This window comes from Barbus barbus (genome assembly GCF_936440315.1).
Source record: "Barbus barbus genome assembly, chromosome: 15".
Lineage (NCBI taxonomy): Eukaryota > Metazoa > Chordata > Actinopteri > Cypriniformes > Cyprinidae > Barbus > Barbus barbus.
In genome coordinates, this window is record NC_136743.1 from 25,575,514 (window position 1) to 25,647,602 (window position 72,089).

Sequence of the window (72,089 nt, forward strand, 5' to 3'; positions counted from 1 at the left end):
TAACTATATATTCAGATTTACACTTATATATTCAGATTTATAAGAATATATTCAGGTTTACTTCTATATATATATCAGACTTATAACTATATATTCAGATTTACACTTATATATTCAGATTTATAAGAATATATTCAGGTTTACTTCTATATATATCAGACTTATAACTATATATTCAGATTTACACTTATATATTCAGATTTATAAGAATATATTCAGGTTTACTTCTATATATATCAGACTTATAACTATATATTCAGATTTACACTCATATATTCAGATTTATAAGAATATATTCAGGTTTACTTCTATATATCAGACTTATAACTATATATTCAGATTTACCTTTATATATTCAGACTTATAACTTTATATTCAGATTTACTTCTATATTTTCAGATTTACCCCTATATTGTCACGCGGTTGTGGTTGTAGTGAGCGCGCACGAGGAAGGATTAAACAGAGATACTTTTAATGAACATCAACATACTTTGACCATTCAAAACAACATTAATCCGATGCAAGGAACATATAGAAACTGAAGGCTTATAAAGACGGGGAAAAAAGGAGCAAACTAGATGATTAATTAACACATGTAATTAGAATGAACAATGATAAACTAATGAGAACAGGAACTAAACCAAATAAGGGCAAACAGGAACTAAACACGAACATACCCTCCCGGAAGGCGTGCCCCGCGCCGTAGCATTACCATCGGGGAGGGGGGAACGAGCGGATCAGGGAGCTCCGGGAGCCAGGGCGGAGCAGGCAGTCCAGGTCGCCATGGTAGAGCAAGGAGCTCAGGGAGGCCATGGCGGAGCAGGGGACTCGGGGAGGACATGGCAGATCAGGAGACTTGGGGAGCCATGGCCTGGCCACTATGGGCATGGATATATGCCCCCCCCCAAAAAAAAATCTTCTTGTGGAAAACTAGGAATTCTGGGGGCACTCTGGAGGAGTGGGCACTGGAGGGTGCTCAGGAGGAGCGGGTGCTCTGAAGGAGCAGGCACTTGTGGGCGCTCTGGAGGAGCAGAGCTGGCCGGGACCAGCGGAGACGAAGGAGACTCAGGAGATTCAGGAGACGATGGAGGGTTGGACAGAACCAGCGGAGACGAAGGAGGATTGGAATTAGGATCTGTGGCCCTCCTTGGGCCAGACAGGGAAACTTTAGCCGTCTCCTGGCTGGATTTAACGATAGGAGCCTCTTCTTAACTGGATTCGGGGGCTGGAGTCAACACTGGAGCGAGCTCTGGGGCTGGACTCCAAGACATCCCATCATACTCCACCAGTATTCCTAGGGGCATATGTGTCGTGGACGGTGGGCTTGACTTCGCCGTGAACGGCAGGCTTGACTGGGGAATGGCTGACGGGCTGGATGGCGGGCTGGTTCTGGATCGGGGCTGGACACTCTCCAGACACCGGAGAATACCTTCCCTCCAGCCAGCTCAGCCCTGTGGTGTCTGGGAGGTCCACGGGGCAATCATAATTGGCCCCGATCCAGAACAGAGAATTTAGCGTTGCGTCATCGAGAGCAGTAAACACAGCGAGCCCGCAGAACTCCCGAGCATATTCCACGAACGGGAGATCTCTGCGGGCTAGGGCGGAGAACAGATCGGCGACTTCCATGCCGCGGGGAGGAGGAAAACAGGCAAACAAAAATGGGGAAAAGGGAGCACCGCTTTTTGGGTCTCGGATTCTGTCTCGCGGTCGTGGTTGTAGTGAGCATGCACGAGGAAGGATTATACATAGAGATACTTTTAATGAACATCAACACACTTCGACCATTCAAAACAACATTAATCCGAGACGAGGAACATATAGAAACTGAAGGCTTATAAAGACAGGGAAACAAAGGAGCAAATGAGATGATTAATTAACACAGGTGATCAGAATGAACGATGATAAACTAATGAGAACAGGAACTAAACCAAATAAGGGCAAACATGAACTAAACACGAACATACATACACGTGACAGATACAGGTGCTGGTCATAAAATTAGAATATCATGAAAAAGTTGATTTATTTCAGTAATACCATTCAAAAAGTGAAACTTGTATATTAGATTAATTCATTACACACAGACTGATATATTTCAAATGTTTATTTCCTTTAATTTTTATGATTATAACTGACAACTAATGAAAGTCCCAAATTCAGTATCTCAGAAAATTAGAATATTGTGAAAATGTTCAATATTGAAGACCCCTGGTGCCACACTCTAATCAGCTAATTAACTCAAAACACCTGCAAAAGCCTTTAAAGGATTAGTTCACTTTTAAAAAAAACTTTTGCTGATAATTTACTCACCCCCATGTCATCCAAGATGTCCATGTCTTTCTTTCTTCAGTCGAAAAGAAATTAAGGTTTTTGATGAAAACATTTCTCAATATAATGGACTTCATTGGGACCCAAACGGTTCAAGGTCAAAATGACAGTTTCAGTGCAGCTTCAAAGGGCTTTAAACGATACCAGACGATGAATAAGGGTCTTATCTAGCGAAACGATCGGTCATTTCAAAAATAAATAAAAAAGTTTAAGTTTTATAAGCACAAATGCTCGCCTTGCTCTGTTCTGTGATGCGTGTTCATGACGTCACGTAATACGCAATGACGTTGAAAAGGTCACGGTTGACTTAATTTATTTTCGACTGAAGAAAGAAAGACATGGACATCTTGGATGACATGGGGGTGAGTAAATTATCAGCAAACGTTTTTTTAAAAGTGAACTAATCCTTTAAATGGTCTCTCAGTCTAGTTCTGTAGGCTACACAATCATGGGGAAGACTGCTGACTTGACAGTTGTCCAAAAGACGACCATTGACACCTTGCACAAGGAGGGCAAGACACAAAAGGTCATTGCTAAAGAGGCTGGCTGTTCACAGAGCTCTGTGTCCAAGCATATTAATAGAGAGGCGAAGGGAAAGAAAAGATGTGGTAGAAAAAAGTGTACAAGCAATAGGGATAACCGCACCCTGGAGAAGATTGTGAAACAAAACCCATTCCAAAATGTGGGGGAGATTCACAAAGAGTGGACTGCAGCTGGAGTCAGTGCTTCAAGAACCACCACGCACAGACGTATGCAAGACATGGGTTTCAGCTGTCGCATTTCTTGTGTCAAGCCACTCTTGAACAAGAGACAGCGTCAGAAGCGTCTTGACTGGACTGCTGCTGAGTGGTCCAAATTTATGTTCTTTGATGAAAGTAAATTTTGCATTTCCTTTGGAAATCAAGGTCCCAGAGTCTGGAGGAAGAGAGGAGAGGCACATAATCCACGTTGCTTGAGGTCCAGTGTAAAGTTTCCACAGTCATTGATGGTTTGGGGTGCCATGTCATCTGCTGGTGTTGGTCCATTGTGTTTTCTGAGGTCCAAGGTCAACGCAGCCGTCTACCAGGAAGTTTTAGAGCACTTCATGCTTCCTGCTGCTGACCAACTTTATGGAGATGCAGATTTCATTTTCCAACAGGACTTGGCACCTGCACACACTGCCAAAACTACCAGTACCTGGTTTAAGGACCATGGTATCCCTGTTCTTGATTGGCCAGCAAACTCGCCTGACCTTAACCCCATAGAAAACCAATGGGGCATTGTGAAGAGGAAGATGCAATACGCCAGACCCAACAATTCAGAAGAGCTGAATGCCACTATCAGAGCAACATGGGCTCTCATAACACCTGAGCAGTGCCACAGACTGATCGACTCCATGCCACGCCACATTGCTGCAGTAATCCAGGCCAAAGGAACCCCAACTAAATATTGAGTGCTGTACATGCTCATACTTTTCATGTTCATAATTTTCAGTTGGCCAACATTTCTAAAGATCATTTTTTTTGCATTGGTCTTAATTGATATTCTAATTTTCTAATTAGTTGTCAGTTATAATCATCAAATTTAAAGGAAATAAACATTTGAAATATATCAGTCTGTGTATAATAAATGAATCTAATATACAAGTTTCACTTTTTGAATGGTATTACTGAAATAAATAAACTTTTTCATGATATTCTAATTTTATGACCATCACCTGTATATTCAGATTAATTTTTTTATATATTTTTTTATATATTCAGACATAACAAATAAATGTTGGTTTCTGTTTAGTTTCTGTTTGTCCTTATTTGGGTTTTCCTGTTCTAGTTAAGTTCATCATTGTTTATTCCTTTCACCTGTTTAGTATTAATCATCTCTTTAATTCCTTTGTTTCCTGTTCTTTATAAGCATTCAGTTTCATTGCAGTCTTTGTCCGATCTTAGTTATATTGAAGTGTGTATTTCCTGATGTCCTGAGTTTTCTATTAAATATTACCTCTTACGAAATCTCAGTTGTCTCCAGCGCCTTCCTGCCTTGACACACCGTAACAGAAGATCGGACCCCAAAAAGGAATGGATGACCGAGCCCTGTTCGTCGCCCTGGCTCACACTAATCCCGAGCAGTTGGATTTTGCCAAGGCATTTGTGCCACTCGCAGTTCACTAGAAGGTGAAGTCCTCAAGACACTGTTCCGGTTCGCGATCTCTTTCCATCAGCCTATGGAGCGCCCAGACACCTCCAACCTTAATAGGCAAGAGACGGTCATCCTGTGTCTGGAGAGTCTCCGAGCCGGAGTCCCGTCCGAGGTCACCTCAAAACAGCCGCCGTCAGCTGCCAAAGCAAGCCAGCCGCCATCCGCGGGGAAATTCACGCCGCCATCCACGGCCCACGTAAGTTTGCCACCCGCGGCCAATGCAAGTCAGCCGCCCGTGGCCAACCCAAGCCCGCCAGCAGAGAGTATGGCAAGCCCACCGTCAGAGAATATGGCAGGCCCGCCGGTCATTATTCACCCAAGGCCAGTGCCTGCTCCTCGCAAGTGTCCTCCAGTGCCTGCTCCTCACAAGTGCCCTCCAGTGCCAGCTCCTCGCATGAGCCCTCCTTCGTCTCCGCCCACCCCTCCCCGATATCACTGGCGATATCTGTCACATGTTGGTTTCTGTTTAGTTCCTGTTTGTCCTTATTTGGTTTTTCCTGTTCTAGTTAAGTTCATCATCGTTTATTCTTTTCACCTGTTTAGTGTTAATCATCTCGTTTAGTCATTTGTTTCTTGTTCTTTATAATGGAAAGTATCTCTAATACTCTGAAGTATCTCCAATAGAATTAACACACTTTAAAAGAATAAAAAGAAAACATTGTACAAAAATTTGTGTAAATCTAATGTAATGTTTTCTGAAACTTTGTTGCTTATTTACAGTACAACTATGTTTTATACTATGTTTTGATATAACTTTATATTAAATGCGTTTAGTTGAACTTTAGAGTGCTTTTTGTGCCACTTAAATGGGACTATATACTATATACTTAACTATATACTTAAACTATACAATTTCATAATTACATCTATTGTCTTTTAACTCTTGTTAAAGTGTACTACAGAATGTTCTGACAAGAATTTGTAGTAAACTAAAATATACTTTGCCATTTCAACTGAAATTTGTATGACATGTATTTGAAAATATTTGTAATTGCACATTTGATAATGATAAGGTTGCAATTGAGTACATTTAAAATAAATTACAGTATCTTTAAATGTAATATCAAATATCACACTACAGTTAAAATTATAATCGTTTACTGTACATATGATTATTAAAACATAATGATTTAATATATACCTGGCAATGTACTTGACTGTGTAATCTGTGTTATCATGGTGCACATTGAGGACCTGCTGATGTATTGTGGTATAGCAGACATCTGTTTAGGGTTGGTCACTGGTAGCTTTTAGACTGCCATAAGGCAAAGTGACATCCTACATGCAGGAACAAACATCCTGGCCTGTTATTAAGTCCTCAGCCACTGGAATGCCCTCCATCTCATGTGACTAGAAACTTAAGTTTAACGTCAAAGATATGTGTGGAAATGTGTGTTTATCTTCTCAGCGTGTACCTTAGAGAGAGACATGATAACGTGGGGTCTAAGAAGTAGACAGCTTTGTGTAATTACTAGCATGACAGGACATGGTAGGGGAAGATCTGGTGTCAGCTTCAGTAAGCCTCTGTGGAGCAGTGTGTTCCTTTGATCATCTACTATCACTCTATACTACACCTCCCAGAAGTCAACATAACAGCAATTGACAGACAGTCACCCAAAATACAACAAAACATTACATTTAGACCAAAACAAAAAAAAAGCCTGACTACTACAGATACAGTGCATCCTGTCAGGTTTTGTTTTGACAGATTTATAACAACACATAAAATAGACTTTCCCATCTGTCTTAACAAATGTTCCATCTAAAAGACGTTACTGGCTATTGTGTTCCAATGAATATTAGAAACACAAAGAGGACTATTAAGGTACTATTTTACAGACAAATATAAGGCTTGCTCAAATATTTGCTCAAATATAAGGCTTAAAGAGTCAACATAGAGTCAATTTCAATCTCCCCTCACTGTCGGTTCAAGACTGTCTTTGTGAATATTGTTTTCAGCAGTTAGCATGAGGCTTTGATAAACAAGAACATAGTAGTTTCTGTGGGGCTGCGTGGTGAGGCTTTGTAAGATCTTTCATTTCCAAACTTCCAAACTTTAATCATCATTCTGAAAATTACAGTTATGAAAATCACTCCCTCACTTGAACAGGGGGCAGAAAATAAGTAGTCTGAATACATTTTGGTTTTTCAATGTGAATCCAATGTCTCTGGTTGTTCATAAGTTAAACATAATAGAAAAACAGATATTACTGTAACTTATTTTGTGTCGCAATCATATAAGAAATGACAACAATTTATTTAATGTTAGGAGTCTGATATTTTAGTGAGTGTTACTGCTTCATGAATGATAAACATTTGTAGAACATTGTGTAAGTTAAATGTGCAAAGTTTATTGCCTTGGAGCAAGTTTGATTCTATATCAGTGGGTTTACAGATAACAAAGTTACCAAAAATATTTATGGTTAATATCAGGCTGTATTAATTGCTGTATGTGTCATTGTTATAGGAATGGTATATTTAGTTCCTTGCCAATATTCAGGAAATGATTCAACCGATTATAGCTCCAAAGTTTCCTGTTGATCTTAGAACATTTTGTTTTGAGAATGGACATTGAGCCAAAAGTTATTTATGATTCCCAGTCCACCTATATCTGTTTTCATTACTTTTCACTACTTGGCTACTTCAAAATCGATAAAGCTGCCATTTCTCATGAAATGAAGCTTTAATCTCATTTAAGCTCCATATTCACTGTTTTCTGATAACTCACTCATTTCCTTTTCTCTCTTCTTAATCCTGCTTTCCCCATTCAGTTACAAAAGGAGTGTTCAAATCCAAACTCCACACCCCTCTTGAACAACAGGGCCCAGATCCAGGGAGTGCTGACTGTGCTACACCCCCTAAATTTCATGTTTTTAATCATAATTTATGTGGCGTTTTCAGATTGTAATTCTTCAATCCCTGCTTTGTCAACATAATTCTTATCTTTCTATAAGAGTATCATTTCCCCCTTCAAAACAATTAAAAAGTAATGAATATGTTCCAGTTTGACTCATACTTGTAATAAAAATTGCTTGTTTCTTTCAAATCACTTCAATTTTTATGCTTGAATCAACAAAATAAATGTTAGCAGCTAGCCAGTTAAAGTTGAAATATTACAGTGCTAACAAACTTTAAACGAGTTTCCCCTCTGCTTGGTGATGTAATATTTGTTGAATATCCTTTGAGTTGAGGATCAAAAGAGACTGAACTTAAAACAATATTTTTCCTTTTACTTTCCTGACTACTAAAAGTCGAAAAATCAAAAGGTGAACATGAAAAAGTTCCAAGTGTGAGACCCCACAGGTATAGAATATCTACAAGTTCTGAGGTAAACAGCAAGTGACTAATCCTGTCTGTTAGCAGAGATGGAGTGAGTGAAGGTAGAAGAAAAAAACATACTGCAGATTTAGAAGCGGGTCCAGCTCTTTATGAACCACCTGGCAAAGGTTGTGCTCTGGCTGAGCTTCTCTTCTAGCTTTTTCATAAACATCTTTTTACAGTCACACATTTTGAAATGAACATTTTCTATCATTAAAGCTCAAAGCTCTGACAACTCTTTGGCTCTGTTCTTAAACCTAGCAAGCTGCATACCCTACTGTCTACAAAGGAAGCTACCTTTCAATAAAGCATTCAAACTGAAATGGAACTGCATAAGTGACTAATTTGGAATGCTTTACATGCCAGGAACGATCATTTGTGATCTTCACAAGAACCACAAGTAAGACTCCAACACTTATAGTTGGTTAGTTTGCCAAAAGCGGATGTTGCTAAACTATCAACACAATACGCTGTTAAACACAAAATATTGCATATCGCACTCAAATATACAATGCATATCACACTCAGAGTCTTGAAGATGATTCAAAAGCTAAATTATTTTACTGTTGTTTGTCTGCTGATGTTTTTTATCCAAATACACAAATTCAGAGCTCTTAAGAAGTTCTCAGAACTAAAACTTACCATTTAATGTCTAACAGATAAACACATAACTAATATAGCTCATTCTGGGCATGTGCCTCTGTATTTCAGCTGTTGCATGTGAGAGAATGGCCTGTGTGACCTTGAAGAGAGGACTTGCTATGCGCTCATGCATTAATCCACATTCCTCACACTACAAGTTCAAAGTGCACACTTGCTCTGCTGATCATGTTCTGAACAGGCCAGGGATTTGAGGGAGTCTTGAAAGGTTGAAGGCACAAGGCATTACTGAACCCCCCACCCCCAAATCTGACACCTCCTCATTCTAGACACAGAAACCAAACATTACCTCTCACTCAATAGGCATAAAAAGGTAAGTGTCAGCAAAGTTAATCTGTCTTGCTTTTTTAATTTCTTTAACACTTTTTATTTGTCTGCAGGAACACTGGGCTCCCTCCAATTTCTAAGACTCACTTAAACGCTTTGATATTATCTGGCATGTTTGAGCAGGCATTGTAATAGCACTTCATCAGATGAGAATGTACTGTAAGTGTGACATGTTGAGGGCTTTTGTTAACAGGTGATAAATATTTACAGTACTAAGGAAGAGGATTATTAGTATATCTAAAATATCATATAATGAATTTACTCAAATAGAAACCTGATAGTAGTAACACCAACATAGGACCCACTAATGGTTATTAATTCATAAATATATTTAACTGTGAAATAATCTCAGATTACAGCAAAAAGTGGCACCACCAAAACACATAGAAGGCAAAAGAAAGGGTGGTTCTGTTCTCCGACCCTGATGTTAACCTCTGCAAAAATGCACATTAAAGAATTTGAGTTTATGTTTTAAAATATATGTGGACCACGGAATAAGTTCCCTGTTATTACTGCAGAGGAAAATGCCTTTTATCCCATTCACTGCAATAAAGCTTGCATTCTCCTCTAGGGCCAACAATAACTGTTAACTTTTTGTGCAATGAGCCAGAGGCTGAGTGTGCAGTGCCACGATGACTTGGAAAGTGAACCGGGACACATTTTTGAGGAAGCATATGAAAGACACTGTTAAGACTTGGGATCTCAGAATGGACTAAAATGCAAAATGACAGTAAATGTTAAGTGCATTGAGTGCATTTCCTGCAAAAATAATAATAATAAAAACCAAATTAATAAAGAAACATGCTGTGCTGTCATGAGAAATTATTTGTAAAATGATTTTATGACCCACTGCACTACCTATTCACAATGCAAAATAAAGGAGCCAAAGAGACTAACATAAAATCAAATTTATACTGGAAACCAGTGTCAAGTGCACATTCGCTCCAGTGGAATTAACAATAAGTAGTGTGAGAGGGTAAGTTTATATAGAAGATCTAATTTCTTTCCAAAGAAGCCGAGTAAAACAGTTTGAGTCTGAATGATTGTGGCCTGGGAATTGAGTCAGTCAGACGTGTAGCGCTACTGTAAAACAAGACATGATTGTAATAGCTACCACACTACACTTGCATGCCCTTATGCTGCTGCTAATGATTCCAATGCCTCAGACGAGCAGTTGCAACTGTGCATGTGTTGACATACTGAAGCATTAGCCAAGACTTCTCCCTACGGGTATAATGAGCTTGTCATTATCATACACAACACGGAGTACTTTTAGTGCTGTTCAGCTTCACACACCCAATGCAATCTCATCGAACAAGAAATAATAAAGATGCGAAATACCAAACAGATTTCTTGTTGAACATGTAATATTTACAGTGAGCACAATCTACAAGCAGGTCAGAAGTGACTGGTGAATGTTAAAGGGATTGTTCATCAAAAAGCTAAAAATTTGGTTTACTCACCCTCATAACATTTCAATCTATTTTTTTTTCTTCTGCGGAACACAAATTAATGTGTTTGAAGAATGGTTCAGTTGTAAGTTTTTGTCCATACAATAAAAGTCCAAAACTTTTAACCTCCTTTACATCATGACACATGCACCAATAAGGTTTGATGTTTTTGGCACATCATCATTTGATTTGGGCTTTGTATACAAAAGTGTATCAATGATTTGTAAATGAAAACCCTTTACATTTTTGGCTTGTTCATTGTTCTAAGTGAACATATTGCTACAGAAAATAAATTAAATGACTGGATATGGATAACGTATATGGTTGGATTACATTTTTACACTACATTTATGTCCATTTTACAGCTTGAAAGTTTTGAACCGCATTTACTTCACAGCATGAACAAAAACAGCTGAAACCCATATGTTTGAGTTTGAGAGTGGGTAAATAATAAAAGAAATTTCATTTTTGGGTGAACTATCCCTTTTACAGTGAGAAATCACACATTCACACAGCAGCGGTCATCATTCACTGTGAAAAAATAGAAAAATCTTTACCTTACTGATACAACAGCATGTCACCAAGACCTCATCTACCCCTAAAAGTGTATATTAATACCTTAGAATAATACCATGCACCCTTAAGGTACCTTTATGAAACTATTAGGGGTAAACAAGGTACAAAGATGTCCCTTTAAGAGTACTGCCCCAGTGACAAGATGTTGTACCCCTACAATTGTTTTTTACAAGTGTTGATACACTGGTTTTACTCCACTCCACTATTAAAGCAAATCAACCATAGATTATTTATACAAAAAGTGCAAATAAAACCAAAATACTTTTTTTTTTTTTTGGAATCCTTCGGTGATAAAGAATACCAGCACGAAGCCGCTCCTCGTCGCAGCGTATAATACAAGCAGTCTTCTCCTCAAGTCTCTAATTCAAGTAAAGTGCTTCTAGAGCAACAACCATATGGTTAGAGCTTTCAAGTGTTCTTGTTTGCAGTACCTCCTTTAGAAGGGTTGAAATAAAACGCAGGTTTTAGCCAAAGAAGTCCCACGGAGGAAAGCAAATTCTTAAGCCATCACACAAACTCCAGCTTGCCTCGGCCACTGTACTTTCCCCAGCTGACCAATGAAAGAAGTCTTTGGCTGCTAAGGTCGGACTGCTGAATCTTGTCGCAGGTCAGGCAGCAGTTCTCATGGCCTCCTACTGGAACCATACACTCTAAGTCCAGTTTGGCCACATGACCCTTGGTGAGGTGTTGGCCATGAAAGCTGTAATGAAGGCGAGACAGCATTTCCCTCCTTTGTTGTCGGAGTCTGCGGTTTTCACTGCGAAGCATACGCAGGGCCAGCATGATGAGGAGGACCAAGATGAGACCGCCGGCAATGGGTACGGTTATGACCGCAGCACGGAACCATACCTCCTTGGAGGAAGGAATTTCCTGTATTCGTGCAATCACGTGACGGCTGCCTTCGGTTTGATGTCGCCGTTTGTCTGAATAAGAGCAGACGATGTTTAGAGGTATGTTTTTATGAAGCAACTGAAGAAAAACATTGACATACACTCTTAAATTGTATGATTTTATGTGGTAAACAAAATAACATATTTTTAAGAATGTTTAACTGTTTTTGTCAATACGATAAAAGTCAGTGGGGTCTAAAACAACATTGGATAAAAATTATTTTTCTAAAGTAGTCATACAGATTTAACTACTCATTTCAATTAAATGTACTCTGTTTCACAACCATCAGCCAATCACAGTGGGGAAGTTCTTTCTAAATATTGTAAATTTGATGATTAAGCTCCATTTCCATTTCTTGCCTCCCCATGTGCCCATGCACATTATTAGAGACCAGCTGATAAACCAAAACACCAATTGAAATGCAACCGATATTCTGGAAATTAACTTCTCAACTTCTTTCTTCCTCTCTATTTTTTAAACATTTCTTAAACAATGTCTCCTTTCACATCATGTGCAAGCAAACAATGTAGATATATGTCAAATTTTCCCAAAATATTTGAAAATATTTGAATTACTCATTGACAAGACTGTTTGTAGATAATGACAAATTGATAAATTGGTAGAATTCAATAGGTACTAGTGCTGTCAAACGATTAATCACATCCAAAATAAAAGTCTTTGTTTACATTATGTATGTGTACTGTGTATATTAATTATGTATATATACACACACATACAGTATATATTTTGAAAATATTTAAATATATAGATTTATGTATTTATATTCTTATATTTGATATTATATATAAATATACTTAATATATAAACATTTTTCTTAAATATATCCATACATAATAAATACATACATAATAAATATACACAGCATACACACATATATTATACAAACAAAAACTTTTATTTTGGATGTGATTAATTGTTTGACAGCACTTCTATTAACTGGCCAAGTGGGCACAGTTAATGACTGAAATCAAAAATGGTCTGATTTATCTACCACTAACAATAACTAAAGAAAACTCCTCGTACCATGCATTTCACTTCTTCTGTATGTGACATCTTGCAGGCCTCTGTAGTTGCACATATCCTCATGGCAACACTGAAGTGTGGCAGATCCATGAATGGTGTCATAGGTTGACTCTGGATGGCAAGTTTTTCCAGAGTTCAACAGAGGGTCGTAGCATCCATGAGATAAAGGAGACTTGGTGCTTTGAGGGTCTAAGGTGCGGGTGAAGCAGGCATTCAGCTCTGATTTGCACATGTAACCGGTGGCCACACAGTGGGGGGCATCGCAGTAGCACCGTATTTCTCCTGTTACAATAAAAGAGAAATTAATCATATTTAAAAAGAATGCACTTCACTCCAACTGAAAACTTAAAAGAACTTAAAAACAGATATTCATTTTCTAGCTTAAAACCTGTTTAAAACCTAGTTCCCAAATGGATTTAAAAAAAATAAAAATAAAATAAAAAAAAAAAAAGGTCATATGACCCCATGTTGGAATTTGGCTTTAAGAATTTTGGTTCTTGTAGATGCTGCTCCGGATAATTGCTTTGACAGAACAATACAATATTTAGTATTGATATTTATGCTTATGCACAAAGTGCTAAATAAGTGATAAAAATAAATAATAATTAGTGTTCAAAAAACCTTTGGTCGCACTATGCATTAGCGTTCATATTGTTACTGCGTAATAATATGCAATTGTATTAATTTGCTACCTGTAAATACACTTCGTAGGTTTTATTACAAATGCAATTAATTGCAGTTCCACTGAATCATTAATATATCAATCTGGAGATTCTTCTGACCATATAAACTGTATTCACTCACCTTTAGTGAGGAGAAGAGCCATCGCGCACAGCTCGAGCTGAAGCCAGATGGAAACGAGACTGCTGTTCCGCTGCATTGGACAAAACACTTTCTTTGCCTTTCAGATTCGCATCGATACGGACTTCATAGCCAGAAACACTGTATCAGTGTCCACAATGTGTTCCAACTTGCTTCGTTAACTTTTCGTAACATTTTTGGATAGAAATGATCACATCGTGGTTTAGTCCTCGCTGCTCTTCAAGACTTCCAGATAAAATCATCTGTGCTCAGAAAAGCCGACTTCGAGTTGTTTGAATACAATTTAAAAACCCATGTTAGACATAATCCATTTTTTGTTTTAATTCGAACGCGAGATTCGCAACTATTAATAAGGATAACCTCCTGTATATAGCCTACTCCGCTTGAGTGCTCTTAAATGTTGAAGACTTGAGAATGAGAGCAGCTCCTCCTATAAGAGTCATCGAGCTGCTGGGACGGTTCATTCACAGGCGTGAGCTGGGACTGTTGCCTCCCCATGTGCCCATGCACAGCTAATACAGCTTAACCCTCGTTCTACAGAAAAAGCATGGCTTGACTTGTAACTAGTGTCCCCTGTGTGTAAAAATACCAATTGCCAATGGTTTAATATTTTCTTGTGTGCTCTTTATCTAATGGAAACCAATTGATACAAGAAACTTTAACCCCATTACCCTTAAATAGAATCTCAAAATCATGAAGTTGCTGTTGTAAGGGTTCAAATATGCATTGATGTAAACCCAGGACCTGGAGGATTGTTCTTGAGAACAGTGAGCAGTTTAACTGCTCAGGACAAACAAGAGACCCATGAACAATCCATCACAAAACATTAAAAAAACACATTAAGAACCAAGCTGACATATTTTGAATGTCATTTATAATCAATATTTTTATTTTAAATTCAGCTTTAATTTTGTCTTGTGGACCATTTGCACGCACCTGTTGAGTGAAACAGAAATAAGCTTATTCAATTTATATTTCTACATTTTTTACTAGGTTTGGTAGAGTAATAGAAAACCAACGTGTTTGAGTTCTTTTATAGTTCATTACTGCATGCAACCGTCTTAAGCCAAACGATAAACAAAAGCAAATGTACCAAAACATAATGTGGTAATTGTTTATTTCCTGTAGCTTTTAGAAACCATATACAAAGCAACATGCCCATCTCTATTCTGAAAGTGTACTCCATTTACAGCCTAAAATTGGTCTAAGTTCAAACCCTGCATCAGAGGGCAGTGAAGACAGAACAATGGAGCAAAACTATGAATGATATTGCAAACATCAAAGAGGAATCACCAGTTTTGCCTTTTTCACATCTTTGTGAAATACAAACTGACAAATTGACTAAATGCTTTGCTTTTTTTTTTTATATATAGACTGGATGATATTTTTTTAGGTAAAAGATGAGGAAAAACTTGATCTGATCCTGGTCGGCTTGGACAGTCCTTGTGGTCCTCTTTTGTCCATGAAGGACAAACATTTTTGTCCACAGCTGTATAAAATATGGAGTTCTCTCATTGCATCCTCCTAATTCGGGCAATATGGGAATGACTAAACTCAATCCTATGAGTAAAGAACAACTGAGCAAATACAAACAAATCAAAACAACGATACCAAAAAAAAAAAAAAAAAGTCAAACAGTGCTGGGGTGCAGCATGAAAAGTAATCTCTGTTAGATGTGTAACAGCACTGCAAAGAACATCGAAGGCAGATAGTGACAACCCCTACATCAGGGTCAGAAACTCAGAAAATGTGCGTCTACCGCTTCAGCAAAAACTTTTAAGTGCCACGTCACCAATTCAGAAATCTTTAGCACCCATTTGTTTTTCTGCAGTGAATTAAGTAAAATCACTTTTGTGTCCTATGTAATCCTTCCGAGGGGTAGAGAATCAGCCAGTCCTGCCTAACTTTTGAGAATGAGCACTCAGAAGTATATTGGGTTTATTATAGTTGGTCACTTTGATAAATGCCATTGCAGCTGGAAGCAACCTTGTGCACAGATAGCCATTCTGACATCATTCATAAATCACTGTCACTCACTGGAGGATAAGGGGATATTAGGTCTCCAGTGTGACAGTGAACTTTATGATCCGTTAACACAGGCATACACCACTGCATGATTACTCAAAGGCTAGTCTGAGTTGGAGAGCGCTCTCTGAATATCTCTCTCTAATGACCTGTGGATCTGAGAATAGAGAAGCAATGTACGCCAAAGGACTGGGAAATTAATCTACAATCTCAGGGCCTTGTGTTGCCTTGATAAGCACTTTTGGAAGCTTCCTTTCTCTCTGTCCCATTTCAGGCATTGCAGCCTACAATTCGACTGCGAATCTGAGAGCTCGGGCTGAGAGCAGGGGTCCAAACAACCAGGGGCTGGACATGTTTGGAGAGAGACTGCCATGAGCTCCACAGCCATCTCTCAAACCATGAAGGAATTCTGATTTTTCAGTTTGTCAAGTTCTTTGATCTGCTGTCTCAGAAATAGGACCCTGTGTGGAAAGAGAGAAAAAATTCATAAAAAGTCGTTTCATTACACATATTTGATCATTCAATTTAAATCTGGATTACAGACCTTTGCTCTCTCAATGTGGCCTGGATTTCACAAACTCGCACTAAAGAGCGAAGGTTCTTAAGTTCGGTGCAGATCTCTGACATGTAGAGGGTTCCCATGTTGTGGATATCCTCACGTAACCGTGACACCTGGGTGACAGGAAATACAGATGAAGAGAAATGGAAAAATCAATAGTTGGAGAACTGATGTTTGATCTTTAGGGGCCAATTGTTCAAAAAGCTTAATCTGGATCAGAATGATCTGGATTTGGAAATCCCACGTTTTGCCGTCCAGGATCAGGTAATCCATCTTACTCTTCTGCTGGTTTTTAAAAGCAAAATAGGATTGACCACAATCATCCAGATACACACGTTTTCAGATTCCCAAATCTGGATTACTAGTGCTCTACAGAGGCATTTCATTTACACAAATAACTACTTCTGACTGGTTCATCTTTGATGATTGTGCCAATGTAGTTTAAGTTTTGTTTGATATTGACAGCTGTTTGGGGATTTGGGGGATATATTACATATTACAAATGTTGTATTATTGGGCCAGTTTAAATTTTTTTATTACATTTTGTTCCTGAAATCCACCCTTCTGTTGGGATGATTTTTTGGATCAAAGGTATCCCAATCTTACAAAAAAATTGGAATAACACAAACTGATGATTTGATCCAGATCAAAACCAAGCTAATCTGATTTCATCTTTTGAACAACCCATCTTCAAGATTTGATCCAATCCGATAGTCGAAATCCGATTACTTTTGAACAACTGGTCCTAGAAGTTCAATGAACAGTTGGTATGCTTACAAACGCATGCTCGTACCTGCTTCTCCACATGTTCTGCAGGCCAGCCTTGAACATGCTTGATGAGATTTTCATCAAAGTGCAATACTAGAGAAGGAGTGAAAGTGCTTTGGGTTCGAGAGGTGCTGCCTGAGGCGGGAATGCTGATGCCCGCACTGCCATTAGAGCCCAACAAGCCCTCTTGATTGCTATATATTAAAAAAAAAGAGATAAACACCCATTAATAATTTAAACCAATTAATAAATAAGTAGATTTTTTTTAAATTGGAACCATTTAAACATACGTTTTGTATACTACTAATAATACTAACAACAAATGTATGCTTATAATAATAAACATGTATTAAAGCGAAAGTCTACCCAACAATGCAATTTCTGTCACCATATACTCACACTCATTCATAAAAAATATATATAATCAAAGTAAAAGGAAACCAAAATTGATTATCAGTATTCTCCGAAAAGTATGTGCATTTCAACACTGAACAGGTAGATGGTGCTGTAGGACAACATGTGATAGGTTGCTTCAACATTACCAAAAGGCAAAAGATAAGTAAGGTCTGAGAGATCCATACATTTGCCTGTGAAGACGTGGATCACTGAACTCCAGAGGTTTGTCAGAGCTGACAGACTGCTGGGAAGTTGATCCTTGTCTTTGAATTGATGCACTGACCTGTAATTGAAGAACAACAGCTTGAATATGACCAGAAATGGTCAGCAGTACACCTTTCTAAAATGTGTTGGGATAAAAAAAAAACTACACAGTGGTCCAAAAAACTATTTAGACACTTGAGCCACACTTAAATGTGTGAATAATATTGCAACTAAATATCAAACCAACATGACATATAGACGTCATAGTGATTATAGCCTTGATGTGAACAGATTTTTACTAAAAGAACAAACTTTTTTTTCTTCTCAAAATAACTTTGGGACCAGCTGGTTGAAAGTAACTACAAAAAAATGACTAAGAAAACAAGTCAGTTCAAGCTGTAGCATCATCCGTTTACATGTGTCACATGGATTAATATTTTGTAATCTAATGCAATGATATGTCCAAACACTTTGAGGCCACCATAACAGAGAAGTTTAGGAAAAGACAAACCACTAGTTGGTACTGACCTTTGGTTGCGAAGAAAGAGATGTAGAGCTGAGCAGGGGTTTAGAGACAGCATTGGTCTGAGGTGTGCTGACTCTGGGAGAAACGTATGACCTTGGTGAAGAGGCATCTGATGCTAATGACATGGGAGACTGACCAGACTGTTGAGCTGTTCATAAGAAACAGAGTTATAGAAAAGATATGGAATCTGGTAAATACATTTATTTATAACAATATACCAAAAATCCTAATTAAATTACTACTAAATTAAGATGTCAATATGTTTGTGTCCATAGTCTTAGGTGTGTATGAACAGTAAACATACATAAAACATTGGTCTAACAAAATAATGTAATATATGGTCAAATAGTTCCTTTACAAAATGTGGATTAGTTGTTTTGCAGCACAACATCAGTTAGGAGATGTGTGAAGTGACTGGGACTGCAGCCGTACCTTGTGTGGAAAGCTGAGCAGCTTGGGAAAGCAGAGTAGTGATGTTGAAAGCAGACGGTCCGGCAGTGAGAAGCTTATGAAGCATAGACTGTAAGGAAGCTTGTGTGACAGCGGCTGTGAGGACTTGGAGGAAGACAAAGACAGAAAAAGACACGCATACAGTCAAAGCAGTCCTACACACTGAAAGCAATCTGAAAAAGGCTTTATTGGTGAACATCAAACCTTGTCGGCTCACGGTATTTTCACCATGTGGAGAGAAGATGCCACATATTTTGCAAAAAGCAATTGTCAAAGTGGCAAAAGAGCTACAGCACATCTTAGCTACCTAGATGGAGGACTAATTGTATTTGTTGCCACAGGTAGATGCATTTGTATAGATTTTTATTATTTGCTTTCAAAGACCACAAAAACTCATGTCATTTTGGAATGCATTCTAACACAATATATAGGTGGATATGCATTTATATATATATATATATATATATACACACATGTGTCTGAAGTGGTGCATTTGTGTATCCCTATTTTTTTCAACAATTTTTTTGTGAAAAAAAAAACAATTACAGAATCAAGCTTTTTTTCTAAAGTATAATTCTGATGACTTTACAGAATTTTTAAATAAATCTAATTTTCAAATTATTTGCTAATAATTTTGTAAATACAGGGAAATTGCATGTTATGCATGCGTTTTTAATATTGTTAAATTAAATAGCATGATAGGAGTACCTGCTTAATATCGGCCATCCTAGTCTCTAAGATAGCTGCAATTTAAAGGGGGAAAAACAATACTGGATGAACAATCTAGGGAGCATCTTTGATCAAGAACAGATCATACTCTACTCTTCCTCCCTAGAACAACAGATTGTCAGCTGTCTACTGAATAGGGTAGAGTAATACTGATTTTCCTTTAAAATTGCAGTCTTTATTTGAGCAAATACTGATTCTCAAAATCCCAAGATTGGTGTTTTACCATACACACATTAATATACCCAATTGGAAAAGATCAAACTGAATTGAAACATGAATTAACCGGGAGCTAGTGAATAAGAACTGAATTTGAAAAAATCTGTACCCAGCCCTACCTCTATATAATTTATGCTTGAATCACATGTGATCAATAGGAAATTAAACAGAAAAATGACAGTGTAAGCAGCAGCATAAAAAGTTACAAGACTAGAGAAAAACTAACAAGATCTGATCTAATGACTTTAAAGAAATGCACAAAGAAAAGTTTGTTTTAAGAGGAGCAAGATGACAAGAATGATTAGGGTGACTTTGTAGGAGAGTGCATCTGCATAGAAAATAATAACAATAAATAAAAAGCACATGTTGTATTCCCAAATGTACATTTTAAGTGATTTACAATCTATATATTCTAATTGACTGAGCACAATTATACGACGGCGTTTTACTGCCACGTTAAAAAATATCTAAGATTACGAGATTAAAGTCGTAATATTTTGAGAATAAAGTCGAAATACTACGAGAATAAAGTCGAAATATTACAATAATAAAGCCACTAACGACCATTTTTATTTCGATTAATCTATCGACTTATTTATCGATTAATCGATTAATCTAAACGATTAACTTCCCGCAAAGAATCTACTATTTTACTAAAGAATATTTTATTAAACCAAATGAAATTCAAATTTCTATGAAATCCTTTTTAAAAGCAAATGTAAAGTGCAACGTAGAGTGCAAGAAGCAAGTGTCCATCTCTCAGTCATGTGTTCTAGTCTAACAATAAAATTATAATCAAAAAACACTTTTTTTAAAGGAGTATTTACCAGAAATATTATTTACCAGAATTTATTTAGGTGAAAAATGTTAATGTGCAGTATTTCTGGAAAAAATAAAAATAAAAAAAATTATATATATATATATATATATATATATATATATATATATATATATATATATATATATATATATATATATATATATATATATATATATATATATATATATATATATATATATACTTTTTTAATGCAAAATCAATTAATTGGAGATGCTTTTTATTATTCAAATTTAATGGAACCATTAAAATGGAATCCAGAAAATAATGGAACACAGAATTTGGTACAGATAAAAATGTAAAACTCAATTAATTAGACAGGCTTTTTGGTTAATAAAATTTAATCTAACCATTAAAACAGAGTATAGAAAAATGGAAATGGAAAAAACTGAATTTGAAAATAAAACGGATTTCATAGGACCCTATAATTATAATAAATCGTTTTGTGGTAATAAAATTTCTGCATTGCTCCAGCCGATCTGAATAAATAAGCTATGTGCACTCAGGGCTCGCAAAATTTCAAAATCCCTGGTAGCCCTTCGGGCAGGTACTCTTCAGATTTTGGTAGCCCGAAAATTTAACTAGCCCAAATAAAAAAAATTAAAAACACATTTTTTAAATATAGAAAATCAGATAGGAGTCTAATTGACGATCAAAAATATTTTCAATAAACAAATATCAACAGCAAGTATTTGCAGAACTTAAAAAAAAAAAAATTTAAGGCAATTTATGACCCATTTTAAGAGCTGCACAAGAAAAATGAACACTGTATGACGGGGTTGGATAACCTCTATGGTAACATACAGTATTAAGCCATAAAATTACATGATTTACAGTTCAGATACAGGTTTTCACAAAAAACTAAAATCTTATACAACAGCATTTCAGCCTTAGACCATTTTAATGAAAATGGATAAATCAAGCATATAAATTATTCTATTAAATTAAAACAAATAAATATTCAATTTTTAGAAGGCACATTAACTTGCACATTAACTGGTTTCTCATTTACAACTCTGCTTAAAAACAATGGTCGATATTTGCATTGATCTGACCATAAACAGCAAGACAGGCTTATTGGAAATGCAAACTCATTCTCTGCCACGAGGTGGCGCTTTAGGAGTGGCTTAATATAGCGGTTTCCAGTACACAAAGCAGCACCTCCCGCTTATACCATTTAACGTTTTTAAAACTTTTTATGGCCTTAAGTTTGATACATCTAAATTGAAGAGTTTTTAAGGACCTGCGGGAGCCCTATATTTTAAGGTAGCCTGTCGGGCAGGGCAGTGATATATTTTGGTAGCCCGACTGGAAAACGCAATAGCCCCGGGACGTCGGGCTAGCGATTTTGTGAGCCCTGGCACTGATTTATGTTGAGTGTATGCTCTTCCTTTTTTTCTGTTTAACAACCGCCTAAAGTTAAATGATGTTAATGCGAGGCAAGCATACGGCATAATCGTGACCTATTTTTAGCAGAATTCATTGAGGGATTTGACAGTGTGATTCAAAGATTAATTATTTCAAGTGTGGCCTAATGGTTAGAGAGTCGGACTCGTAATCGAAAGGTTGCGGGTTCGAGTCCCCGGCCGGCAGGGATTGTAGGTGGGGGGAGTGAATGTCCAGCGCTCTCTCCACCCTCAATACCACGACTGAGGTGCCCTTGAGCAAGGCACCGAACCCCCAACTGCTCCCCGGGCGCCGCAGCATGGCTGCCCACTGCTCCGGGTGTGTGTTCACGGTGTGTGTGTGTGTGTGTGTGCATTTGTTCACTACTCACTGCTGTGTGTGTGCACTTGGATGGGTTAAACGCAGAGCACCAATTTCGAGTATGGGTCACCATACTTGACAATACGTCACGACTTTATATAGACACGTAGTTTTCTTTTGCCATGTGGCGTGACAGATCGCTGTATTCGCTTCAGTTTAAGCGGCACGTGTGTCAATCATATTTTCGATTACAATAATGAGACATTTTCATTATAAATTAGGCTATACTGTTTTTTCATGCCTTCTGATGTTCCTTCACTTTTATATCTTGCCATAAACTTGAAATAAAGAGGAAAACATTTATAATTTGTATTTTGTGATAAAACTGATAGAATTTGAAAGCTGAGCTGCGTTAAGCTATGTTAAAAGCAACAAAGCACAAAATTATTGTGATTACTGGGTGGCTGGCATGCTTTAAATTATGAATGGAAAACATGGAATATTATGTCCAATCATTCACTGTATTAGCCTATACCATGAATAAAACAGCTTGTGAAGTCACTTAATGTTATAGCCTACAGCCTACCTCAGAAAAGAAAACAATACAGCCTAACTTTTGTTAACGAGTTGGAGTCCACTTCAACCTTTTGAACCTTTTATTAATTAAATAGGCTATATGTGAGGAATAAAACGTTTGGACACCACAGAAGTTTTTGCGGAGTAGGTGGTGGAATTTTCACAAAGAAAACAGTAGCCTATACTTTAATGAATTGATCCACATAAATACAGCGATCTGATCATTAAATTAAATAAAGATCTTATTATTGTAAGACACAATGTGTTCCGCTATAAAACTGATTTTGAAAGCAGAGACTTTGCTTTATATTAAAATATATTATTCAAATATACCAAAAGCACAAATCTTATTGTATAAATAACGAAAGCAATGGAAGACATGAAATATTATTTCCAAGAATACTGTCCCCACGAGCATGGTATGATTTCTGCTAATAATCCCACATATATTTGTATTAAAAAAGGTAAATTTGGAGTGTTTAAAGATAAAAGTTGTTGCTGTTCAGTCTGTTAATAAATATCACATTCTTGATATTAAGCTGTTTCTGAGAGTCCTTAAAATTGACTCTTCCTCATCCCAGTAAGATGATGAAGTCGCTTGGACAAAACATTTAAATAGGCCTAATTCCGGTGGCCTGGCAATTTCTCCCAGTGCTCTCAATCCAGGCCATTTGCATGCGCAATAGGCTATGCTCTCAAAATATTATAACTTTAATTTCTCTGATTTAAATTCTCGAAACATTTAGACTTTATTCTCGATATATTACGTCTTTATTCTCCTAATCTTAGATATTTTTTAAAGTGGCACTAAAACAGCGTCGTACAATTACAAAAAAAAAAAAAAAAGAACGATTTTAATCCACTTTCAAGTCCAGGAACAAATTAATGCAATTCACTCAAATTATTCAATTCGGACACTGAAAATCGGTCTGAACTCTATAAGTGCACCAGATTGATGCATTTAACTTTTAAATGTACCGACTACACGGTCTACCCCCCATGGTCTCACAATATCCTAACACTGGGAAACACTGCGCAACCATTACCTTCATTAATTTTGCCCATGTCTACATTGCCGTGGTTCATCTGCAGGGTGGCCTGGAGCGCAGGCAGCAGCTGTCGGAGGAGTGCTGGGTCCTGAAGCAGAGTGGAGGTTGAAGCTTGCAGGGCAGGAGACACAGGCACTGTGGAGGACGAGGAGGAGCTGGACGTGCTGGAGGGGTTTATGGACAAAGGCTGAGAATGACCAGAGTTTGATAATGGCTTCTCCGCTAAAATAGATTCTGGGAGAATGAAAGGAATTGTGGAAAAACAAGACAAATGTGTTAAGAACCGCTGAAACCATCAGCAAAGTGAACTTCTACCAATGTAATACAACTTAGAAATTATTTTCTCACTTGTACTACTGAGGGCACTTGTGGCACTGGCCTGCATCGCCTCTTGTCTGTAGTCTCTGTCTTTGGGAAAGCTGTTAACCACAGTCTTGGCACCTTCTCTCTGCCTTTGTTCTCTGTTCAGAGAGGAAGTCTGGTGTCAATGCATGGTTTTAAGAAGAGAGGCAGTTACATGGGATCTAAAGCAACTCACCTCTCCAACCATTCTTTAGGTTTCTCCCACTGAGAGACCTCTGTCCTACAGTTATAGTAGTACTTCTTGCCAGACGAACTGATATGCTCTGACCAATCATCTGCTGGCTCGCGGGGCTGAAAGAGACGGAAAATATGCAGGCGCATCAAGAAAGAGAGAGCAGGGAAATTTGTCATTAGGGATAGGGATGAGTTATTAGTGTGGTTTTTCTTTTTATTCTTTTATCAACAGTCCTTTAAATATCCCAGTATAGTCAATTCAACCTTGCAGTGGATCTCACTGTTTACCAAGTTTTGAGAAATATTTGTTTGTAATTTTTTTTTGAATATCCCTCGTTTTATTTACAGAACTCTGCTGTTAATAAATATATTGATGCAATTCTCAAAATAAACAAATATATACCACAGCAGCAACATTTTATTAAACAATTTGAAATCAGAAGAGATGGTATCTCACGAAACCTCATTTGGATGCACATAGTTTTTCCAACAAAAGTAGGGCTGCAACAGTTAATCGATAAAAATGGTAATAATCGATAATGAAAGGAAGGAAAAGTGCATAACCCAAGTTATCCTAAATATGAGAATGCTTTATATTATTAAGCACTTCAAATAAACTCATAACCTCCACCTACAGTTTAACTTGGCTTTCCCTGTCAGGTGCATTGATACATTTGCCATTTAAAGCATTTAAAGTGGTCCTATTATAACCCTTTTCACAAGATGTAATATAAGTCTCAGGTGTCCCCACAATGTGTCTTAAATTTCATCTCAAAATATCCCACAGATTATTGATTATACTGTACATTGCATATATTTTCAGCAATATTACAGACTGAAGGTAATTAAAAATGTAAAAAAGCATAATATGACCCCTTTAATACATGTTATCCTGAGCGGAAAACTTAATTGTTATGGTTTTAACAATATATGAAGAGTTAAAAAAGCCACCTGAAATTTTCTTCTAAAATGAGCATTTTTTTCTGTTGAGTTATTTCACTTTAATGGCAATGAAAAGAACCTGCTCATTGCCAGTAAAGCGAAATTACTGAACCTACACATAAGAGACTGAGAAAAATACTCATTTTAGCAGATTGCACTTAGAGGCTTTTGCATCTGAACTCTTAATATGTAAATGTTAAAAATTTTAATCTTTCTTTTCATTTTGTATAAAGGTTTGTCCTGACAGAAAGCGAGATTTGCATACGCATGTCAACCTAACAGAGCGCAAAAAAACTGAATTCTAACTAAATTGTTAAAAGGTGCTATATGTAATTTTATTGCCAATGTGTGAGCAGCATATAATGAAACAAAAAAACAAAACCTTACCTGACTTCCTAGGTTATCTATGAAAGTATGTTGACTAATTTTTTTAAGTTAAGAACTCATTTTTCCAGGAAAAGCAAAAGTATGTGACGTTCACGTGTGCACCAGAGAGCCTCTCTTCCATTCCATGACGCATATAACAAATGCCTATACAATGTTCAGGATAATGCTGAAAGAGCCATTCTGTACTGTAATGTGAATGTGTCGTGCAAAGAAACTACAGTCTTACACTGTCAGATAGACTCTATAGTCTCAAATATTTTTTATAATAAAACTATCATGAGAGAGAACAAGTCTGCAATACCTGGAAGAGTGGTATGTTATTCCGCGTTGCTAATCACAACGTTTGTTATCGGGGAATAACACACCTCAAAATGTAGCGAATATCTAATTGCACAGGCTTCCTTAGAACAAGCTAGTTCTTCAGACAACCCACTGATTAATCAACTTACCATCTCTGAAGTTCTGTTTGGATGAGGGTGAGAACTGGATGCATGATGGGAGTTTTCTTGTGGAGAAGAACTGACACCTGAAACATAATTAAGAAGATCAGAAACAAACTACCAAGCACGTGAAAGCCTGAAGACTTTTGCAGAACATAATTCACTGAAACAAGAAAATATTCTGGGTTTCCATTTAACATGCTGGACAGCTAGTTTATAGGGTTGAGCTGACAGTCCTGTGGCTGGGCGGTGGAAGCACGGCCTCATGACAAGATGAGCTGCAGTTTCCACTGACGTCCAAATTGTGTGACCATACATACAACTTTTTAGGCTTGTGTTTTTTGACCAGTTTAAAAAATATTGAATAATGAATTAAATAATGTTGAATTAAAAGTAAGGTCTAAGCATGTGCAACACAACCTATCAGAGAAAAGACCAATGCTAAGAGGCCTCAGACGAGTTGAAATGAAAAGATAAATAATACTGTGCAACTGCTGCAGCCTCATGGCTGTGGTAATAACAGGAAGTAAGACAGCATGAAGGAAGCACAAGAGAGTATCCTGTGTTTTAATGCTGCTTGATTTACTAAAATCTAGCCATTAAATCTGTTCCATAAAAACATGTAAAAACTATTATCAATATCATTCAGTTTTATTATAGATGGATTTTAGCTTTATTGTATTATAATTTAGCCTATTGTATAATCCTACAACTTCCAAATGGTGTTTTGGTTTCTAACATGTCGATTTTCAAGAGTAAATAATTATATTAATTACACAGAATCCTAAAATGCAAGATGGCAAACTAGAGATTCATGAAACAATGCATTATGTCAGTTATCGGCTGATTTAATTATATCATGTAGTACATGTTATCATGGTTACGCAAAAGTAGCCAATCTCAAAATTAACATATTGCTTTAGATAATACTACTACTAAAAAAACTAAATTGACTTGTATTTAAAATGATCAATTTTAGATACTATTTTTAATTTAGAAAAAAAACACCTTAGAATATAACTAACATTATAATAATATTATCAATAAAAACTTGACAAAAATTGCTAGATTATAGGAATCAGGGAGAATGTTTATTTCAATATTGATGTAACCCTTGTAATAAATGAAATTAACCAATATTAAAACAGACCTGTAAAGCCAAACCATACCAACTAAGCATATAAAAATGCATAAGGCATCAATACAAACAGTTCTATTAAACTCAATCACTTGTTACAGTTCTAGATTGTGACGATTCTAATTTTAGCGTCATCAGAAATGCAGATTCATTGCAAAAATTAATAACAGCTACACTGTAATAACAGTGCTGAGATGACTTCTCACATTATTTATTACCATCTAATTTGAGTTACTAATAATGCCTAAACAAAATATAGTTTAAAAAAGGAGTATAAAATATATAAGTGCAAACAGTCTCACAATATCAGTTATTGATGCCTCAAAAAAAATGAAAATAAAAACCTGGTCAGTGGACTCTTAATTCTAATGCCCTGCATAACCACAAATAAATATATTTATATATTATCATATATAATTATTTACCACTGTGAATGATGTTTCCCCATATAACCGACTTAAAAATAGGATTTGGGGGTTCTGAGGAATCAGGGACATCATGCAACCATAAAACCTTAACCATATGCATGTGGAACCTCTCGTCACTCATGTTCTTACCGCTGTCCCTCTCACGGGTCCGGTGAACGTGGAGTGCTTTCGTTTGGCTGTGCCCTGTTCCATCACTGTGCTTGTTGTCTGGACTGTCTGATCGCCGCAGCATTTTATTTGGTGGTGTGGAGTCTGAAGAATCTCGCATCTTGTCATGGCGATGGTCATTTGACGAGTGACTCTTTGACTGATATTTGACAGACTGCAAAATACAATGCATGAGAGAAGGACTGCAAAGACCACTGAGCTTGAACTTTTATTCTTGCAGAGAAAAGCAGGCTCAGATCAATTTAATATTAATAAATAACTAAATATAATTTTCTACAAATACAAATATGAAAGCACACCTGGTGCTTTGAAAAAAAACTCAAATAGGATGTTTATTAAAACAGGACAGGACTAGTTGATTTGCACTTTTGTCGGTGTTTGTTTAAGCTCATCAAGTCACTTTGCTATAAAATGTAATGCTAGATCTGATAAGACCTAACAGTAAATGTGAACGATGTGCTATTACATTATCTATTTGTTGTGAATCCAGCAATTAGGATAGCTAACTAACAAAACAAGCTAGCACGCTGAGACGTGAGCTCTCTAGTCACACCATTACCTCTGTATAAGCTAGTATTTTAGTTCAACTGTAGAACAATTAGCTAAAAACAAATAATTGACCTCTACTAACTACAATGTATGACGCGTAATGTATTTCACTTAACGTTAGCAAACAGGAACTAGGCCTGTGAGCACTAGTGTTATGCTAAAGCCGGCTAATCCAATTTCGAAACTATTTCGGCTTCTCTCCCAAATATGTATCTACTTTCAACGATAAAATACTTCTCTGTTTACCTGGCAGGCTTGAGGATCTCTTCGATCATTGCACCTGTGAAACACAAAAAAGTTAATACAGTCAGAAACGCGCTCTCTGCTAGCCAGCTACAATGCTAACGTAGAGAAATGAAAACAACTCGCTATTAGAGGATACAAAACTACTTTGAAACAATTTCTTCGAACATAATATGCACTTAGTTTAGGCTTTAAACGATTAGCTGAAGGGTGTAAACTGGAGGTAAATGTGTGATTACCCATCATTGAGTCTGGATGGATTCGTTGCATGCATTACCATTAATGCTGCAATGATATGGAAGTGAAGTGTTACTACTGAAGCAGTTCTGCTGCACTACAGCTCTCTTTAGTGGTACTGCCTGCAAACACACACTACAATATCTGTAAAAGTAGCTCTGCTGCTTCGCTATTCGGGAAAGAGCTGACGGTCCATTGCTTCGTTTTGCTCGCGACTGCGCCCCGCGAGTGCACGAGCAGAGACTAGTGCTCGCGATCAGCAGCACGCGACGTGCACGAGCAGACGACTGCAACCTGCGCTCACGCACCTTTTTCCTTTGCTACTCACGGAGCGACAGTAGCAATTGAGGTTTAAATGTGCTAAACTTGTTTAACTTAAGCTACAAGATATTAAATTAATTTATAGAAGTAAAATCCTTTTAAACTAAGTAACGCGCGCGCGCGAGCAGATCTATGTGTAGGTTATTTCAGTCTCTAACGTTACATAGATAGGCTAGAAAGTCCAATAGTGTAATAATAGATTATATATATATATATATATATATATATATATATATATATATATATGCATAATGTTTATGCAGTGTATACGTAATGTAGTTTAGGTCTTCATAATTAAAGTAAATATATTTAAATTTATTTAAAATCTCTTCTGATACAGCAGGGCTAAAAGGAGCACAGGGGTAAAGGCGCATATGATATTATTTTTCTCTAAACCACTGGATGGCACCAAACCCACCCATCGGCGCAATGTTGATTGTGTGTTTGAGTTATGTAGGTGACTCAGAATTTCTGTTAACTTGTGTCTTTAATATTTAATAAACTCCCTCCTAAATTTTCCAAATTCCACCAGCAAGCTCTATTATATGGTGGCCGTGAGAGCTCAACGCGCTGCAACTTCAGAAAACACATGCAAATAGACAAAACACCAGCAAATCAAGAAAACATCTTCATCATTTTGACAACACATGCGCTGCAAATGAGAAACGCTGCAAATCCTCACAACACATGCAAATTGAGAAACGCTGCAAATCCTCACAACACATGCAAATTGAGAAACGCTGCAAATCCTCACAACACATGCAAATTAAGAAACGCTGCAAATCCTCACAAAAACGTGCTGCATGGGCCACAATGGAAATGTTTCAAGGGGACCCAAAAAAAAGTGACGGACCAGCTGGGATTTGCTTATTGTGCAGTGGCTATTGGTTGAGTTGTTGGTGAACTGAAAGGTGAGTGTTTTTTTGTTGTTGTTGTTGTTTATTTTAACACCCTGATTGCATGATTTCTTTGTCTTTTGGATATTATTAGATTAATAATGACAAATAACACGATTAACGTTATTATGTAAGATGGCTAACTTATCCTCAACTAAATATAATTTAGTTGAGGATAAGAATGCAAATATCCTCACAGAAATTATAATTAAAATTATTTAAAATTATAATTCATTTTAAAATATTACATTTATCATATGATGTTACAATTTTTTTATGTATGTATAAAAAATGTATTTATTATTTTATTTTATCTATCAAACTAAACATAACATGTTACAGACAAAATGCTGGAGTGATTGCTTTAAACATGTATTGACTGAGATATTTTACTAAATATATTATTTTAGCTATTTATCAATACTATTTTATCTATTATTTTATCTTGAAATTAGAGCCCCCCCCCCCCCCCCCCCCCACCACCACATTTACATACATTTATATGTTTTCAAGCAAAACATTCTTTTATGACTTCTTAATGATTTGAAAGCAATATTAAGGTGGGCAGCATCGTGCCTGAAGCCTCATTGTACACGTTGAGGATGTGCAATGATTGTTTTATTAAGAAATTACCTAAAATCTAAATTCTACTCAAATTATGTGAAATAAATAAATAATGTGTTTCAGTGGTGCATGTTAAATATATTTCCAGTTGGTGACTTATCAACATAATTATTGGTAAGCTAATATTTATACTAATATTAGTTTACACAAGTTAAAATATATATATATATATATATAAATAAATAAATAAAAATTACTAATAATGTTGTTGTTAGTTTATTTGTTAAATTTCATTAGTTGTAAACCAGTCCAGCACAAGAGCGACATCTGGTGTTCCTTGATTTCTTCTATAACTGGACTGCAAGTTGCTACAAGGCCATTTTATAAACTATTTACTTTAATAGTCAGTAGTCAGTCAGGTCAGTAAATAAATATAGTTGATTTTTAATGTGTCTGTTTCACTGTTGCGGAAGGCTGTGCTTTATTTGTGCTATATTGGAGCTAAAGAGGTCAAATGCTGTGCTGCTTTATTGAGTGTGTCTGCTTGTCTGTTCCATTTGGGTCATTATTGATGATGATCAATCTGCCTGATAGTTTGTTAGTGAGCCTCTGTCACACTCCATGCAGAGTTAAGAAGTGAACTACCAGACAAGACCATTACTGGAACCTCATTCTGCAGGCCAGGTAAGCTGTAGAATAACAAAGTTTGATTTCTGATACAAATAAGAGTTTTGTGTCAGTCATAGCCCCCCTTTTAATGTTTATAGGGTCTGAGAGATGTTTGAATAATGATATGTACTTACTATAAATGCAGACCATGTACTAGTTAAATTTTATCATATAAGTTGGGTGACTTTCTTAATCCAGTACCAAGTGAAACAATTTGTATTGATACAGCAAAAAGAACAGTGTGCTATTGCAGTTTGACCGTATTGACAGTTAGTGATATTCATTTGGTATATATGAATGATATATTATATATGAATGATTTCACAAAACAAAATAATAACATGACATTACAATACAATTTTTTGAGACTGGAAATGCAAAATAATTTGTTATTTTTAATTTAAATATTATATTTACAGCAATGGAACACAATTATAATAATATACAGCAATGGAACAATTTGTAATCTTCCAATTATAATATTATAATTGTTTATTGTTCATAAGTTTTTAAAAGAAGTCTCTTGTGCTCACCAAGGCTGCATTTATTTGATCAAAAATACAGCAAAACAAATATTGCAATATAATGAGAAAAATAAATAAATAAATCATTTTTTGAGTATATTTTAAAATGTAATTTATTCCTATATGATGGCAAAGCTGAATTTTCAGCAGCCATTACTCTAGTCTTCAGTGTCACATGATCCTTCAGATATTATTTTAAAATGCTTATATGGTGCTCACAAAACATTTCTTATTGTTATTTATCAATGCTGAAAACAGTTATGCTTAATATCTTTCTGGATTTTATTTAATTTTTTTCTGTGATGAAGAGAGAGTTCAAAAGAACAGTGATTATTTTAAATAGATTTTTTTTCTTTGTAACATGTCTTTACCGTTACTTTTGATCAACACAATACATCCTTTTTTCTAAATGAAGGTATTAAAGTATTAATTTCTTTAAAAAAAAGTTCTTTACCTCAAATGGTATTGTATGACAATTAAATAATACCAATATCAATCTTTTACATTAAATATACATTAATTAATCTCTCTTTTTTTCTTAAGCAGGGCCTTTATTTGTTGTCTTTCTGTATCATCATGATAAACCCATCATCTGGACCAGGAGGTGAGCAGGGTGGTTAAGGGTCATGAATGCAGCTTGGTGCTTGTGTATACTTTGGCTGCAGGCTTGAGTCTGTGGGATGTGGTTACTCTAGGGCATTATTTCAGAGGTTTTATGAAAGGTTTGTGGTGTCAGTTTGTATTTTGTGTCTCATTTGAAAGCTCTCAGTTTCAAGTCTGGAGCGCCTCTCCTTAAGTTTAGATGAATATTAAGGTATGTAAAAAGCAGTTATATCTGGATCTGTATTTAAGCATTCCATTTAAGTTTCACTATAGAGGGTGAGAGTTGCAAACCTTAATTTATTGCCAGTAGAGGGCAATATGTGAATGAGACAAATCACTGATGTCCTACATTTACATGTCACTTAAATGAAAGAAAATGTACAGTATAAGAATAGAAATGAATAATTCAGAGAATATTAGAGACTATTAGACTGTTTATCATATTCCTCTCATCTTTAGGTGTGTGTAGGTTACTGGCCTCTTTGCTTTATGGGCTGTAGTCTCATATGGACACCTCAGAGGACAGCACTTTTCTACAGGACATGCTCATGGGCAATACGCCGCATCTGCTTATTAAGGTCAGACTTTTTATTTTAGCAGCAGCCAGTATATGAGTGTTGTTAGCCCACTTTAGTGATGGCTTGCCAGGGCTACAACTTGAATTGGGTGAAATTATTTAGATCAAGTTGCTGGCTTGACTATAATAAGGTGCACCTGCACATTTACACAATCACTCTTCATTCATTCATTCATTCACTGATTCTGTGACTCACTGACTCATTCATACACTCACCGTCTCGATCAGTCATTCACTCACACTGATAAAAATGATTTTTTTTGGTGAAGTAAATACTACATAAAAACAAATGTAATTTATACATTAAATAATTTAGTTCAGGCAAGAATTTAAAAAAAAATTTAAGTAAATTATATATTAGTACTCAATTTAAGCTTGTAGAAATTAAAGTTTGAACTTATAAGTATATTTTACTAGGAACTGTTTGTTATGTTTACAAGGATTCTTTAAGTAAATATCAAAGTTATGATCCTGTTTTTCCCTTCATGCACTGGGGCATGAATAATTAAAAATATAAAATGTTTCACTGTTTTTGAATTGTATTTACACTGTTGTATGTTAGGTTTAGTAACTTACTGTTTTGTGAAACCTGGAGTTGATTTTCTACTCAAAATGACCCATTCTTACTCAAACACTATCCACTGATTGTCATCGTCATTGTGTATGGTGTACCAAGTATTGAGGTCTCTGTGTTCATTTGCGTAATAATTCTATTGAGTTGACAGATTATTTTAAAAGGATAACAAGCTGTCTACTTTCTTATTTACATGTTTGTACGTGAATCATATGCTTTAATAGAATGGTTGTTTTCCAGTGCTGTTTCCCAGTGCTGCATCGACTGAGTAAATTTTTAGAAGCCATGACTGAGTGAAATGTACTTAGGTATTGCAGATTTAATTTAAAATAATTAAGTAAAATTGACTTATCAAACTCTAACTGGCCATGTTAAATGTATTTATTTCCTTTGCTAATTTTACCTAACTTAGTTAAGTAGATTTTACTTAATTCAATACTCACATATTACTTAAAATTTATGTGTGCAAAAACTTGCAAAATAAAAATTAAGTAAAACTTATTGTTTTTCTTTTCTTTTTTTCTTTTCAGAGCATATTCATTCATTTATTTACTCAATCACTAATTTTTGCATTCACTGACTTCAGGCTGGAATACACTACGTGATTTTGAACAGATTTTTGCCCTGGTTTGCACCTTGGATGAGTCAACACTAGTTGCAGAAAGTCAGTCTGCAGATTATGAGTAGTTAGAGTTGACAGATTTCATGGAAAACTGTGTAGTGCATGATGGACACAAATTCTGATTGTTTAGCTTCAGACTGGAATTCCATCGAGTCATCATTCTTAAAAGAAATGGTTCTAAATGGTACCAGATTAGGGTTCTTTGGCTTGTAACAATAGTAGAGCACTTTTTTGAAAGTGCTATATAGGACCTTAAAAGTGTTATAAATAAGTATTTTAATTTATTATAAATAAATTATAATTTAATAATATTGTTTTTAACCCTATATATGCTTGGTCTTATAATATATTATAGCCTCCATTAGGGTTTGCTAAAAAAAAATGGTGCAATGAAAAAGATGCTATCAAGTTCCAGTTATATCCAGTCAAGTTCCATTCTATAATGCCTTTAAGTCCATCATGTGTTTATTTTGAGTGGTAATTTATTTCTGCAGATGATGAGGTTGTGGGATGTAACAGCATCTAAGTCAAAATACACACATAGTTTGGAGGTACAAAGTGTTTCCTCCAGTAGTTTAAAAAGATTTACTGTGTGTTTATGAAGGCCCAAAGAAGAGTGAGATGTTAATAGGAAAAAGTGACAAAGTCATGGGATAGCTTTTATGTTTTGTTGTTCTTCTAGTTTGTTTGTTTGTTTTTTGGTGACTGGGAAACTATTTCATATTTCAGTTCCTTCCTTCATTCATTGAGTGAATTACTCACTTCAATCACTCATTTCAATCACACATGTGTCCAGTCATTCACTTCCTAACCCTCTGGTATTCCTTACTTCCATGAGGATGTGTATTCCCTAGTTGCTCCTGAGAGTATTTTCAAACATATGAATTTTATTAGGTTTTCCATTTGGATATACTGTATATATAGACATTAAATATATATTTTTTTTTAATATGAAGATTACAAGTGTGACTTTGTTTTAAGACCATTTAGCAGTTTTTAGTCATGTCCACTTTTTTTTCTTAGATATCATAGTTGCCACAAAAATAATTTTCACAAAAATTCATTCCATTCTGAGGGTACATCCAAGCATACAGTTTGTCAGTCTAAAATGACCAGAGACCACCTGTTTTAGTTATGGGCACCGGGCACACTTTAGAATGAAATCTTTTGAAAGCTGAGTTCTCCAAACACTGCAGCAAGTGCAAACCCAGCATCATCATTTGCTGGCAGACAGGTCTAATGAATCCAGCACATGCTGTCTGTGACACGGAGAGAGGGGGAGGTGAGGAGAAAGGGAGGAGAGGTCGAAGGGGAAGGGGAGACTGTGAAAAGCCCAAATACAGCTCAGCTGGACTGTTGGGTGCTCTGTTCCATGAGTCACATGGATCTGTGAAGTGTTCAGTGCTCCTACTGGATGCTGCTCTTTTAATGCTAAGAAAGGATCATATTTTCCAATCAATCTGACTTTTCACTTTCCTTAGAGAAACAACAAAACTGCTCAAAAATAGTTTGAAAGCTATTCCTATCATTGGTACAAAAACACTTCAAATGCATGCCAGAAACAATATTATATAACATAATAATGAATACCTACAGTACATTAAATACCATAGGATTTATTGTATTTAACTTCATGATATATTGTAAAACACAATGCACATGCAAACATGTGCAGATAAAATAAAACACATCTTTGAAGTTCATGAAGACAAAACATCCATGAAGATTTTTTTTATTTATTTTTTATTAATACTTTAATATTTTTACTAAGCAAGGATGTATTAAAGTGATCTGTGACAAGTAACAGTAAAAACCTTTACATCATCACAAATAGTACAGCAGGGAGAATTGTGGCTTTGTCTAAATAATTTAAATTATAATTAGATCTCAGTTAATGATGTAAACTACAAAGGAAGCCCTACTACTTGCATATACTATAATATTAAAGGTTAAAATTAACAATTATTCCAAAGTAGTCCAAATTCAATTCAATATTTTTTATACTTGCAATAGTTCCACTTTTAGCACAATCAAATGTACTTCATTATATCTTTAGTTGTACTTCAACACTACTTCCTCACAATTGAAGTGCATTAAGTACAAAATTTGTAGTTTCAATTTAGCAGACTTTAAGTTTACTGGTTTGGTATACCAATTGCAGGGTATTTTTATTAAGCACTTAAATATGTAAGTGTACTTGTAATTTGAATGATTTGTTGTTATTTATCATTCAGGGGCATGCTTTTAGACACTTATTTTTGCTTTGTCCAAATGCGCAGCCTTCAATTTATCATGTAATTTCAATGGTATGACCGAGAGCCATTGAAAAACTATAGAAGAGTAAAATTACTTTACTAAGTAAAACTATTTTACTTTAGCAGTACTGGCCACGAGTACTAAGGAGAGATCACACAATTCATCATACGATCACACGCTCAATTAGGCTGGTCAGAAAATGTGTTGGTGTGAGCTACTTACAGAGCGCGAGCGCATCGGAGTGAAGGAGAGATGTGAGGGCACGAACTACGCTGTTCAAGGTCTCCATTAATTTGTGCTTGTAGTAATTTAATGTGTGAATCTCTATAGAAATCATGAATCATTAGTTTCTTAGCATTTTAAATTGATTAATGATTGAAATCAATGATTCACGACAACAATTCATAAATGATGCATATGCATCGTCAGGGTTTCTAATCGATGCATCGAGAAAACGAGTGAATCGTTACACCCCTATATATACAGTCATGGCCAAAAATGTCGGCACCCTTGGTAAATATGATCAAAGAAGGCTGTGAAAATTAATCTGCATTGTTAAACCTTTTGATCTTTTATTTTAAAAATTCACAAAAATCTAACCTTTCATTGGATAATACGAATTTAAAATGGGGGGAATTATCATTATGAAATAAATGTTTTTCTCTAATACACATTGGCCACAATTAACGGCACCCTTTTATTCGATACTTTTTGAAACCTCCATTTTCCAGTTTAACAGCTCTAAATTTTCTCCTATACTGCCTGACGAGGTTAGAGAACACCTGACAAGAGATCAGAAACCATTCCTTCATCCAGAATCACTCCAGATCCTTCAGATTCCCAGCTCCATGTTGGTGCTTCTTCTCTTCAGTTCACCTCAATCATTTTCTACAGGGTTCAGGTCAGAGGACTAGAATGGCCATAGCAAAAGCTTGGTTTTGTGCTCAGTGACCCAATGTTGTGTTGTTTTTGAGGTTTGTGTTTGGATTATTGTACGGTTGGAAGATCCAAACATGACCCATTATAAGATTTCTACCAGAGTCAGCCACTTATTGATTTTTTATCTGTTGGTATTTGATAGAATCCATGATGCCATGTGTCTAAACAAGATGTCCAGGACCTCCAGCAGAAATATAGGCCCACAACATCAAAAATACAGCAGTATATTTAATTGTACACATGAGGTGCTTTTTATCCCTGTGTTCACCATCTTGAGTGTTTGCTGCTAAAAAGCAAATTTTTTTAGTTTCACCTGACCATAGAAGTCAGTCCCATTTGAAGTTCCAGTCGTGTCTGATAACTGAATATGCTGGAGTTTGTTTTTGGATGAGCTAGGAGAATTTTTCTTGAAACCCTCCCGAACAATATGTGGTGATGTAGGTGCTGTTTGACAATTTTTTTTAAAGGTTTTCTGACCCCGAGATTTAACTATTTTCTGCAATTCTCCAGCTGTGATCCTTGAAGAGTCTTTAGCCACTCAAACTCTATATCTCACTGTGCATTAGGACGACATAGACACACATCCTCTTCCAGGCAGTTTCGTAACATTTTATGTTGATTGGAAATTCTTAATTATTGCCCTGATGGTGGAAATGGGAATTTTCACTGCTCTAGCTCTTTTCTTAAAGCCACTTCACTAATTTGTGAAGCTCAATTATATTTTTCTGCACATCAGAAAAATATTATTTGGTTTTTCTCATTGTGATGGATGATTAAGGGAATCTGGGCTTTGTTTTCCCTCCTATTTATATTTCTGTGAAACAGAAAGCCATGGCTGGATAATTTCATGCTCATAATCACCCTGGAGTGCTCAAAATTGTGAATATGAATGGGAATATACTTCAGAGATATTTTATTCATAATAATTTCTAAGGGTGCCAATAATTGTGTCCAACGTGTGTTTGAGAAAAACATTTATTTCATAATGATATTTCCCCCCATTTTAAATTTGTATTATCCAATGAAAGGTTACATTTTTGTTAAATGTTTAAATAAAAGATCCAAAGAATTAACAATGCAGATTCATTTTCACAGCCTTCTTTTGAATGCTTGTGTATTTATTTATATATAGGAAAGTACTGTAATTTAATCATCATTTTACCTCCATTAGTTCATTTTATAAAAAATTAGAACAATTTTTAAAATGAGGTCATAGAAACCTACATGCAATAATTATTATAGAATAATTCTAAAATAGTTTTAGATGAATTATAGCATGTGAAACAGCAGTAAACTGCTGCTTGAAACTTCTCCCACACACACCTGTTGAGGGCCCATCAAAAAGAAAAGTGTTTGTTACATCGACAAGCATATCTCCATAGGCGAGATATGAATTTACTTAATGTGCGAGACATTTCAACATGAGTCTGAAATGTCTTAAATTGATATACCAATTCTCACCACACAACAACTAATGTCAGAGTCCATCTCAGCAGCGAACACAAACATGCAACTAAAGGATTATACTAAGAATGCACAAAGAGAAAGTTTTTGCTTTTTTGCCATATGACTGTAAAGGAAATCAGAGCTTTTTTGTGTTGTAAAATAAGCAATTATATTGCCATTACAAACAAGAAGAAACTTTACAATAAATGTACCATAAGAATCTGAAATAAATATGCAGTCTGAGTCAGAATATACATCATCATTACATTTTGTTTTTGTACAGTATATAATTGGGTTCACAAAATGTCAATTCCCTTATTGTGGAAATAAATATTTAATATATATATTTATATTAATTATATATATGTATTTAGATTATTTGCTGGCTTCCTATATTTAAGGTGTGATATTTGGCACATTGATTTGCATTAAGAAACAGCAAGAAACATTGATAGCAAGTGTGTTAAGATGCTTTACGTGCAGTTTTGTGTTAACAAAGAATGTGGCCCCAAACCTACAAGCCAAAATGTATCTGGTTTTAGTCTGTGACATCATCTTTTAAAAAATTAAAAATTGTTTTACTTAATACATCTGTTATGAAACATGTTTGTCTTTATGAGCTCTGCTGGCTATGTGATGGCCATAAATATAATTACATCTTTCTTGGCTGATATTCTAATAGGTTTTGCATTGCCTACACCATACTGTCCAGCCAATGGATGGACAGACCGAAAAACAATAAACAAACAAAATTCCTTTTTTTTCTTATAGATTTGACTGATATATTACTCTTTCGGTTACTTCTGCTTATCAGACTGTGTGATATATCACTCACATAATGCAGAGAAACATTTTGCTACTAGATGAATTTCAGGGGTGAGGGTCAAAAGGGTGAATGGTAACACTCTGGGAATTGGACGGCTGTCTAATGCCACTTCTCTTCTCCTCACAGGTCCATGACAGGCTGCAGAAGTACAGAGCCCAGCGGCCTGCTCCACTGTTGGAAAGCACACAGGGCCTGGCTCAGGATGTAAGTTCTCCTCTGGGGCATCTAGTGGTTTCTGTCTCCAGACCAGAGTGATCAGACAATCCAGAAAGGCTGGGACGGGATTCATTTGCAGGACCTTTAGTCTGTTTAGTGTTGTCGGTTTGAAGTGTACTGGAAGGAATTACTTGTGAACACCCCAGTGTCACATAAATACATGTGCAGCTTTACAGACACTCATTTATTTATTGCATTTTTTATTATTATATATTTTTTAATCTGGCTGTAGCTATTTATATTCAAGGCCAAAATGACATTTTTGTGTGTCAATGCCCAGCGAGACCCAATTTTCCCTAAACTCTTTAAAACTGCAGTGTATAATTTCTGCACCACCAGCATGACAAACTGGAAACTAGTTAAAAAAATAATTATTGTTTCAAACAAACTCCCCGAAAAACCTTATCATCTGCATTGGTCAAAGAAATAAATGGTCCTATCCAAAATTCACACCACTGGTTGAGCCAATATCGCTACGTCAGACTGGTCAGTGGCTTGTTTCAGGAAGTAAGGAATGATTTGATAAAAAGCTCAGGTTTTAATACAGATTATTTGTTACGTGAACGTGAACACTAATAATTTCTGTTTACTTTGCTCAAATATTGAGTTTGGACAGCTACAGAGAAAAACTAGTAGCCAGACAAAAATATATCCTGTGATGTCTCCAGTGATTTCCAATGTTAACTCCAGCAATCTCCTCCTGTATTTGTCTCTTCTGCTCCCCTTTGTAGTGTGCTGCTCTGATGTCCTTCGAAAAAGACATCATTATTAGTATTGCTGCTCTATCTCTATCTCTGCTCATTTACTTGCTGTTATTATTTTTCAACTGTGCAATAAATAACTGTGATTGGGTTCCTAATATTTTTTCTACCGTGTTTGGTGTTCTGTGACAAAAGACCAGACCACAACTCACCATGAACCTCGCAGGCACCGCTCCCTTGATCCATTTTAATGGTAGTAGGGGGCAGTCGTGGCCTAATGGATAGAGAGTTGGACTTGCAACCCGAAGGTCCTGGGTTTGAGTCTCAGGTCCGGCAGGGATTGTCGGTGGGGGAGTGAATAACCAGCACTCTCTCCACCCTCAATACCACGACTGAGGTGAGACCCTTGAGCAAGGCACCGAACCCCCAACTGCTCCCCAGGCGCCGCAACATTGGCTGCCCACTGCTCCGGGTGTATGTTCACTACTTTGTGTACACTTGGGATGGGTTAAATGCAGAGCACAAATTCCGAGTATGGGTCACCATACTTAGCCACACACCACTTCCCTCCCTTTAATGAAGAGCTCTCCAATGGGCTTCATATCCCAATACTATGAGGTTTTTGGACATCCTTTTGGTGATACTACAGTCAGGGAAGAACTCTATCAGTTACGTCAAGGAAAACTTCAATTATAGATTATGCTTTAAAGTTCTGGACCGTTACACTCGCCAGTGACTGAAACGAGCCAACATTATTGGCAACATACCAACAAGGACTGGTACTAGTGTTGCGGCTGTAACACACTGCTTACAACAACTCCAGTGGGCTTGCATGATTCATTCAGATGTCCATCCGCGTGGCTCGCTGGATGAAGAATTGCCTCATTGATACATCTAACCTGCACCTCCTATCTTCATTCCCAGCCAGCTTCGTTTGAGTCTCCAGAACAAGGCCACAAACCGGTGCAGATTGACACTTGCCCTCTCTCCACAGCAGAGGGTCAATGCTGGCATACCCTTCATCTCTATCTATATTACAGAATAGGTATGTGGTATCTATATGTCCCATCAAGCCCCCACAACCTTTAGTGAGTTTCGTCACTTATCATAATCTCCATGCCAAGCCTTTAGCCACCATTGTAACTCTTACTGTTTCCAGTGCCTCTCTATCTGTGTCTGCTCTTTTAGATTCAGGGTCAGTCTGCAACTTAATCTCTGGAACGCTCTGTCACTCCCTCCACCTCTACAATAATCCCTGTGAATCTTCATACAAGATCTCCTCAATAATAGGAAAACCTCTGTCATGGCACAATCTGTCACTGTCCAATAAGGACGCTGTTGGGATGCTTGCAAGTGGAAGACATCACTCTCCTGGTTCTGGAAAAGTCATCATCTTGGAGCACCCATTTGCTCGTTAAGGATTCACCCATAGTATTCTGGTATACTGGACATGTCTTGAAGTGGGGTCCTCAGTATTTCATTTATTGCTTTCCATCAGTTCCTCCACCCAAGTCGTCTGTGCTTGAAGTCAATTCCATCCCTATCGAGAGCCCAATCAAACAAAAGTCTGTTGAAGGTCCTTCCTGTACTTCTCACTTCAATGAAGTCTTCTGCCCTAAGTGAGCCTCCAAATTACCACCTCACTGACAATGGGGCTGCACTTGTTATCTGCTGCCTGGTGAACCAGTGCCTACACTCTTAAAAATAAAGGTGCTTCACGATGCCATAGAATAACCTTTTTGTCTAAATGGTTCCATAAAGAACCTTTAACATCTGAAGAACCTTTCAGTTTCACAAAAAGTTATTTGTGGTGAAAGAAGGTTCTTCAGATTATAAAAAGGTAAGAAAGAGATGGTTCTTTAAACCTTTGACTGAATGGTTCTTCTATGGCATCGCTGTGAAGAACCTTTTGAAGCACCTTTATTTTTAAGAGTGTACAGAAAAGATTTATCAACTGTCATTCCCGAACAGAAGTCCATGGAAGAGTACGTGAAAGAAGCAATTCCCCAGGGCTACATTCATCCACCAACATACCCTGCTTCTTATTTGTGATGAAAAAGGACAGAGTATCTGTATCAATCACCAGTCTCTTAACAAGCTTACTGTGAAATACAGGTACCCTCTTCCCCTCATCCTGGCTACTTTGGAATTGTTGTGTGAAGCTATCATCTTCATGAAGCTCGAACTTTGCAGCACATACAACTTAATTCGGATAATAAATTTGAATAGAAAACAGCTTTTGTGGCCCCCACACTACTGCGTCATGCCATATGGCCTGGTCAGTGCCCCCTCTGTATTCCAAGGGTTCATGAGTGAGGTGATCCAGGAGTACCTCCATCGCTTTGTCCTAGTTTACATCAATGACATCCATTGTATATTCCCGGAACGAGACTGACCACTGCAGTGTTAATTTTGTTGACAAATAATTTGTCATAATTTTCGTCAACAAAATGTTTTTCACTGACGACAAGACGATAACGAACGAAAACTCTGTTTGAATGACAAAAATTATGACGTAATCTACACTCTCAGAAATAAAGGTACAAAAGCTGTCACTGCGGTGGTACCTTTTCAAAAGGTACACTTTTGTACCTATTAGATTCAAATATGTACACTTTAAATACTAATATGTACCTTTAAGGTACCAAAATGGACCCTTTAGGTACAAACATGTACCTTTTGAAAAGGTACCACCCCAATGACAGCTTTTGTACCTTTATTTCTGAGAGTGTATTGACATTTCCGTCAACGAATTAAAATGAGACGAAAATGTTAGGGAGGGACGATTTTTGGGAAGAGATTCATTCAGAATGAATCTGCTGCATCTGCATCTGAAGGTTAGATGAACCGGCGGGACATAAGCTAAAATACACTTGTTGCACAGCCATAAAACGTTAAAAAATGTCAATATGTGGGAGTAAGAGGAGAGCAGACATATGCATAAATCTGACGACGCAAGAGAGAACTCAATTCGGTCCGGTTTTCTGAGCGCAGACACTGGATCATACACACACAGAAAGCGCTTCTCACAGCACGCGAGTACACTTTCACGTCGCATGAACGGAGAAATACATACAAAATTATGTCGAAATGTCCATTTTGACGAGTATTCACGTAAACACAGCTGTGAACGTAAGCAGTAGGGAGAACGTGTATCAGTACATTGCATCCATTGCATCCATTTTCGTGCATTTGGTTTTAAAGGGATAGCAGCCTAATTTAGTTGTCTGAGTCATTGAAGTTAATCAAGCAACAAAAGAAAGACATACAATCACTCAATGATCTTGACTGAAAAACTTTAGTAGCCCTAAAGGTTTATCTAAATTTATTTTTAGAAATAAATATGTCTGCTTGAAAGAATGAAGATTATAGTAAACACGTTGTTACAAAGAATGCATAATTAGCCTATATAACCATTGGTATTTCATTAAAAAGAAGACCATGTTCTTGTTCTTTATTGAAAGTGCTTTTATTTCATTTTAACAAAGGCATGTTGTGTCACCGCAGTTAAATAGCAGTCTATCATGATAAAAAAATAAAAAAACAATATCAAACCTATTGTCACACAACAGAAGGAGGCAAACAGGTGAGTAGTAGAAACACAGAGTTTATTGAGCAGAGGCATGGACAGGAGTAGGAAATGACAAGAGGATCCAATGCAGACTTAGCTGATGGTAATGGGAACATCTCTCTTGCAGAGGAATGGACACGAAGCAGATGAAGGGTAGAGGATGGATACTGGATGACAGAAGACGGGTAAAGTTCCAAGGTGATGGTTAGTATCAGGTAAGCAGTCTGTAGAGTTCATATGGACGAGACCAGACAAGGGTTTGCAGGAGAGGTGGCTCTTTATAGTGACTGTGCTGATGAGGTGCGGGTGCTTTGAATCAGAACTCTGGGGAAAGTGACCGAGAGGGTGGAGCGTGCTGATCTGCTGACGATGGGTTGCAATTACTCTGTGATGGTTGTGACTCCGTGACAGTACCCCCTCCTCCATGGTCGGCTTCTGACGACCGGATGGTGTGCTGACGACAGGGTCTACCTCGACCCCTTGGAGCTGGGCGATCTGGGTGTTCAGCGTGGTATTGTGTGAGGAGCGCTGGATCGAGGATGTCATGACGAGCGACCCAGGAACGCTCCTCAGTACCGTAGTCCTCCCAGTCTATGAGGTATTCCAGCCTGGAACCCCGTCGCCGCGAGTCGAGGATGGCCCAGACCCAATAGATGGTCTCCTCGTCTGTGATCTCAGGAGGAGGAGGTACCTCATCGCCACCAGATTCTGTGGGGGAAGACAGAGGTTCAGAGTGAGGTTTGTGGAGAGACACATGGAAAGATGGGGAGATGTGATAGTGAGGTGGAACGTTTAGTCTGTAAGTGACCTCGTTGAGCTGCCTCTGCACAGTGAATGGACCTATGTACCGAGGACTCAGCTTACAGCAAGGCAGGCGGAGACGAATGTCCCGTGTCGAGAGCCACACCTTCAGACCAGGTTAGTAGCGAGGTTGGTGTCCTTCGGGTGTCAGCTTGCCTCTTGTGTCTCCGCACTGCCTGTTGGAGATGCACATGAGCCGAGTCCCATATTCTCTCGCTCTGCTGGAACCACTGGTGGACAGCTGGAACTTCCGAGGGCTCACCCGACCAGGGGAATAATGGAGGTTGGTACCCTAGGATACATTGGAACGGGGTGAGCCCTATGGTGGACTGTCTTAGGGAGTTCTGGGCGTACTCCGACCACTGGAGGAACTGGCTCCAGATGTCCAGGTTCTGGTGGCAGTAGGACCTCAGGTACCTCCAGATTTCCTGAACCTTCCGCTCTGTCTGACCATTAGTTTGAGGGTGGTAACCAGAGGAAAGGCTTACCGAGACTCCCAGCAGTTTGAAGAAGGCTTGCCATACTCGAGAGACAAATTGGGGATGATACGATGTCCTCTGGAAGGCCGAAGTGACGGAATACATTCTGAAATAGGGCCTCCGCCGCTTTGAATGCAGAAGGTAATCCTTTGAGGGGTATGAGTTTGCATGCCTTTGAAAAGCGATCTACGACGACAAACACACAGGTATGATTATCAGAGCATGGGCGGTCGGTTATGAAGTCGATGCCCAGATGGGACCACGGACAGTTTGGAATGGGCAGAGGAACCAGTTTTCCTTCTGGAAGTCTCCGGGGAATGTTTGTGATGGCAAAGACCGAGCATCCTTTGATGTACCGAGAGATATCCTGAGTGATGGTGGTCCACCAGTAGCGCTGACACAAGAGCGAGAGGGTACGTAGGCTACCTGGGTGTCCAGAGCCTGGAGACGTATGAACTGTGTCCAAGATGGGCAGACAATAGGTTGGTGGTACGTAGAGAAGCCCCTCTGGACCTCCCGGCGGAGCAGGTTCGGAACGGTTAGCTTGGGTAAGTAGCTCATCGATGGACCATAGGATCGGACTGACAATCTTGGCTGGAGGGAGGATAGGTTCGGGAGAATTGTTATCAGGCTCAGGTTGATGAAGGTGTGACAGGGCATCAGCCCTGCAATTCTTGTCTCCAGGTCGATACGAGACCGTGAAATCAAATCTCTTTGCATCTCGCAGATATTTGAGATTTCGGTGATCGGTGATGACCTCGAAACCTCAAAGTGGTTGGCCCCCTCCAGACAGTGTCTCCATTCCTCTAGAGCTAGCCTGATGGCTAGGAGCTCACGATTTCCAATATCGTAGTTCTGCTCTGCCGGGGACAGCTTCTTTGAATAGAAGGCACATGGATGGAGTTGTGTGGGATCACCCTGCCGCTGCGAAAGAACCGCTCCGACCCCGGTGGAGGAGGCGTCCACCTCGACGATGAATGGGAGATCTGGGTTGGGATGAACCAGGATTGGAGAGGTCTGGAAGGCTTCTTGGAGTTGATGGAAGGCTGCGAGGGCAGATGAGCTCCAGGACAGAGACTTGGGCCGACCCTTAAGTAAGGATGTGAGCGGTGAACTGAGCAGGCTATAGTTGTGGATAAACCTTCGGTAGAAATGGGCAAATCCTAGGAAATCCTAGCAAGTTCCTTGACGGTAGCTGGTAGAGGCCAGTTCCGGATCACTTCCACCTCCCTTTGGTCCATCTGGATTCCCTGTTGGTCAATGACATAACCCAGAAAGTGCACGGAGGTGGTGTGGAACTCGCATTTCTCCAGCTTGAGATAGAGATGGTGATGGCAGAGCTTCTCGAGGACCTGCTTGACGTGGAGGCGATGTTCGGACAAGTTCCGGGAATAGATGAGGATATCGTCGATGTAGACGAGGACGAATTGTTGAAGGAACTCCAACACCTATATAATGAGTTTGGAAATTTTAGAGAAATGCTTAATAAATGCACTGTAACTAAATTCATTAGATTTTAGCCGACTAAATTTACTGTAGATAAATCTTATGATATTTAGTCGACTAAAACTAGACTAAAACTAAAAACAATTCTAAAATAAACTAAATGGCATTTTAGTCAAAAGACTATGACTAAAATTAAATCAAAATTTGCTGTCAAAATTAACACTGGACCACTGTCACCATGTCTCACTTGTGTTGGCCAAACTGAGGGAGTACCATCTTGACCTCAATGCTGAGAAGTGTATATTCCATTAGCTCCCATCAGTTCTTTGGATACCACCTTAGCCCTAAAGGGATGCAAATAGATGAGGGAAAGATCCCGCCCTGTCAACTCTGATCTGTCCTATCATAATAAAGTGAAAAATGCCAAAGAAAAAAAAAAAGCTACACAGTATCCTCACTGTTCCACCTCCCTCCTTGGCTCCAAGTCCAAGTCTCTGTCCTGGACCCCAGAGTTTGACCAACCTCTCTCAGCTTGGCCAACACAAGTGCAACATGGTGACAGTGGTCTTAGGAGTACACAGTGGATGTCGTTGAAGTAAATGTGGACAATGGTATGGGACTGTTTTTCAGGGGATGGGTTAGGCCTCTTACAGTGAAGGGAAATCTTAAATGGATAGTTCACCCAAAAATGACTCACCCTCATCTCGTTCCAAACCAAGACCTTCGTTCATCTTCGGAACACAAATTAAGAATTTTTATGCAATCCGAGACCAGTGGTGTATTGTAACGAAGTAATAATACTTCATTACAATACACCACTTAAGTACTTAAGTATTTTTGGGAGTATCTGTACTTTACTTGAGTTTTTATATTTCAGCCAACTTTTACCTTTACTCCATACATTTCCTAATTAAAATATACTTTTACTCCGATACATTTCCCAGAAGCATATTCGTTACTTACAACAAAATAGTCAGAAGTCAGAAGAACACAGACTGCAGAAAAGCATGTTTGACGAATCAGTGGTCTGACGATTGAAAGTTACTCCTAAAAACACCTTTGCTCATGTGCAAACAAGCGCGCGCACAACCGCGGATGAGTCAGTTTCCACTCAAGGCGAGTCTGGGGTGTGCGATATACAGTATATCTTCTGCGATAATATGGTAAGTGTTGTTATAATGATGTGCGATCTGACATTATCAAGTAGGCTATATCACCAAATCACACAGAGTGCACGCAATTTGATTTATTAGTCTATTAAAACTCAGAATTCCTGGCATTATAAATTGTAGACGGCAAAAATGCTTCTGTGTGCTTTTTATATTTATATAATTTAATAGTTAACTTAATCTATTTCACACAAAGGGTACCGTTTTTCTGCAGATATCAGCATGATAACACATTTAATAATCATTTATACAAGTTCAGTAAAGCAATAAGTGATTTACATTTTAGAGATAATATTGCTTGTTTTTGTTCAATTTTGCCAACGAAAATAGTTCCAAACAAAGATCACAGCACTGTTTTGCATCTCTGAGCAATGGACGGTGTTTACTTATTGAATGAATCAGTTATTTGAACAAATCGGATGATAAAAATGATTCAGTGATTCACTCATTAACACAGTCAAATGCTTTGTTCCCGAATCAGCCGTTTGAATTAATCGGTTGAATCTCAATGACTCACTCATTAACAGTCACATGCTGCCACATACTGACAGTTTTAATTTCACAACACTCTTAAATTATTTTAAATATCAGTATTCAACATTTTATGTTAAAAAACAAAACATTAGGCCTATTTATGCATCTGTGACTGCAGTTTAAATGCATCCATGTTCCCTCTGAGATACATTAAACTGTGTAAATACATCTAAATGCTATTTCATATGCAGATTCCTGAAATGTTTCCTTATGTTGGAATAAAACACACTAAGTACCGGACGAAGTACTTCTTATTCTTACCTAAAAATACAAAATAGAAGAAAGAGTTAAAACTGAACACAATCTTGCTACTCAAGCTGTGTATGAACATTTGTTTGAATATATTTATTTTCTTCTTTTCCATTTTGTATTTACTTGTACTTTTACTTTCAATACTTAAGTACGTTTAAGATTTAAAAAATACTTTTCGTCCTTAAGTACAATAAATATCACATACTTTGACTTTTACTCAAGTAATATTCTAAACGGTGACTTAAACTTCTACCAAAGTCATTTTATGGTAAGGTATCTGTACTTTTACTTGAGTATGGCTTTCAGATACTTTATACACCACTGTCCAAGAGCTCTCTGACCCTCTCATAGACAGCAAGTTTCCTTACACGATCAAGGCTCAGAAACATAGCAAGGAGATAATTAAAATAATCCATGTGACATCAGTGGTTCATCCGTAACTTCACGAAGCCACGAGAATACTTTTTGTGTGTGAAGAAAACAAAAATAATGACTTTAATCAACAATTCGTCTCCTCCAAGTCACCCTTTAGCGCCATTTTGGAGAGTATCACATACGTAAATAACATATGCAACGTATGTATGCGGACACATTGTTTATGTTCTGATCAAAGAGTAAACAATGTAAACAGCGTATTCGAGTGGCAGAGCTGACACAGAACAGCATACGCTGGTTACGTTCAGTGGATACTCTCCAAAATTGTTGAATAAAGCCATTATTTTTGTTTTATTTGCGTACAAAATGTATTCTTGTAGCTTCATAAAGTTACGGTTGAACCACTAATATCACATATATAACGATATCCTTGCAACATTTCTGAGCCTTGATCGTGTAAAGATCACTGCTGTCTATGGGAGGGTCAGAGAGCTCTCAGAATGCATCAAAAATATCTTAAGATGTGTTCCGAAGATGAACAAAGTCCTTACAGTTTTGGAACGACATAAGGATAAGTAATTAATGACAGAATTTTCATTTTTGGGTGAACTATTCCTTTAATGCTTCAGTGTACCCTACTGTGCCCCAATGTACAAAGCAAGGTTCATAATCATCAGGTTCTTATGTATTTAGAAAGTCTCTGTTCGTGTAATAGTCAGGTGTCCCGATATCCGGATTTGGTGCTCAAGAAGAAACATTTTTTCTTATTATAAATGATATATATTATAATTGTCACGGTGTACACACGAGGGAGGACACAGGAACACGCATACGAGGAGGTAAACTCAAAGAACATACTTTTACTGGACAACATCAGGGCTGGGCTGGGCTGGGCTGGGCTGGGCTGGGCAGGGCAGGGCTGGGCAGGGCAGGGCAGGGCAGGGCAGGGCAGGGCAGGGCAGGGCAGGGCAGGGCAGGGCAGGGCAGGGCAGGGCAGGGCAGGGCAGGCATCAAACACCGGGGATAACGAGTAGACCAGACGAAATAACATTGCACAGACAGGACTATAAATACACAGGTAAATTAACAAACAGGGCTGGACACGAATAAACTACTAATGACATAACCAGGACAGGAAACAAACCAAATATGGGCATGGAAACACAGGGAGCATGTGGAAACACAAGACACACACAACAGAGGACTGACAATAATATTATATAGTATTATTATTATTATATATAATATTATATTAGAGTTTTTGCTGCTTAATCACCCCTCCTCTCCCCATCCCCCTCCAAAAAATGTGATACACTAATACTTTTCACAAGTTCGGGTTAATCATTTATTTATTTATTTATTTAAAATAAATCAAAATGTATAGTAAATACTTTTAAGCAGAAACAAATATTGCTAATATTAGTGCTAATAAATGTTTCTTGAATACGATATGGATATATTAGAAGGATTTCTGAAGGATCATGTGACACTGAATACTTAGGTAATGAGATGACACAAGAATAAATGACTTTTTAAAATATATTTACTTATAATTTTAGTAAGCATTTCTACTGACTAAAAAGTTGTTAATTGATGTTTTGCTTTTTGTGAAGTATTTTCAACACAAAAACAGTTGGATTTCACCTCAACATCTATCTTTTCTCATTACAGTTATCTCCCTTCAACAATATTCACATTTCTATTATAAAACTAAAGCTGTTCCTCTTCCTTGCACACCTTGCAAAAACAATCAGCTCTGTCTTTATCAACTAAATTCTGCAGAGACTCTTAAAACAAAGATTATCTCCAGCTTTTGACTGCGCATTCTGTATTTCATTAAGACAAAGAGTAGTTTTAAAGTGATATCACTTTCCATCTTCTCTAGGACTGAAAACGAGGAGGACATTTTGGAGCATTAAGCCGTTAAAAGCATTTTCCTTATGTCACAGCTCAGTGTAAAATTTCAGTTTTGGAGATTTAATGGATGTTTAATGTCAGGTCTGGTGTCACTCAGAACCGCATTCTGTCAAGTTGGTTGTTGCTTGGCTGAACCACAATATAAACAGCTATTTCTCCAGGGCTCCTGGTACTGTAGCTTTTTTGACCTGCTATGCAAACATTTGCATGATATTGTCAAGTGGGTTGGGATAGATTGAACCAGACCCCCGAGCATTGCCAAAGCTAACTGGCACCAGATCAGTTCATGATACCTGGAGCATAAACTAAGCCAAATGGGCTGGTCAGAGACTTTTGCCTGTTATACCATATCGACATTATTAAATGTTTAATGTTTCTTATTTATCATTCTAGTTGGCAGAAGAGCTGCACTGTGTAGTCGCCAGCCCAGAGACAACAGAGTTATTATACCTGCTCTCTAAACCTCATGTACAGGTGAGAAGAGAATGTACATTTAGGTCAAGATTTAGTGACAATCACAAAAAAAAAAAAAAGGCAGAAGCTTGACTGACATAAAGGCTTGAATGAAAACGGAGGCAAATAAAAGAATCTCTGCTTTTATGGTGGCTTGGTGTCAATAGACAAAGTACATAGTATTTGGAGAAAATTTCATGAACAAAATATATGGTTGATAAAATATGGAAAATATACATTACTCTTTGACTCCAATCATGAACTGGATATGAAAAGAAAAAATATCTTTAGGCCTGTAAAAATCCAGACCCACACATTAAGTTTATAGAGTTCAGGAGTTTCACTCATGAGGGCTTTGACAGCTTTATTTGTGATTGGTCTAATGATATGTTGCTTCTTGGATCGTTTGTTTGGCTCTGACATTTTATAAAGCAATACTGGGTTGCCTCAGTAAGGCGATATTCAATGTGGAAAGATTCTTTATCAAGCCAAGTCTAAAGACCAGTCAGCAGTGTTGATTGTTGATTTACCTTTTGATTTGCTGAAAATATGTTTCCTTTTATTTAAATGCTACTGTTCAAAGGATTGTGATCTGTAACATGTATTCATGTATTTGAAAGTCACTTATAAAGGCTGCATTTATTTTATTATAAAGCTGCCCAACATTTTTTTCTCATTCAAAAAGATGCTTCACTCGTGGTGGGCCGTCAGTATCACTGACTTTATATTTTTCCATGAATGCATATTAAATTATTCTCAATAGTCTATTCTCTTCATTCATATCTTTTCTCTTGGTTGTGTTGCTTCCAGTAGTGTGTATTTTCAATAGAGCTTTTATCTAATCATATTTCAGCAATCGTGTTGCCAGGGTCAAAGAAATCTGCCAAAGGCCTTCAGAATCAACAGTGCAGGCATCTGTACTGTAGCTTAAAATAAATGGCAATGAAACTGTTGCTTTAACCAATCAGATTTCTAGTTGGAAGCACCAGGGCCATCTAGCAGGCCTGTGTCACTCCAAAATACAATAGCAAAATATTTAAATATGTATAGTATTTTATGTTACATTAATCAGTGTCTAGCACAAATTCCTTAGGAAAGGATATGGACCAGAAGACATTGCAATTACTACATGATATTTAGACAGACTTAAAGAAGTTTCAGATCTATACTTGTGCTCTTATTATTTCAGTTATTTTGCCTTTAATGTAAATAAACATGTGCAAACAATATACTTGCTCTTGTGAATTTATTTTGATGTTAATTACATTTACTTACAAATTCATCATCATCATGTTGATATGCTATGTTACTATAAAACACTTATGACAAATATGTCTTCAAATGTCTTCAGTTGTTGCCTATACCGAGCTGCAGCGGGTGCATTTGTAAATGAATTCACTTGGATTCATTGTGCGAGCTGTCTCTTTAATAACACATGGTTTATATACACGTTGCTGCTGATTGGGCTGACATTTTTGACACACCCACCAAACAAGAGAAAACGTATCTCAAACCCTGTTGCACACCGTTTCCAGGAAACATGTCTTTCAACCCGGAAAACGTTGTGCACCGCAAAACGTTGTGTACCGGTGTGAGCCTGAACGTGCCCCAGACTTACGATAATGTCAGCAATTTTCTCGTCCTTTGATTGGATGATCAGAGAGCGTACTTGTCAAAGCAAGCAAAAAGCATCACTGTAAATCATTTTTGTTTTCACAGTATTATTACTGTTTCTCAGGTTTCTTACCGTATATGCTGTGCACAGTGCGTTATTGTAGATTTTCAGTGCATTCTGAGAAATATTCGCCTTCTGTAAATCTAAATACTAAAGTACTAAATGACTGCGAAAAACAACCACACACCTCCTCTGCACCGGCTCTTTGAAAGAAGAAGAAAAAAGTATGGTAGGTCAAATTTTATTTTTTACTTTTTATTGCTTTATGCATTGTATTCTGATGTTATTTGCAAGACATAAAGCCAGGTTTAAGTTTCCGTAAGAATATCTCAGTTTCCGAGTCAAGCTTTATTAACTGGTCTTTTCCTCCAGCCGCAGCGCCGTTGGCAGAGGCAGACTCGGTGTGAAGATGAGAGTCCTCAGGGTAGCCTATGTTAAAACACATGTATATTTTAATTGTTATTTTAAAGTTATTTTAATGTTACTTCACTTGCTCATTTTCCCGATAAAGCTGCGCTAACTAGTATTTTCCTCGTGCAGCATGCTAGCAGACCAGCGGAGAGACTCGTGAAGATGAAAAGCAGTAAGAGTTCGTTAAAATGTTAGGTCAACTTTAAAACACATGTAATCGCCTTATTTGTTTTATACCAATGTTATCTGTAAGGTATAAATACGTTTGAGTGAATAAATGTGTCAGAGAGTTTCAGTCACCACAGTCACTGCAGTCATCAGCACCCACGTTTACAAGATCACAATCACCTGCATTCTGATTCCCGGCACCTGCTGCAGCTAATCAAGCCCCACTATATCTGCACACTCTCAACACTCCTTCCTCGTCCAGTCTTACGTTCACATACCTGAACCAAGCTAGACCCCCTTGTACTTACCTGTGTGTTTTCTTACCTCAGAAGTGTTTCCACCGCTCGTGTTCTCCACCGCTTCCCGGACTCCTGCAAGAGATCACAGTCAGTCATTGCAAGCAAAGCCATCAGGACCTAGTCACGTTGTGCTTCACTCACTTCTCGTTCCTCCTGGTTTCTCCTCAGTCTCTTTCTAATAAATACCCTTGTTTGACCACATCCCTCTGTGTCTCCTAGCCTGTGTCGTGTGAAAATGTCTGTAAGAACATCGGGTGGACTATATTTGTGTCATTTTGTCAGGTTAATGCTTCAACTAGAGATGTTGCGCAGGTGTGGACACTTGTTGAATTGTGTTAATTGGGTTTCTAGTGATTGTCAAATTTCTCCCCCTAGTGGCAGTCATTTTCAAACTGGTCGTGCAGCAACCGTCACCTCTGCATATTCACCATGGTAAAATTAATGATTTGAATAATGAATGTATTGTCACATATGACCCCCAAAATAAAAACATAGTAGGTATGGCGCTAATCAACATAAATAATCATTTAATAATTATAATATATTTATTTCTGCCATAATTATTCTAAAGCACCATTTTACAAAAATAGTGTTTAAAGAATATTAAAGTGAACAAAACATTGGTAATTCTAGCCTTACGCTCATAGTTTTTAATAGAATACATCACATCCGGTCGGGTGGTCGCATACGGTCTAGCTGCAAATTCTAATTTTTCAATGCATCCGCAGCTCAAATCGGATCTAAATTTTCCGCATGCGCATAATCACAACTCCAAGGCACGCAGCTCCTGCAATATTCGAAATGAATGACTTCCGGTCTGTCGCTTGTCGTTCCTCGGGAGATGGTCCTCACTGCAGAACACAAGATCCAGGGGGTGTTCCTCGGAGATAGTCCCTGCGTTCCATTCGGAAGGGCTCGTCCCTATGCCCTAATCCCTTCAAAGGGTTTACCCTCCGGAGTGAGAGCTTTGAAGGGTGTAGGGGACCAAACAACTGTTTCTTGAAGTGGCCTTCTGCGTCATATGGAGGCGCCATTTTCATGCAAAGAATCAGCGTAAAGAATCATGGGGGCCCGAAGTGTCCATCAGTTGTACCCTTCGAAATCCTTCATTCCAAAGGGCCCTTTGAAGTGGCTAATTCTGAGCACTTCAGTTTGAAACGACACTTCAATATGGCGGCCATGATTGTTTTCACTCCGAAGTGCCCTTTGGAGGGCGATATATCCTGTTTGGAACGCACCGAGTGCACACGACATTCGGACATGACTGTCGCATTTCTCCCCCTAGAGGCAGTCGCACAGTACTTTCAAACTGGTCTTACAACTTCGGCATATTCTCCATGGTAAAATTAATGATTGTAATGAATATAATTAATGTATGAATGTATCGTCAACAAAATAACAAATGACCCCCAAAATAAAAACATAGTACATAATCAATGTAAATAATGATTTAATAATTATAAAATAATTATTTCTGCCATAATTTTTCTAAAGCACCATTTTACAGAAATGGTGTCTAAAGAATAATGTTAAAGTGAACAAAATATTGGTAATTATAACCTTACGCTCATAGTTTTTAATAGAACGCATCACATCCGGTTGGGCGGTCGCATACGGTCTAGCCGCAGAAGTTTAAATATTTTAACGCATCCGAAGCTCAAATCGGATTCGAATTTTCTGCATACGCATATGATTGGAACTCTACGCAGCTCCCGCACTACTCTCCATTGGAAATGAATGACTTCCGGTCTGTCGCTTGCCATTCGTCGGAGATAGTGGAAAGGCGGAGGTGGATTAATTCGTGTAGGACGCCACTGAAGGCTTAGGTGTGAAATGCACGGCCCGCCAAAAATTGTGTTTTGCAGCATTCCGTCACACATTATCCCTTAAATGCGGCTAACTTAATTCCTAATTCCTCTATGTTTTCATTATCCTCTTCAGGCTCTTCTCTCAGTGCATGATATGGTGTCGCAGAAAGAGTTTGACTCTCGGGTGCCACCTCTGCCCCCACTTCCTGATTACATCGAAAGAGAGGAAGATTCAATCAAGATTGTTTGCTTGGTTAAAAACCAGGAGCCACTGGTGGGTCCCTCTGAATAACATGAACATAAAATAGTTCATGTTGATTAAAACAGGTTTGTAGTAGTAGGAACTCAGCAGTTAAGTCATTATGAGCTGTCATCATATCAATAATCCAGGAGAGAGATCTGCTTCATCTTTAAATGTAACGTGCATTGGATACATTTACAAACTCATTTCTGAAGACTATTGCTTGAAAAGATCATTCATAGATTAACTTTTTCCACAAATTAAACTGAGTTATACTTCATGTTTATATTAAGGTCAGGGTACTGAAATTGATTAGAAATCAATTGAAATCAAATGAAATTGATTACTTCACTGAATTGTTTTTGATTATAAGCAGCATAACACTAATAAGGCACGCATGTTTAGGGGTAATATTGGGATTATAATACTAAAGAGTATCAAAGTGCAACCTGGATAAATTTTGCCCTCAACTCTACCTCCAGAATCATATTTTCCATCTCTGAGCAAAACCATCTGCACGTACATTTGTGTTACTTAGATGGGATGCTTTGAATACAAATAGGAAACGCTGTACAGTGCTCTGCAAATAAAATGCATGACTTCAGATCGAACCCTCTAAAACAAGGTCTATCTTTTTATTGTGGTTTATCCTTCTCGTTCTGACGCACAATGTGGCTGTCTTCCCATTCATAATGCAGAACTTGTATAATGCATAACTTTCCCTATTATGAGTCTTTTCGTCTATAACATCTGGTGAATGATACTGAAGAAGGCAACCATTTGAATGGAGCTTTATGAATTCCAGAGAATGAACGGAAAGAGCATCAAAATTTTTTGACATGAATGTGATGAAGAGTCACTCCATGCCATCCGCTCGCTAAACTGATTGTTTTTTTTGTTTTTGTTTTTCCATCTGTTGTCTATCATTTTTGTGATGGGAATGGAATACTCTATGATGAATCAGAGAACAGTCAAATACACCAAAATTTCAAGGAGTCTGGTGGGAACAAGATGCAGAGTGTCACTAAATTAACTATATTGTTTTATTTTAGATTTATTGTAATTGTTTTAAGTTAGCAAGGACACATAAAGTTGATTAAAAGCGACAGTAAAAAAATGTATATTGCTACAAAAAAAGGAAATAATGAAAAAATCTGTTGTAAATAAATGCTGTTCATGGTTTGCAAAAAAAAATATTAAGCAGGACAACTGTTTTCAAAATAAATTATAATAAGAAATATTTATTAATCACTAAATCAGCCTTTTTGAATAAAATCTGGATCATGTGACATGCTCTGATACTGTAGTGTACAAACAAAAGTTCCTGCATTTCCCATCATCAGGGTTGGTCTGTGCTCGATGTTCCAGCAAAAATATTTGTGGTTTATAGGGACTTGTTTAGTGGAAGTCAGACCTGGCAGATGGGGGTTACCTTACGAATGATGATCAGTGGTGTTGCCATGGGGCTACATTAACCTTAAATCGGACAGTACTCTCTTTGAGCAAGCTATATTAAAGAGGCACAGACCAGAGCCCATCTGTTTTTTTCCCCACGCCATGAGTAGAGTTATAAACATTGTGCCATGGCTTTTCCAATTTCTATTTAAGAAGCATGAGAAGGAACTAAAAAGTTCTCCACAATCTGAGGAGATCTTTTTGTCTTACTTATAGGGGGCCTTAGCCCTGCGATTAAGGACTACGGGCCATTTTGGCTTCTCACGTGGTTGACTATGCAGGGCCCCCTAACTCCTATATCAATGTCCTTGTTGCATCATGTACCTCATTGTCTGCTGCTGTACAGGCTTGTTAAAGCTCGGCCTCCTGAAACCAGTTATCTGAGAGGCCTATTAAGGACTAAAATTTCACCATAGTTTTTTTAGAATTTATTTTAGGACCTCTGCAAGTTGTTAATATGTTTTGGAGGGTTTAACCTAAACAGTTTTATTATAGCTGTGGTATTGTGGCCACGGTTAGTATACTGATTGTCTTGGGAGGAAATTTTGGTACAGGATTAAAACAGAAATGATTTTTCTATTCAAGTGTTGTGAGATTGTACTAATGGTTATGGAATTGTAGCAAAACACAGACATGTGTCTAATTCATCAAGGTCAAATGTGATGTGTGTTTAGATCCAATGAAGCTGAAAGATTAATTTCATTGGCTGCTGAATTTTCCTTCACAAAGAAAAGAAAACGGATCAGATGTTTGACATGTAATGTCAACAATCTGTGTGATTTAAACAAAAGCTTTTTGTCCTAATTTGAGCTTTCGTGAATAGGGTTTCCCTCATTAAGTTGGACTTTTTCGCCATGGTTTCAAGCAACATTTAATGCTTTGCTCTCACTGCATAACATGCTTAAGATTCCTATTGTGATATTCACACCTGTTTCACCCTCTCTAAAGATATTTCTGTACCAATTTCTAGTTGGACTTATCCTGACAATCACATATTGATTTATAAGTCAAACTGGGAATGTTTGCTTGCAATTGGTCCCTCCAGATATATGAACTTGAGCTTTACAGTCAATTTGCTTTTTGTAACTTTAATATTCAAATTTCTGAATGATAGCCTGCAGAACCTCAGTAGAGATTTCTGTTTCAGGGAGCCACCATCAAGAGAGATGAGTCCACTGGAGCTATAGTGGTGGCTCGGGTCATGAGAGGAGGAGCTGCTGATCGAAGTGGTGAGAAACATTTTAAATGTATTAATATTAAAACCTAATTAGAGCCAAAATCAGTATATAGACATAGGAGATCACTTAAAGTTGACACAAAATGGAAATTCACCATATTATTGATCTTATTGTGAATGATTCATCCATGTTTAATTTTTACTCATAGCTCATAATTTCTTATCAAAATGTCATAACTGTCATGACTTTCCAGTCATTTAGTCCGCTTAGCTTACATTCAGATCTGCCGCCATCTGATTTTTTTTTTTTCCTTTTTCTTTTTTCTTGGATGTAAGTTACATCACAATATGAAACAAAAGATCTGTCACTACTAAAAAGTCTTGCTTTATATATGCAGTGCTATAGTTCCTGGTTAAGCTCTTGGTTAAATTCACTTCACAATGTTTAAATTACGGGTATTGAAAGGTGCATATTTTGGTTTTGGGAGTCCCCAACAACAGGTTGACATGCATGCAAGGTCAAAAAACACTTTCATTGTCTTATAATATGCATTTATTTTTTACCTTATTTACTCAACAACTCCCAAACGATTTGTTTAACAATTCATTTTTCCAAACCTCTCCTTTGCGTGATGCTAATCTGCGGTGATTGGTCCGATTGATCTTATTTTCATTTCATCTTGCCTGTACTGCCTGATGTGGGCAGGCAATATGCTAATGTTTCATGTTGACATCAACATGAAACAGCTTGGGATTCGTTTTAAAAACGACTTGTTTAAATGATTCAGAGTCAACTTTCTTTTGAGAGACAATAACTTTATACACGGTGCACTTTCAGATTTAAAACTTTGCAGGATGTTTTCATTCATGAAAGGTAATTTACAAAAATCCATAATAGGGGCACTTTAACATAATTCATTCTGCTAAAACTTTCTTCTCATTGGTACATTGGTTATACTACAGGTCTAATTCATGAAGGGGGCAAGCTCCAGGAAATCAATGGTGTTCCAATGGAGAACAAGAACCCAGAGGAGATCATTCCCATACTAGTATGCGTCGCAGATTACCAGCATGTGTTGCATTTTGGAAGCTAGTTCCCAGCCTAGGATGATATTGTGTTGGTGTCCCCACATGATGTTTTAACCAGCTTAATTAGCAAACATCTCTTGGTTAACATGACTATGCTGTCTAGACCAGAAATCAGCAACATCCAAAATAGAAACTGATGTTAGTCTAAGCTGTGTGTGTAAATGTTTTTAAGAATTTGGTATGTTTGTGCATTTGTTGCTGAGGGTTTTCTGGAGGATAATAAATCTGCATTCTGTCTTCATTCATAAGTTTTATTGAATCTGAACATTGTAAGCTTGTTTTGGGCCTGTATGTTATTATCACATCCTCCAGGCCAAGTCAGAAGGAGCAGTGACCTTCAAAGTCATCCCACGCACCAAAGAAGAGCTAGAGACCATAGATAAGCAGCCATATCACTTATCACCATATGATTTAAGCAGCCATATCACCCTGCAGCCCAAGACTGGTTACCCACTGAAGCTAAGCAGGGTTGAGCCTCGTCAGTACCTGGATGGGAGACCTCCTGGGAAAACTAGGTTGCTGTTGGAAGAGGTGTTAGTGAAGCCAGCAGGGGGTGCTCACCCTGCAGTCTGTGTGGGTCCTAACGCCCCAGTGTAGAGACGGGGACACTATACTGTAAAAAGCACCGTCCTTCGGATGAGACGTTAAACCGAGGTCCTGACTCTCTGTGGTCATTAAAAATCCCAGGATGTCCTTCGAAAAAGAGTAGGGGTGTAACCCCGGCATCCTGGCCAAATCCCTGGCCTCTGACCATCATGGCCTCCTAATCATCCCCCTACACTAATTGGCTTCATCACTCTTTCTCCTCTCCACCAGTAAGCTGGTGTGTGGTGGGCGTTCTGGCGCAATATGGCTGCCGTCGCATCATCCAGGTGGATGCTGCACATTGGTGGTGGTTGAGGAGATCCCCCCCCCCCCCCCCCCCCTTCTATGTAAAGCGCTTTGAGTACCCAGAAAAGCACTATATAAATGTAACTAATTATTATTATTATTATTATAGATAACAAGGTCTCATTATTAAAATAAAGTGTACAGAGCTGCTTTCTTAATTGATTTACACTCCAGATAATTAAAACCAAACTTGGTGACATCAAAATATATTTGTGGATTTTTGCAGATCTTTGTAAGGGCACTTTTTGACTATAATCCCCAACCAGATCCTGCTATTCCATGCAAAGACGCCAGGTTGGAATTCTGGAAAGGAGATGTGTTACAGATTGTAAGCCAAGAAGATGACACCTGGTGGCAGGCCAGACGGCAAAGTGACGCCAACCTCAGGGCTGGACTGATTCCCTCAAGACAGCTTCAGGAAAGGTAAGAAAACTTTCATAATCATACTATTGCATACTATCATACTAAGTTTCACTCCAAGTCTAGACTGAGAAACTAAATCGCTCTGTTGTCAGAGTCATACACAGACTTTGTCAGTCAGACTCAGATCCTGTCATCATGTTCCCAATGTTGAATGAGACGCAGTCAATACAATCTGACACTCCCTTAGTCAAACTTTCACTTATAGAAAAACAATCAATGTCATAAAAATGTGTCTTTTGTCTGGACAGTTGGTGCCTATAAATGACACCAAGTGATAAGAATATATCAGCCTGCATTGATTTTGTTATTTGTGTGTCTTTGAGTTAATGACATGAAAGTGACATTATTGAAAGGTTTACTAAATAACTATATGTAGTCTCAACATAAGATGACACGTTCACCACAGTCCGTTCACTGACTGTCTGAGGCCAGTTCCCACAAACTGTTAAGTTTTTTCTTAAAGTGGCATGCTGGCTTTATGGAACCTTCGGGAATAAGGTGTATTTTTTTGTTTGTTTGTTTTTCCCCCCAGATAGAACAGTCTGGTCAAACAAGTACATCTGAGGCTGAAATAATATGCCAGGTTAATCATAGTGAATCTCTTTGTTTGAAACACTTTGTAACAAATTAATTTGATATCTAGAACTATATTCTGAGAAAAAGCGTTTTGTATTTGTACTATTTACATTATATGCTATTATTTTGTGATATAATATATATTTTTTATTTTGTGATATATACACTACTGTTAAAAAGTTTGGAGTCAGTAAGATTTTTTTTTTTACATTTTTAATAAGCAAGGGGGCACTAAATTGACCAGAAGTGTCAGAAGTGTAAAGACGTTGTTACAAAAAAGAAATTAAACAGAGTTCATTTGAATTGTCTCTTTATTAAAGATTGCTGAAAAATATCTCAGTTTCCACAAATATTAAGCAGCACAACTGTTTATCACTTTTATGTTTCTTGAGTACAAATTTAGCATATAAGAATGATTTCTGAAGGATCATGTGACACTGAAGACTAGAGATTTGCCATTGCACAAATAAATCACATTTTAAAATATTTTCAATATATTGCACTATTATGGTTATTACTGCAATACCAATTCTTACTGACAATGCCAAACTATAGTGAATTTGTTTTTGCCAGATGTTTTGACTTCTAGAGACTGAACTTCTTTTGACTTTGAAGAGACAGCTTTACAAAATTTTTATGATGTTGTTCCTATGTTTCCCTACAGGAGAGTGACTTTACAAAGGCCTGCAGTTCTGTTCCACCCACTGAGGGAGTCGATGATATTCGGCGGTAAGCTCAGAAATCCAAGCAGTATTCAACATGCAGATAAGACAGCATTTGAAATATTCAAAATATATGCACACTATCTGGCCCTGTCCCAAATGGTGCACTTGATGTGCACTAGCAAACCTGCGATTGCTGCCATGCATACATACCTGAGCCCAACATGGCAGTAGGGTGTCCCTTTTGCCATTTTAGCTGCTTTGGAGGCATGCAGCCCTCATTGTGCACTTTTTCCGAGCCTTATGTCTTACTCAGATGTCTCACTCAAAGGAAAACTGCAAGAGTTTAGGCCATCATTTGGGTGTGTCTCATATGAAAACTGGAAGTCCAATTAATTTTTATTAGTTCATTTAAATTAGTCAGTTAAAAAAAAAAAGATCTCTGCACAGATATCTACACTGCATTTAATATACCAAATAGTATATATGCTATATGAAGGCATAAAACAAAAGAACTAGCCAATAATACATAAAATGAACAGAACACTTTTCAGGGTAATTTTAAACAAATACAGAAAAGCATGTGTTGTTAATTTAGAGCTCTTGCTGGATGAAATATATAAACAAAGAATAGACTCAGCTGTGTTAAAGAGTGATGTGGAAGTGATTGTGGAAATGGAGTGATGTCACGCTTAACATCACTACAAAAACTGTTAGTGACAGTCAGAGATGAGAGTGTGTCTAAGGGTGCCAGGCATCTTCCTGGAGCTGCTCTCTGGAGACGTGAGCTGAATAAATGACCTGATAAAGTCTGAGGAAGTGCTGTAAATCACAGTGGCTCTGCCGGACATACTAAAAAATGTTTTACTATGTGTGAACACATTCATACTAAGCCATTGGAAAGGTTGCAGTCGCATTCTTAGTCAATCTTTCATTTTTGCTAAAGACTTCAGCATAGACTAAGCAAAGACAGCAATGTGTGACCTCAGGATGAAAGCACTTCTCCAGAAACATATTAAAAAACAATTGTAAAATTAATTACCACAGAAATGCAAAGGCGTTCTTTCCGTTTTATTGTAATATTATAATGAATATTAGTTTACAATAATGCTCAATAAAGTTAATTTAAAGATGATTATTTGTTGGAAAATACATCATCTGATAGTTGCCATTGTCCTAAGTTTTTATTTTGCTGCAGTATAAATTGTTGAGGGAATTAAATTGGGGTGGAAAAGGAAGAAGCCAATAGATGGATCTGGAATAGTTTGATCTCGTCTTGAAAAGCCATTGTAGGTCTGTTCAAAGCTACAGCTTTCCTTATAAAACCTCCATCTGTGGGTTGGATGCGAGGAGAGTGACAGCTGCACTGCGACTTCGAGTACTCACACGGCGATGATCGACGAGGTCACTTTACGGCCTCCCCTATAGCACACTCAAACACAGAGCTTGGGTTGAAGAAGAAGTGCCAAAATGCCACATGTTAAACTCAGGACGGCACCAGCATTTTTACTGGCTCTGTAAAAGCAGAAACACATCATTCCCCCAATGAACCGCAGGTGAGGACATGGTTAGGACAAGTTGAGCTTGGTCACAGAAAATTGCAATTACTAGTCCAAAAATCCACCCTGGCCACAGCATGATGGACAATTGGACTGAACATCCATGTCTTGCCCCTTGGCTGCCATTGCATTGTGGCTTCTAAAGACAAGACCACACATGTATTGTAAGTTTTGGATTTGCTTTACTCACCTCGTCCCATTTGAGAAGTAAAAGCATGTTTGATCTCATCCAAAATTATTACATTTTCCTTTATTTCCTAGATTTACGGTACATTCATAACAAAAAAAAAACCTTGTCATCTCAATGTTTACATCCTAAAGCCACCAAATGAAAGATTAGAGATGAGCAAAGGTTTATCTAAAAAGTGTATCCTAAAGCAAAGGGCAGGTTTTTCTAAAATAGAATCCATTAGTCAAACAGTCAGTCAATCAATCAGTCAGTCTACTTATCCTCATTGGACCCCATATGCCCCTATTCCTGAAAGTTGCATCTAGTCAGCCAATCAGCTTAGAGCTTGCCAGATAGAGAATGTACACTCACGTCCTGTGAGTAATATGCATAAGCGATCAGTGAACTAACTGTGAGGGTGCGGTCTAACTCTGTGACCATGACGGTCCAAATTTAGGCAGTAAAATGACATCACATGTTCACTGATTATACAGTAAGACTGATTGATCTAAATATAGCTTCTTTCTTTAACAAATAGCTATGATGCCTGTGTAACCTCTGAATGAGAATGTATTTCCCGAGTATTAGAAACCTCCACAAAATGTCAGAAAACTTTTTTATTATTATTGTTGTGAGTGCAACGTCTGATCGACTCTCTCTCTCTCTCTTTCCCTTTCATTCACATTGAAAAGACAACATGGAAGGTAATTTTTCATCCTTTTCAGCACGGTCACATAACAGTAACCCAGTTCTAATTTGCCAGTATTTTTGTCTTTGTTTACATCAAGTTTAAAAAAAAATAAGTATACATTGCAAATTACCCCTTTCTTTCACCACTTCTTGATTAAGGGTTGTCCAGACGCCATCTCACATTTATCATTATTTGAATAAAGTGCACTTTTTTTTATCTTTTCTCTCTAACCTGCTTTCATTCAATAACCAGAGGATGTGGACTATGGAGCAATAAGTGGCATACATATAGGTGAGGATTTATTTGTCTGAATTTTATTTGTAACCTGACCTCCTAGCCTGGTATTTATACTTTAAACACTGTAAGCACATAGCCATTGAGTCTTAAAGTTCCAAACACACACACACAAGCACACACGTTACTTGTCTCACTCACTTGTGGTCCACTGCAATACAAGTAATTCCCAGAAAACACATAGCATGTTTATACTGAATCAAAATTGTTTTTGATCAAAATAATCTGTGTAAAGATGCATAAATACAAATATGCATTTCTGTTTGGCCCCACCGCAAAAAAAGCACGCCTTTTTTACAGTATATGTGACTTGGCCTGTTAGACACAGTGCTGTTGACCGTTGTTAAAGATATCCATCTCATCCTGTTTCATTTGTACTTTTGTATTATGTTCCCACACCATTATGAGGATGATGTTTATTCAAGGTGAGGATCATTAGTTTTAGATTTAGTCTGATCTGGTTTGAGCATTCATGCTAATGGGAGAGGCTTTGATGGCTCCAGACTGGGTGCTTTGTGCTGGTCCATTAGTGATTAAGGCCATCTGAGAGCTAAACATGCACTGCGCTCATTTAGCAGCTATGCTACCAGATGAGTCTAGCAGAGATGCGCCTCATTTTCAGCTCTTTGGCAACCTTGACCCTACTTCAAAAGCCAGCATGTCCACAGCTAATCTCAAGGACACACAATGGCCAAACTAGCATCATGGCTGCTGCGGTCCCTCAAGAAAACATGCTTAAGATATTACAATGGGACCAAGCCATACTGGGCTTATTTTGCCAGCTCCAAAATTTCAGATTTATCACAGCAGCAGAGCAGCAAGTATGTGATGGAAAATTGGATGCCTTTGCCACAGATGGAGAGCTCTGGTAGCACTGGATGCTTTTTGAGCAATTGTCAACATTCTCCTATAAATCTATTCTGCAAAGCCCTTGCTAAAATTTAGAGGTGCTGTTCAGAGTAACCACGTGGAGATACAAGGCCCAGGGTATTGTGGGATATGAAAAGGGTCATGAGGGAGAGGTGTGGTGGGATATTAAACTGGGGAAACCTGGAAAAGGTATCAGCAAATCCCAATAAGATCCAGACATGGAAAAACAGAGACACATTAAAAACAGGCTCTATTTACAAACCAGATTATTTAATCAGTATGCAGTCCCACATGCTACAAAGAGCCAATAGTTAATGCATGCTTGAAACTCCAGAAAGTTTGCTTAATTCTCCAGATCTTTTGAATGTTTTTGGTGTCAGGTAGTCACAGCTCATGTGCATTAGCAGACTTCGGAAATATGGCAACTGAAAGTCTTTGTCAAACATAATGGTTTTAGCATGCAGTCTGGTGTAACCAACCGCATACGATATATGTCATACATTTTATGTACAGTTTGTGGCAGATAATGTGGACTGTGCACTTGATGAGGTTGCGTGCCATGTGGTTTCTAAAGAGGCATAACAAAGCGCTCCCTGTCATATTAGCGGATTGTCTATCCAGATTCCACTGCATGGGATATATGGTGTCTGCGTTGGTTCACTACTCGCACGTTAAATCGCTATCGATGATTTAATTGCTCATCAGGGTGGCTACATGCATCGCTCCAGGAACGCGAGGGCAGCAGTCTGAGGGTATAGAGGGTATCCAGTGTGTTTTGGAGTACCTCTCACTCTTTCTAAAAGGGATAGTGCACCCAAAAAAATTTTTTATTATTAAAGATCTGTCTCTTCTGTATTGTGATGCACATCTGATTGTAACGGATTATAAGAAAAAAATAAATAAAATAAAATGAAGGGCAGGGATTTGTAGCGAGCAGTCAACAATGGAAGGGCACGGTTTAGGCAGGCTAAATTAGAGAAGTCCAGCAGAAGTTAACAGATAGAATCTGTCATTTTATTTGAAAATCAGGTTATGGCATTTCAAAGATTATAAGAAAGAAAGAAAGATGAATTAATATTTTACAAGATATTTCAACAATATTTTGTCCAGTTTAAGGAGACATTTTAAATGTATGCAGTGCATCTGCTAAAAATAGAATTTGGTCAGCTTTTAAGCTTGTAACAAATGTAACAGGCCCCTAATAGACTCCCTACCTAAAATATAAATACATCTATATGTTGTCATGTACAAAGATGCATTTGTACTGACAAAAAAAAAAAATAAAGAATACAAGTTTTTATGGTTGTATTTTCCAGAATTTAAATAATGATTTTTTTTTTTTTTATATCTATATTTTCTTAATGCTACAAAGCAACTCATTGCTTCATTGCAAATCAAAGCTGATTTGTCTAAGTGTCTAATCTTGTTTTTGTATGTTTTTTGTTTAGTTTTTTTTGGCTGAGAGCCATTGCTCCCTGTCTACAGTGATCTTCCATGTTACAGACTCTGGAAAACAACATGACCACCAGGATTACCATGATCCCAAGTCAATCCTAACAAAAATGCTTCCAAATGCATTTGCAAAAAGTTGTTCTACCCACTGAGTGTAATTTCACAGATGTCAGAGCTAGGAGATGCCCATATCATTTGTCAGAGCCTTGCCGTGCCCACAACATGGCATCCGCGAGACCGCATACATGTGGTGAAAGCATGCTTTGGTGTAGCCCATGAATTAAGAACCATTAACATTCTGGAGTGGTGACTCCTGCACGGTGTTATTTTCTGAAACTGGTCATGAGGCTATGTTTCTGTCAGTTTTCCGACACAAAAAAATGCTGCAGGTTCCAAGTTTCTAATCTCTAGATAAAGTCTGCCTCTGTCAGCACCCATCACCAGTCATCAGCTACATTAAGGATCGGGACTGATCCAGGTTATTTACTGCCAACCGCTCAGCTTTCCTTGAATAGGATGGAAACAAGCAGTAATGTTCATTAGTTGTAACCAAGGTCATCTGTGAACAGAGATGAGCATGAAGGCTGATGGAATTATAGTGTCACAGACTAAAAGATTCTCTTTAGTATATCTATAGCAGCATTGTTGTGTTCAGAAAAACATCTTTCCTATAACCTCATAATAGCTTATGTTTCATAAATTGTTCTTTTTTCCTGTCCTGTATTTTTCCCCTTATTGTATATTTTAGTGACAAAACTGAGGGAAACAGCTTTCATTTATATTCTTGTATTCCATCAGTGTAATGAGGTTGATTTAGTCATCCAGTCTTAAGGACTGTTTAAGGATCAGTTCTTGATTTTGTACAGGTTTATTTATTTTGTTAGTTACCATATGAAGCAAGTTTTGGGTTACATAACAACACATTTTTACAGAGTAGAGTATTTTTTTACTATTGTATGTTTAGTGTGTTTTTTCTTTTTTTTTTCTTTGCTTAAGTCTACTTACTGTTGATATCTTGAACTTCATAAATTAAAACAAAAAAAGTTAAAAGAATCTAAGAAAGAAAAACGTCTGTCTAGAGGTCTCTATCTAGTGGGAGTCCAGTGGGCCAGATAAAATTAATCTTCAGGCCTTGGTTTGATTATCTCTGTCAAATCTTCCTAGCTTCTTTTTGATTTATTTACCCAGAAGCTGTTTGGCCTTCAGTCCCCGATTTTGCTGTCTGTGGTACACTAAACGTCTGGAAGAATTTAAAGGATTCAGCAAGATTAATATTGGTGGGACCAATCAAACAAGTATTTGTACAGCGGATACTGCAACAGACAATGTGAAATATGCCTTACATCTGTTCACCAAGATCGTTATGTTCCTATATTCAGGCCCTCCGCTACATAATTCCCAGAGGTGCAGATGAACATCAACAGCTATTCAGCTATGCCCTATAATGTGTTTATGATACTGTTATCGTTGGTAGCTACCAAATGAATTGGACTATTATAATATGACCTCAGGTTTTTGTTTCTCAGCATAGCAGCAGACATTTTTTGACAGTGATTACCCAGCATTTTTATAAATCTGTTTATAAATTGTGATAAACATTACTTGAAAACAGAGTTTGATGTATGTATCTTTTCCACAAAAATCTTTCAAACTTAGATATGTTGCTTGTTTATTGCACAATACTACATTTGATTTATACGTTGGAAATAACGTTTCTAATGCCTGTAGTTTAGTTTGTGCTGCTGAGTTGGATAGTTTATGAGATAAGGGCCTTTGGGATTCCATATGCCGTATGCCTGCTAAATCAGAATCAGATAGAGCAAAGTCGTGGGGAAGTCGTGGCCTAATGGTTAGAGCGTCGGACTTGTAATCCGAAGGTTGCGGGTTCGAGTCTCCGGCCGGCAGGAATTGTAGGTGGTGGGAGTGAATGCGCTCTCTCCACCCTCAATACCACGACTGAGGTGCCCTTGAGCAAGGCACCGAACCCCCAACTGCTCCCCGGGCGCTGCAGCATAAAATGGCTGCCCACTGCTCCGGGTGTGTGTTCACGGTGTGTGTGTGTTCACTGCTGTGTGTGTGCACTTTGGATGGGTTAAATGCAGAGCACGAATTCCAAGTATGGGTCACCATACTTGGCTGAATGTCACTTCACTTCACTTCAGCTTTTATTGCCAAGTATGTTTGCGCATACAAGGAATTTGTTTTAGTGTCATAAGCTTCCAGTTTACAGAGACAACAACGACACACAGACAATAAAAATAAGATGAGAATAAAAAAATACACATGTGAATATAAATAAACAAAAAAATTAAATAATTATTGAAACATAATTGATTGTATATACAGTTGTCCAATAGATGATAGAATGGGACAGAATAAAAGGAGATACAGGGAAGTACAAGGATGGAGGTGGTAGCAAATAAATATGAGGTTATTGCACATTGTTATTGCATAATGGGGGGGGGGGCATTTAACTGTTCATAAGTTGGATTGCCTGGGGGAAGAAACTGTTCTTGTGCCTGGCTGTCCTGGTAATTGTGGCTCTGTAGCACCGGCCACCAGATGGCAAAAGTTCAAAAAGGGGATGACTTGGATGTGAGCGATCTAGAGTGATTTTCTGAGCCCTTTTCCTCACTCTGGATGTATACAGTTCTTGGAGGGTGGGCAGGGGGCACCGATAATTGCAGTTCGAACCGTTCTCTGTAGTCTTCTGATCCCTGATTTTGTAGCTGAGCCAAACCAGACAGTTATTGATGTGCACAGGTAAGACTCAATGACGGCTTAGTAGAACTGTTTCAGCAGCTCCTGTGGCAGATTAAACTTCCTGAGCTGGCGAAGGAAGTACAACCTTTGTTGGGCTTTTTTTACAGTGGAGTTGCTGTGAGTGTCCCAATTCAGGTCCTGAGAGATGATGGGTCCCAGGAACTTGAATGTCTCCACTGCAGTCACAGTGCTGTCTATGATGGTGAGTGGGGAGAGTGCAGGGGGGTTTCTCCTGAAGTCCACTATCATCTCCACTGTTTTTAGAGTGTTGAGCTCCAGGGTGTTTAGACTGCACCAGACAGTCAGCTCTTTAACCTCCTGTCTGTAGGCAGACTTGTCACTGTCCTGGATGAGGCCGATGAGTGTGGTATCATCTGCAAACTTCAGGAGCTTGACAGAGAGGTCTTTAGAGGTACAGTCGTTGGTGTACAAAGAGAAGAGCAGTGGGGAGAGAACACAGCCCTGAGGGGCACCAGTGTTGGTGGAGCGGCTGTTTGACATGAATTTCCCCAGTCTCACTAGTTGCTGCCTATCTGTCAGAAAGCTGGTGATCCACTGACAGATAGAGCTAGGGACAGAGAGCTGGGTTAGTTTGGTCTGGAGAAGTGTAAGGATGATGGTGTTGAAGGCCGAACTAAAGTCCACAAACAGGATCCTCACATAAGTCCCTGATTTGTCCAGGTGTTGCAGGATGTAATGTAGTCCCATGTTGACTGCTCATCCACGGACCTGTTCGCTCGGTAAGCAAACTGCAGGGGGTCCAGTAAGGGTCCAGTGATGTCCTTCAGATAAGCCAGAACCAGTTTTTCAAATGACTTCATGACGACAGACGTTAGAGCCACGGGTCTGTAGTCATTAAGTCCTGTTATCTTGGGTTTCTTTGGAACAGGGATGATGGTGGAGCGTTTGAAGCAGGAAGGGACTTCACACAGCTCCAGTGATCTGTTGAAGATCTGTGTGCAGATGGGGGCCAGCTGGTCAGCACAGGTTTTCAAGCAGGCTGGTGTCACACCATCTGGGCCTGGTGCCTTCCTTCTCTTGTTCCTCCTGAAGACCTGGCACACATCTTCTTCACTGATCTGAAGTACAGGAGTGGGGGAGAGGGAGTTTGCAGGAGGTGTTAACGGTTGTGTAGAGAGATGGTCAGGACAGGTGTGGTTTCAAATCTACAATAAAACTCATTCAGATCTTCAGCGAGTTGTTGATTCACCTCAGGGCTGGGGGATGGTGTCCTGTACTTGGTGATGGCTTTCAGGCCTTTCCACACTGAAGCAGAGTAATTGGAATTTAACTGATCTTCCAGGTTTTTAGAGTAGGTCCTTTTAGCCACTCTAATATCCTTATTCAGTGTATTTCTGGCCTGATTGTACAAGACTCTGTCCCCATTTCTATAGGCCTGACGAAGGTGTCTGAGTTTTGCTTTAAACCATGGCTTATCATTGTTGAATGTTACACAAGTCCTGGTTGGAATGCATATATCCTCGCAGTAACTGATATATGAAGTTACAGTCTCTGTGAGCTCATCCAGGTTGGTGGCAGCAGCTTCAAAAACACTCCAATCAGTAAGGTCGAGACAGGCTTGTAAAACCCGCTCTGCCTCGTTGGTCCATCTCTTTACAGTCCTTACTACAGGTTTAGAAGATTTAAGTTTTTGCCTGTAGGTTGGTATAAGATGAACCAGGCAGTGATCAGAAAGCCCCAAAGCTGCCCGTGGAACAGAGTAATATGCATTATTTATTGCTGTGTAACAGTGATCCAATATATTACTTTCTCTGGTGGGACATGTAACATGCTGTCCGTATTTTGGCAGTTCACGTGAGAGATTTGCTTGGTTAAAGTCCCCAAGAATGATTAAAACAGAGTCTGGGTGTTGTTGTTCTGTGTCTGTGATCAGATCAACGAGTGTCTGTAGAGCTGAGTTCACATGCGCTTGCGGTGGAATGTAAATACTCACGAGAACGAACGAGCAAATCTCCTGCGG

At 37.8% G+C, this 72,089-nt stretch overlaps 2 protein-coding genes across 5 annotated transcripts; both read right to left on the minus strand.

The window, feature by feature from the left end:
• Positions 1 to 9,636: 9,636 nt before the first annotated feature.
• LOC306881789 (BMP and activin membrane-bound inhibitor homolog) lies at positions 9,637 to 14,001 on the minus strand. Its single transcript, XM_079436066.1, has 3 exons — positions 13,575 to 14,001; positions 12,771 to 13,052; positions 9,637 to 11,758 (listed from the first exon to the last, which is right to left on the minus strand). The coding sequence occupies exons 1-3, from the start codon at positions 13,648 to 13,650 to the stop codon at positions 11,343 to 11,345; spliced, it is 774 nt and encodes a 257-aa protein (XP_079292192.1). The 5' UTR covers positions 13,651 to 14,001; the 3' UTR covers positions 9,637 to 11,342.
• Positions 14,002 to 14,683: 682 nt separating this feature from the next.
• Positions 14,684 to 29,008, minus strand: LOC306881432 (WW domain-containing adapter protein with coiled-coil-like). 4 transcript variants are annotated; one of them, XM_079435532.1, is made up of 13 exons: positions 28,707 to 29,008; positions 28,471 to 28,504; positions 27,637 to 27,829; positions 25,951 to 26,027; positions 24,174 to 24,289; positions 23,984 to 24,096; positions 23,633 to 23,869; positions 18,503 to 18,625; positions 18,073 to 18,218; positions 17,526 to 17,623; positions 16,970 to 17,138; positions 16,162 to 16,289; positions 14,684 to 16,078 (listed from the first exon to the last, which is right to left on the minus strand). In XM_079435532.1, exons 1-13 carry the CDS (start codon positions 28,745 to 28,747, stop codon positions 16,009 to 16,011), a joined length of 1,545 nt encoding a protein of 514 aa, XP_079291658.1. In that variant the 5' UTR covers positions 28,748 to 29,008; the 3' UTR covers positions 14,684 to 16,008. The 4 variants fall into 4 exon arrangements, with proteins under 4 accessions (XP_079291658.1, XP_079291660.1, XP_079291659.1 ...); XM_079435534.1 differs by having other exon boundaries at positions 14,693 to 16,078; positions 28,745 to 28,972; XM_079435533.1 differs by lacking the exon at positions 18,503 to 18,625 and having other exon boundaries at positions 14,693 to 16,078; positions 28,707 to 28,949.
• Between the last annotated feature and the right edge of the window lie 43,081 nt (positions 29,009 to 72,089).

What these genes read in the sequence shown, in the direction of transcription:
- LOC306881789 (XM_079436066.1), bottom strand. Translation starts at nt 13,650, where the DNA reads ATGCAGCGGAACAGCAGTCTCGTTTCCATCTGGCTTCAGCTCGAGCTG. An exon ending in GGCTCTTCTCCTCACTAAAG is followed by an intron (nt 13,053 to 13,574) that starts GTGAGTGAATAC and finishes TTATTGTAACAG; the next exon opens with GAGAAATACGGTGCTACTGC. An exon ending in CAGAAGAAGTGAAATGCATG is followed by an intron (nt 11,759 to 12,770) that starts GTACGAGGAGTT and finishes GCTCTTATTCAG; the next exon opens with ACAAACGGCGACATCAAACC.
- LOC306881432 (XM_079435532.1), bottom strand. Translation starts at nt 28,747, where the DNA reads ATGGTAATGCATGCAACGAATCCATCCAGACTCAATGATGG. An exon ending in GAGATCCTCAAGCCTGCCAG is followed by an intron (nt 27,830 to 28,470) that starts GTAAACAGAGAA and finishes TGTATTTTGCAG; the next exon opens with TCTGTCAAATATCAGTCAAA. An exon ending in CATGGGCAAAATTAATGAAG is followed by an intron (nt 18,626 to 23,632) that starts GTAATGGTTGCG and finishes TCTTCCTCCAAG; the next exon opens with TCCTCACAGCCGCTGTCACA.